The sequence below is a fragment of the Pan paniscus genome, chromosome 2 (assembly GCF_029289425.2).
Source record: "Pan paniscus chromosome 2, NHGRI_mPanPan1-v2.0_pri, whole genome shotgun sequence".
In the NCBI taxonomy this organism is placed as follows: domain Eukaryota; kingdom Metazoa; phylum Chordata; class Mammalia; order Primates; family Hominidae; genus Pan; species Pan paniscus.
Genome location: NC_085926.1, coordinates 94,439,153 through 94,511,241, shown reverse-complemented (window position 1 = coordinate 94,511,241; position 72,089 = coordinate 94,439,153). Strand labels below are relative to the sequence as shown.

The following is a 72,089-nucleotide window of genomic DNA, read 5'->3' as shown; positions in this document are numbered from 1 at the left end:
TACAAAATCAATGTGCAAAAATCACAAGCATTCCTATACACCAATAACAGACAAACAGAGAGCCAAATCATGAGAGAACTCCCATTCACAATTGCTTCAAAGAGAATAAAATAACTGGGAATCCAACTTACAAGGGATGTGAAGGACCTCTTTAAGGAGAACTACAATCCACTGCTCAACGAAATAAAAGAGGATACAAATAAATGGAAGAACATTCCATGCTCACGGATAGGAAGAATCAATATCATGAAAATGGCCATACTGCCCAAGGTAATTTATAGAGTCAATGCCACCCCCATCAAGGTACAAATGACTTTCTTCACAGAATTGGAAAAAACTACTTTAAAGTTCATATGGAACCAAAAAAGAGCCCACATTGCCAAGACAATCCTAAGCCAAAAGAACAAAGCTGGAGGCATCACACTACCTGACTTCAAACTATACTACAAGGTTACAGTAACCAAAACAGCATGGTACTGGTACCAAAAGAGAGATATAGACCAATGGAACAGAACAGAGCCCTCAGAAATAATACCACACATCTACAACTATCTGATCTTTGACAAACCTGACAAAAACAAGAAATGGGGAAAGGATTCCCTATTTAATAAATGGTGCTGGGAAAACTGGCTAGCCATATGTAGAAAGCTGAAACTGGATCCCTTCCTTACACTTTAAACAAAAATTAATTCAAGATGGATTAAAGACTTAAATGTTAGACCTAAAACCATAAAAACCCTAGGAAAAAACCTAGGCAATACCATTCAGGACATAGGCCTGGGCAAGGACTTCATGTCTAAAACACCAAAAGCAATGGCAACAAAAGTCAAAATTGACAAACTGGTTCTAATTAAAGTAAAGAGCTTCTCCACAGCAAAAGAAACTACCATTAGAGTGAACAGGCAACCTACAGAATGTGAGAAAAATTTTGCAATCTACTCATCTGACAAAGGGCTAATATCTAGAATCTACAAAGAAGTCAAATAAATTTACAAGAAAAAAAGAAACAACCCCATCACAAAGTGGGCAAAGGATATGAACAGATACTTCTCAAAAGAAGACAGTTATGCAGCCAACAGACACGTGAAAAAATGCTCATCATCACTGGCCATCAGAGAAATGCAAATCAAAACCACAATGAGATACCATCTCACACCAGTTAGAATGGGGATGATTAAAAAGTCAGGAAACAACAGATACTGGAGAGGATGTGGAGAAATAGGAACACGTTTACACTGTTGGTGGGACTGTAAACTAGTTCAAACATTGTGGAAGACAGTGCGGCAATTCCTCAAGGATCTAGAACTAGAAATACCATTTGACCCAGCCATCCCATTACTGGGTATATACCCAAAGGATTATAAATCATGCTGCTATAAAGACACGTGCACACATATGTTTATTGCGGCACTATTCACAATAGCAAAGACTTGAAACCAACCCAAATGTCCATTAGTGATAGACTGGATTAAGAAACTGTGGCACATATACACCATGGAATACTATGCAGCCATAAAAAACGATGAGTTCATGTCCTTTGTAGGGACATGGATGAAGCTGGAAACCATCATTCTCAGCAAACTATCCCAAGGACAAAAAAACCAAACACCACATGTTCTCACTCATAGGTGGGTATTGAACAATGAGAACACTTGGACACAGGAAGGGGAACATCATACACTGGGGCCTGTTGTGGGGTGGGGGGAGGGGGGAGGGATAGCATTAGGAGATATACCTAACGTAAATGACGAGTTAATGGGTGCAGCACACCAACATGGCACATGTATACATCTGTAACAAACCTGCCGGTTGTGCACATGTACCCTAGAAGTTAAAGTATAATAATAATTAAAAAAGATACACCTAGTTTGAATTCGTGATATACACATGAATATTTAAATATCAACCAGATAGTACATTATAGAGTAACTGTAGCTGTTTGATCCAAAAAGTAAGTTTAGAATTACATGTGTGTCCAACTATCTACTTTTATATTCCTTTAGCCTGCATACAGATGAATTGACATCAATAACCTATGATAGAACCACCAATGAAATGTGAGTTGTAAAATATATATACACAAATATGTAAAGAAATATATATGCAGATATACTACTTTTGTCTATCTAGACTCCCAAGCACAGGGAGAGAGAGAAAGGGAGAGAGAGAGAAAAGAAAGAGAGAGAGAAACAACAGAGAGAAAGATGAAGATTATGTGCTTTACTCTCAGGATCATCCATAGCCATACAGAATGTCTTTTACATGGTTTATAAATCTCATCACTATAGGCCCTGCAGGTCCCTTATCCAATTTTTTGATTAAATTGGATAAAAAGGAACAGGTCAAAAAAGGAAAACTTTTTGTTATTGTCTTTTCACCCTTAGCAGCAGGCACATACTTAGGAAAGTCGGATTTCCTGTGTATGATACATACTAGAGTGTGCCCAGGGAAGAAAATCCTATGTGTAGCAACAAGCAAGTAGCAGTGGAGCCCTAAGGAAAAAAAAAAAAAAACAGAGCTAATGGCCCTGGCAGGGTTCCTCACACCCAGAACTCTACCACCATGTGAGGCTAACACTACAAGCCCACACCCCTCATCACATTGTACAGAGCAGTTTCTTGACCCTGTGTGAGAGCAGAAAAGACACCTATGATGGTGAAAAGAAGGCACTGATTAAGGGATTTTAGTATCAGGAAATGAGATGAGGTCAAGGGGATTTGTACATAGAAACTGCAGCTGAATTTGAAATAAAGTAAACCACCAAATGCTTACTTTGTGCTTCATTCAATTGTAAAGAACTAAACATCACTTGTGAGTAATTCAAACCAAAAAGTGAAGTCTTGGATGTCATATTGGTGTTGGACTATACATACATATATTTAAATTCTGTAGCACTGCCAAGTCTAAATTCAAATTAGTACCTTGGAATGGCACTATCAGTGAACTGTGAGACAGAAATAAATCAATATATATATAAGGATATATGAACATAGGAGGAAACAAAAAATATATAATAAAAACATACTTTAAAATAAGACTTATAAACATGTAAATGTTCAGATTACTTTTAAAGAAAGATATTTCACTATGTAAAACTATTTCAAAACATGGAAACATTGAAAAATTAATCAACTATTTTTCTTTTCTAAAAGCTGATCTTGCTGCTTTTATTTTTTAGTTTTACTTTTAACTTTTAAGTTCGGGGTACAGGTGAAGGTTTGTTTCATAGGTAAACTTGTGTCATGGGGATGTGTTGTACAGATAATTTTATCATCCAGATATTAAATTTAGTACCCATTATTTATTTTTCCTGATCTTCTCCCTCCTCCTATCCTCCACCCTTCAATAGGCCCCATTGGGTGCTGCTCCCCTCTATGTGTCCACAAGTTCTCATCATTTAGCTGTCATTTATAAGTGAGAACATGACATGCTGTATTTGGTTTTCTGTTTCTGCATTAGTTTGCTTAGGATAATGGCCTCCAGCTCTATCCATGTCCTTGCAAAGGATGTGATTTTATTCTTTTGTATGGCTACATAATATTCCATAATGTATATGAACCCCATTTTCCTTATCCAGCCTATCACTGATGGGCATTTAGGTTGATTCCATGCCTTGCAATTGTGAATAGTGCTGCAATGAACATACGCATGCATATGTCTTTTTAATAGAATAATTTATATTCCTTTGGGTATAAATTAGGATATAGGCGGGGATAAGTACAAGCTAGAATAACTCAAATGAAAAGACTACAAAGATAACACAAGATAAATTGTTGGCCAAATTAATTTATGTACATAGATTCAATATTCCCAAATAAAATGTCCTCAGATTCACCTCAGGTATTCTCTAAAAGAAGACTATATCCAGAAGTATGATTTGATCTGGAAATGCAAGATTAATCAACATTAGAAAGTCTTATGTGTATAATCTACTACATTTATTAAAAGAATAAATATGTGATAAGCTGCATCCAAAGTATTAACAAATCTATACATGCATTGATAGCAAGTGCTCTAAGAAACAAGAAATGAGAATGAAGAGAATCAATTTTGAGAAAAGGTATTTAGCAGAAATTAACATCAAATAGTATATTTAATAGTCAAATATTAGAGTCATTACAGTTAAAGTAAGAGATGAGAAAAAAAAGTCACAATTTTTACCAATATTGATGATACAGGAGCTCCTAATCAATGTATTTAGAAAAAGAAAAGATATGTGAAGTATAAATATTGGAGAGAGTTAACATTCTCATTTTGTTCTACAATGTGCTTCTCTTCATAGAAAACTCAATAATATGAACTAACAATGTGACAGGATAGGTCAGCAGAGTGGCCAGAAACAAGGGCAAAATAAGAAAATCAATAATATCCTTATACAAAAAGAGTATCCAATTAGAAAATATACTAGAGATCCCAAAACAATTGTGAAAAAAATTATAAAGTGCCTACTCATGTGCCTAATAAGAAATATATAAGGTTTTATTGGAAAAATTTATAAAACATTACTAAAGGAGTAAAAGCTTTCATAGGTGAATAGAATCATAATCCACATTTGTAGATATAAAACTTTATATTTTAAAGATATCAGTTATCTTCCAAGTTAATCAAGAGATTTCTTACTCTCCCAATCAAATTTCCAATATATATTTTTTTTAATTGAAGGAAGACTTGAATATGTCTTACATTTGTAGGAGTGTAATTCTGCAAGTCAGGGCCAGATATATTTTAGAGGAAAGAAAATGCAAGGCTAGGAAGATGGAGAGGTAGGGCTTGGTCTTCCCAGCTATCAAAATGTTTTTAAATGACTGCAGTGAAAATAATATAATATCCGAACTAATGGAAAAATCCAGCAGTGCAGCCTATGAAAAATCGAGAAATAAACACTAATAGATTAACAATATATAATGAGTGACTTCCAGATTGAGAGATATGATGTATTTAATAAGTAAAATCGGACAACCCATTAAGAGAAAAATTAAAATTATATCTCAATTGCAACAAATATTAAAACCTAGTTTTAAAAAAACTCTGAAGTATTTGAGGAAAAGTTTAGAATATATTTAGGAGATTTAGATTTTGGTCTATAACTTCAAAGAGTGAAGACTAGGTTCTGATCTCTATGACGGAAAAGCTCTTACATGAGACAAAAATATTTGTTTAAAAATTGAAAAATTGAAGAGGCAATATAACTTAGAGAATGCTTCATTTTGAGAAGTAGGTAAGTGATGATGTTAGACAAGAGACATAATCTCTATTAAGCTTTAATTTTGATTTTGAATAGAAGATATTCCATAACAATTTAAGTAAAAGAATGAATGAGTGACATTCTGTGTATATCCAGTTTTGAAAATTATCCAGAATGGCTGGAGTTGAAAATGCCCAGTAGAAGTTTATTTATTAGGGTTTTAGTAGTGGAGGAAATTCCATTCAATTCCCCTCTGATTTCTCTAGTGATAATTTAAAAATTATATATTTTCAATTAATCTTAGTAATACCACTCAGTAATACAAGTCATTCATTCTAAAATGGATCCATTCATTTAGACTGTAGACTTAGAGAGTAGTGCAAAAAATTGCAAACAAATAAAAGCAATCAGGTGGTATACGGTTTTATGTAGCTTTGGTAATCAGCTCCATTCCAGAATATTCCATTTATCTTAATTTTTAGAATGGATTAGTTTCTCTTCAGCCATTGCTAGGAAGCTATTGCCACAGTCTTGGATATAAAGAGCTCTGATTTACCCTGAATTCAGACATGGCAGATTTAAGAAAAAGCACCAGATTTAATTTGATTTCATCTGTTCTTGCTCCTTTCCTGGTTATCTCAATCCTGCTCACTTTTAGCTTTTGGTATGGAGGTGACAAAATATTATTTCTTTCAGCAATTAAATTTGACAGAGGATTGAAGAGGTACTCAAAACCCTGAAATTAATATCTTCAGTGATGTTTTCTGCTGTTGAAATGAGTATATGAGTGTTATACAGACTGAGTCAATACTTGATATGATAAATCTTAAATTATTTAGAAATCAGAATAATTAGACAAAAAATAATTAGCTATGTCAAGATTTGACTGGTTTATATTTTAATATCATTACCTGCAATGCGTCAGTCATATGATTATTATGGCTCAGCTGATTCTCATAGGCCTCTTTGGCATTATGATTGTCTGTAGCTCATATGTAGGTAATTGAATTACACTTGAATTTAATGTTTTTGTTGATCTAAGAAAGCGTATTTAGTTCACATATGTTGCAACCTAAACTGTACATTTAGATATTAGCTACAATTCTGCAGAGCACATTTCAATGCAATAATTTTAGTGCAGCTCGCCCCACAGAATGAGTGAAATAAACTGGAATGTTTTGGAATTTAAAAAGCAAGCCAATAGAATATTGAATATATTTGTAACATATTTACAAATATAAAATTTTGACATCACCCGACATAGTATTGAATATCATTTTCTTGAAAGCTTGCCAGTTTTTGTACATTTTTGTACAAATATACATGATTGTACATTTAGGCATCATAAGTAGTATCAACACCATAAAAGCATATTAATCTTAAGTTTCATATACGCAAAGATATATAGCAATTATAATATGCTTGTAATTGTTCTAAGCCTTAAACAAACATCAACTTAGATAACTATTGTAACCTGTATAAAGTCAGTTCTAGTATCCTCATTTTCTGATGAGAACGCTGAGGCACAGATAATTAAATACTTAATTTGCATAGCAGGAAAGTGCTGGTGCTTAGATTACAACCTAGCCAGGTAAATTATCTAGGATCTGCATCTTACATCCTACCACATAATACTGTCTTGTATGTTATACTGGAAAATTTGACAGTTTACATTATTTTCCAAATAGTTCATACATTCTGAAGAAATACTGTAGAATTTGTTTTACGCAGTAATATATTGATTTAGTTTTTTTTTTTTTTTTTTTTGAAGGCTGAAGTGCAGTGGCACGACCTCGGCTCACTGCAAGCTCCACCTCCTGGGTTCAGGTCATTCTCCCGCCTCAGCCTCCCGAGTAGCTGGGACTACAGGCGCCCGCCACCACACCCTGCTAATTTTTTGTACTTTTAGTAGAGACGGGGTTTCACCGTGTTAGCCAGGATGGTCTCGATCTCCTGACCTTGTGATCCGCCCGCCTCGGCCTCCCAAAGTGCTGGGATTACAGGCGTGAGCCACTGCACCCTGCCTTGATTTACTTTTTAAATTTAAAAACATTTCAGAAGTTTATTTCACTGCTTCTTTAGGGCTAACTGCATTATCTACTGGATACTCTAGAGGTCACTCTAAAATTTAATACAATTGAGGAATATATAAATTTCATATACTAATTTTATTTTTAAAGTAATAAGCAAGCCATAGTGTAGAAATTTTATTTTCCATTTAATATTCTTTCTTTTTAATTTTACATATTATAAATGTACATGTTAAATTTATTTTTAAACAGATGTTATAAATGTTGCTTTAATATAAATGCAAAAACATAACCTACAAAGAGCACATGATAAGTCTTTTAAAAAACTTTGCAAAAGACCTAGTTATTGTCATTTCAAATGCTGAAATTAAACTGGTGAATATTAGGGCAAATTAATTTTATTTTAAAAATTATATTTCAACAGCGTGACTTATTATCTGTGGTGGGCCTTCCCAGGATCAGGATCAGGAAGGCGAAATGGAGGCCACCAGATAAGGAGTCCATTCCAGATCCTAATTTGTACTCTAAACATTGGGATATCTGTGAGGTTTTTCATACAGCTAGAGGAAAAGACAGCAATAAAGCACTTTGGAGAGAAACAGCAGAAAAATATACATTGGGATACTTTTAATGTTATCCTATTGAGTGTCAGAAGGGTACAGAGAGTCAGCATGTTGTGTGTGTACAACACTAATACCACACCTGGGTAAACAATCTATTTATCCTCTTGTGCTCTCTAAGGATGAGATACTAAATGAAGAAAAATAGCAGAATAGAAGCATCAATGTGCTTAAGTCCCTGGAGTACTGAGTCTGATATAGAAGCTGTTGTTGGAAAAGGGAGACATCTCATTGATCAAGGAGAAACACTGTTAAGTTTTTATATAGTACTTTACTAAGGGAGAAATAAAAATAAAAGATAGGACAGAAGCCAAAAAGTATGTTTTTGTCAACCATAGCCATCCCGAGAGAAGAAACAAAATTAACTTTCTCTTTTAATCAATACATTGTGACAACTAAAAATGAAAGAAGGTTATCAGCCACAGTCTGAGTAGCCCACTCAAATATGTTATTAAAGATTAAGGCTGGCTACATAATTTGAGGGTCGGTGTATAAAATGAAAGTGCAGGGCCCCTTGTTTTAAAAGCAGGAAAATGTGTCATTACATGTTCTTCCACCATCTCTCTCTCAACCTGTATTGGCATTTTAATTTCCTATTTAATTTCTAAATTAAAAATCTACACACATTATTAGCATTTCTTTTACCATTATAGTGGCAATGCCAATTTCAAATACAAATATTATACCATTTAACTCACACAAAGAATTACTGAAATTACACAATTTATATTTCATAGCTTGTACATGTGTATGTATTTCTTTCTTAGCAGAACAGCGAAAGTGCCACACAATAGTAGAAAGTCTAACTGACCTGTTTTGTTTTTGCTTTTGCTTGTTTTCACTTGATACACACACGTTTTACCAAAAACCTTTATCTTTAGCTTACTGATAAGTAAGGAAGAACTGAAATAAAAAAGAACTGTGGGGTTGCCCTATCTTTTCATTTCCTTCTATTTCATCATTTTCAGCATAAGGGGTGGGTTAATACAGGGAAGTAACAGAAATAAAAAATATGAAAAAGCTTCCTTTATTATTCATGCTTCTGAGAATGTCATTGTTTTTCTACATTTGAAGCAAATTCTCATTCTAATGGAAAGTTCGGCCTCTCTGGATTGTTGAGACCTCTGCTTACTCAGCTGTAACAAAAAAAGCAAATCTCATTCTCCCTTTGAATATCACTAAACTCCCATCCATCGTGGGTTCCACTGGAATTTTGTGCTATAGGGACTTTGGATACTATACATGAATAGGGTGGCAAGAAACAGCAGACACATATATTGTAAACAAACTTCTCCACTCATGCACATGCTCCGTTGTCTCATTGGAATTCTCTTCAAAACACAAGATAAAAGAGGAAATTATTAAGAATGTCAAGATGATGACAGGAGAGCCTAAACCAGGCATGGAACCTTTCTCAGCATGGGGCCTCGTGTGACTGCACAGGTTGCATGCCCATGAATCTAACCCTGTTAAAGATAGTATTACCCTTTCTATAAATGTAGGAAACTGGGTTACAATATTTTTTAGGGCTATGTATTTATATACATTCTTCAGGAACATAATTCAGAATGTTAAGTAAAGACTTGATTGCAATGTAAACATAAATCAAGATAAATGCAAATACATATTGCAAATCAGATAGAATTTTTCTTGGAGTTAAAGCAAAAGAAGGTGGCACAGCTATGGTAGATCATTAGCAGCATTAGAAAATAAGGAGATAAAAAGCCAACAGCAGAAGTACAGGCATGACAGATGAAGCAGAACACCTAAGGCACAGAATACAAAGAGCTATCCCTAGAAATGGAATGGATAACCTAAAATGAGGCAGAGAAGAGCGGAGGCAAGTCCTCTGTTGATCATCACTCGAATCAATGTATGGAGAGAAAGTGATTTTGGATAGACTTTTAGGCAGAAGGGGGGATTTAAAGACAAAACAGAAACACCTAGGGAGGAAGACTAATGGCAAGTAGTTGTGAGTACCTTAACCCTCTATCTGGAAAGTGATCTGACTACCAGGTGGAATAACCAGATTGTCAATAGGGTAGGGAAGCAGGATAACATTATAATTCATAGGATGAATGATATGATAAAGAGAGTTGGGAGTGCTGCTGTTGGGATGCCGAGCTAGGGGCTAGAGCTCACTTTGAACAAAACACATAGTGGATATGGCTAGAGATGAATCCACAGGGTGGCATGGAGGTCGATTTTGGCAGCCACCCAGGAGTTTTGGACTCATAGCTAACTTCATAGCTCTTGGTTCTAGCGAATGTACTTAAATTGTACTTAAATACTTAATTTAAATTGTACTTACATACTTAAATTGTAAACCACAAGGTTGATGTATATAAGACTGCCTTTACCATCCTACTTAAACAGAGTTCTCTAAATACTGGATATTGCGGTATCCACAGGTGTGTGCTACATGTGGACACTGACTGCTAAGAAGACTAGAAAAGACAGAAAATAAAACCAAACAACAACACCAAAAAATAGGACACAGCATTGAATATTTTAGTCAAATTCTTCTGGGACTGAAGTATCCAGATAAACACTTTTATGTTTCTCTTCCTTTTTAGGAATAGATGTTGATTTAAGTACACTAGACATTCATTTGGATAAATGGAAAGGAGAAACTATCAGCCCCATTATTGACTCTAATGAATGTTAGATTAATTAATGTTTGAGAAAATAAATACAAAACGTGTTAGAAGTTTTAGAATGCATTTTGAAAATCTTCCTGGAAATCATTAAATAAAAATAGTAGGGGTCTTTGGTAAAGGAAAATGTTTTCATATACACAGCCACATGCATTTTTCTAGCCATCTGCTTAGCTCATGTAAGAGAATAAATTAGAATTAATAGTAAATTAAGTTATAATATAAGAAGTTCTTACCTTCTTAAACGTTCTTGTCATTCAAATAAAGACACTTACACAATGTTATAAGTAATTTCGTTCTTCTCCATCAAGTGAAGGAATTGGAGTAAATTGTCTAATATGTGGAACCTTTGAAAATACCTGCAACTAACATATTTTATCAAATTAAATGTTTCATTTAAATCTTATTTATATGAATATTGCAACTTATCAGTAAAGAAACTGAAGATAAGTTACATAATTATCAAGTGCCCAAAAACAGGATTTATGTCTGCTTATTCTAAAAGCTAGCAACTGTTCATAATAAACTTTGCCTGTTTTGTGATAACATATAAGGTTTTCGATGTTAAATTTACATAATAGTTTATATGTATAAAATGTGAACAAAGAGCAGAAAATAGTCTCAGTGATGTAAGATTTTTGTAAAGAAGTTTTCCCATCTGTCTTGTCTGTGCTAAACAGGATAATGTGGTAGCTGTATTCACAGAGTTCTGTGTAAAACCATTAAGAATCCTTTACTTTTCCCCTCTGGCATATTAGCCTAGAAAACATTCCTATTCAACTACTTAGGCTATATTTCAATAGTCTCTTCACTGTTTAGGATAGAGGGCAACAACTTTTATTGCAATTAATGGTGGGTTATGAGGCTTTGTTTGGAATGTGTTTAGGACAATTGCTAAGGCGTTTCCTGGGTCACCTTCCAATATAAATATACCACATACTATTTCTCATTTTTCACATTTCTTTTTCACATCTCTGTGCCATTCATTTGAGAAAAAAGGCCGACCATTCTATTGGTTAGATAACAGAAAACCAATATTTTGGAGATAAAAACTCTATATAATCAAAGAGAAAAAGTTGGAAGAAGCGTATTCCTAACATATTTCTCTAGGGAAAAACATTCCATTCTGAGATACTGGTGCTCAGATTCATATACGCATTCAAAATGTGTTCCCTTTTAAAACATTTTCCAATATGCAGCTATAACCGAATAAAAATCCAGACACTCAAAAACCATATTCATATCTAAGAAATTGGAATTTTTATTTAATATCTTTATAACATCATTTTTATGTAGATGAATAAGAGGCTATATGCCTCAGAGATAGCTGAGGAAAAATTTGCTATTTCCCTGAAGTTTGAGAAAAATAACTAGAAAGGAATTGCACTTTCTTAGTAAAAGAACTTGTGTGATAAAACATAATCTGCATGACAAATTCTATATTTTGTTCCATATATGTATTTTATACTCTAATGAGGTAACTGAGTTTCTAGATTATTTTGAGAGGTTTAGGAAGTTAGTGAAAAATTCTAGGAAAAATAAACTATATGAATATTTTGTGGAGGGCATACATAATGATTAATGGCATGGTTATAGAGGTTTTATGTAAGAAAAGCCCAATTTCCCAAACAATTATATAGACAAAAAATAGGAAACAACAAAATGTTGTGAGTTTATGAACATTTTAATGAAAATATTGGCCTTAAGTTATGGTGTAAACTTTAAGGTATTTGATCTAATTCTTGAAAGCTATCCATTCAATTTTACTGTCTAGGTGAATTAGTCTTGATCTTAAAGACATGAACAATTTTAAATGAAGGATTTTCAAGTGGGTTTCCCAGAATATGTCTACAATTTTAAAGTCCTTGAGGGAATTCTAAGTTTCTCAAGCTTGTTCTAAAATAATTGACATTTTCATAGGCTATTGAATCACGTCGTTCTGCATTTTAGTACAGAGTTAAAATCTTGTTTACATAGAATAGAAAATTGGAATTATTTTGGTCATCTTAGAGAGACAGTACAATACATACTTACATCATGAATTTTTAGAGTTAGAATACAGTGAGATAAATTTGACATAAATTCTATACTATATAATCTGCCATTTTTGATGGCTGTTTTCTTCTGATGATATAATGTGTATAGTATTTGGCAGAAGACTAATCATATACTCAAGAATGTATTTTTTAAAAAGAAAACCTTGATAGCTACTTTTTTTAACCTGGAAATATCCATTGCAAAATTGTTTCATGATATCATTTAGGTCATCAAATATATTGAGGCTTCCCTATTCTATTTCTTCTATAGTCCTTATTGTCTAGTCTTCATATATCTTCAAGAATATAACTCACAGCACATTACTTCCTACATTATATGTAGGTGTGAATATATATAGTATATGTATTTGTATGTACATATGTGCATAAATATCTATTCACCTTTACTTCGTTTGTTTGTCTTTTCCATATTTGATACTGCTACTAATTATCTGAAATCTACCACTTTTTCATTATCCGACTCATTGTTTCATCCATTTTGTCCTTCTTTCCCATATATCGTATATCCCAAGTTAATCAGTTATAGTTTTAGTAAAACTATAATATTTACTTTATCTATATATTTCTCTATTTCCATAGTCTATATTTATATAGACTTTTAAGCCACTTTGAATCTTAAAAGCTAAGATAAAGTTTTTATTTTTGCCTTGCTGTCTGCTTCAGATCTCAGTTATGTTTCCAGGCTACAGAACGCTTTGGAAGAAAGCCCCCCACCACTTGACACCAACCTTTAATTCCTCAACGCTTTTTTATGATTCATCCTTAATACTTTGCTAAAATTTCTTTCTTACAGTTCATGCATAACTACCTAATGATCAGACCCAATAACCTATTTTCAAAGCGGAGGAAGACTAAAAAAAAATTGAATAAAATACTCAACTTCTGTAAAGAACCTTTGTATAAGTTAGGGCACCACTTGCTGCAGTACTAAACAAACCTGAATCTACACAATGGTTTGAAGATCATAGTGGAAGTTAATTTATTATTCTTGTGAAGTCCAAAATGAGTGTTCTTGCTTGAGCTGTGGCTCTCTTTCAAGTCATGACCCAAGAACTCAGTCATTTTCTATCTTGTGGTTATGTCATTTTCAACGCATGGATACAAGGTCACTGCTAACCTGTATAAAGCTGCTGGAAATGCAAAGCGCACAGAATACTGTGTGTAAGTGGTATCCATTACTTCCACTCGTATTTTCTTGATTAGAACTTAGCCTTTAGCTACATTTAATTGCAAAGGAGGGTGTGAAATGCACTCTAGTTGCGTCCAGAGAGAATACAAAATGCATTTGATAAGCATGTGCCCAGTTCCTGTTGCATTAAGATTGTCCTTACCAGCATTTTCTTTCTTCCATCCCCTTCCTTAATTTTTGAATTCCCTAATTAAGTATGAGTATTTCAAATGGGATCCTAACTGTAAGTGACCTGAGGAACCTCTTATTATGCCTCTAACATTGAATAGCAAGGAAGAACATTCCGTTATAAAGAACAACTAGAACTATTAATGCCAGCTGACTAGTTATACAGAAAGTAATATGTTTTATGCCAGCTGACTAGTTATACAGAAAGTAATATGTTTTGCAAAATAAAAGTTGATTTTAATTTCAAGTTATCATATACAGTTTGCATTGATTGAGGGATTCACAAGGGGCTCTTCTGCCCTATTAAGTTCTACTCACTAGCCACTAAATAGGCATGAAGAAACTTTATTCTCAAAACCTGGTACTTTCGGACTGATAGCACATTAGCCTCTCTAATATTAGATTAACACACAATATTAGCCTTGCTTCTAAGAGACCTACTTTACCCAACGCCCTTCATTCTATCAGTTTACATATAAAAATTTTGATGCTTGACATGCTGACAGATTAATTCATTTAGTACATTTTAGTATTAGTACTTTCTGATAGAGAAAAACAGTTGTCCTTCCATATACATATGTATACTTTTGAAATTTTAGTGTCATATGAGTTCATTCTGACCCACTCTTCTATGGACAAGTAATTCCATTAATCCCATACTGTTAAAAACTCATTTGCTTCAATGTAGAAGAAAGGCATGCATCGTATTGCAATTTCTTTAAGTTTTAGAAGATAACTGCATATTTGTCAAATAAATTAGATAATTCAATTATTATATGATTGCTTTAACGCTTATAAATATTAAAATAATTTTTAAAATGCATTCCCTAATGCTGTGCTTTGCTAATTATTAAGAAAGCAAAAAGCAACAATATATCAATTTAATTAACTTGATTATAGTAAAAGTCAGTGTCTAGAGCCAAAGTTGATTTTTAGTAAAACTAATCCAGTTAAATTGTTTTCATTGATTTGCCAAGGTTTACAAATCTTTATTTGTATTATTAAGGAGCAAAATACATTGTTAAATTTGTTTCACTTAGAATTTTTTGAAAATAAATGTCATATCTTTATTGTGAGAAAATGAATCCATTTAGCAGTTATTTTCCAAAATTTCTTTAAAAACTCATCATCATAAAATATCAGGGTTTTTTTTAACATTTCAAGTTTGAGGAGTTTGATATCATTTAAAAAGGCACATTCTCAGTGATTACTTCTATTGAAAAAGATGTTGAGTGGTTCCATTTCAATTAGATGGTAACTTTTTTTCAAGAAGTTTTCAATTCACCCTCTGCTGCATCTGATATTTCTTCCAAATTAACACTAAACAATGAATGAGTCTGAGATATAGGGATGGTTCTTAAATGATAAATAATAACACTATGCATTTGTGAAAAGTATTTTCATTATGTTAAAGAATCCTATAATTTTAGCAAGACTGGAAATATGCAGACATAGCATTATATATTTTGGATGCAAAAAGAATATAAATTTTTATCTCTTTATTGACTTCAATTTAGTGGAAGATTCATATATGGTACCTGTGGGGTGTGCTCATATGTTTCAGAGATACCAACTTCTATGTGATTACATGATTCAATTTAGCTGTGCAAAATTCATGAGTGAAAACCAATTACATTATGGATTGAATGATCACACAACTTGCTTTACTTTGGAAAGTGCAGGATTATGTTAAGATTGAACTGGTATAATCATTAATAAAGCTTTCCTTTGCTCTCAAAAGGTCCCAATTTGAATACTTTATATACTTATTATTGGATGATGCATTACCTAGCCACCCTGATTATTAAAAAGCCAATTTGAAACAGCTATAAATACTATATTTTATACATAATTCATAGGTTATTGGCTGGTGAAAAATATACTTTATTTCTTATAGATAAAATTCAATATCTCATCTTAATATGAGTTAATATTTCTTATGAACCTATCTTATCCATGATACTATGCTATAGATATTATATAATTTAATTTTATATCATATAATTTTATCTGTATAGTATCTTTATTAGGCAGATACTATGAATATCCCCATTTTACAGTTGATATAACCGAGGCTGTGAAAGTTTAAATGGTAATCTCACAGTTACACAATTGGTAAGTGATGGAGTGGAGATGTGAATCTATTGTAGACACAAGAAGTGGAGAGCTAAACCATTAGATAGGCTAATCAAATCTAATTATTAGTTTTATATAGTACTTAATAATACTATGTAGAATTTTGACCACTAATAACATTAAATTTGAAAATGTATTTCTTCCTATTAATGAAAAAAATAATATTTTTGTTACCACACTCAACTATTAAAGCAAATTTTAGATTGTTTTATCCTATTTTGAATGTTAGTGCTTTTTCTGTATGAGAACCATGTATTTTTTATTCTGGAAAGCTCTGTTATCATTTTTTAAAACTTTTACTTCCATTTACCCCTTCTATTCTTTTCCTCTGAAAAATCTATGAGTCATATGTCTAGCTTCCAGAGTTTCTTCTCATCTATTGCTCCTATTCTTGTGTTGCTCTCCTCATGGTTAGTAACTATTTGTACTTCCCTCTTAAATGATGTCATTTATTAGTGGACAACCTATAAATTTTATCTGACATGTTTTGTTTTCTGTAATGATATTCAATTATTTGATGTATGCTGTCTTTTTTTAAATATCTTTGAACCTGGTGTTTCCTCAGGTTTCTGATTTTGTGCTTTGGCTCTATATGCCTCAATGATTTTCTTTCTTTCTTTTTTTTTTTTTTTGGTCTCAGTTTCCTTTTAGTACTAAGACCATAGGCATGAAGATTTTCAGAGGTATAATAGGATTACCCAGGTTCTTGGTTTTACATGGAGAACCACATTTTCACTACATTAAACAATATATTGAGACTCTAGGCTTTGAAGCATATTTCCTGTTCTGGTATACCTTTGAGCTATACAGCTTCATCTTCCAGTTGCATTGGGTAAGGAATATCTTCATTCATTCCTGAGATGGGTAGATTTTTTTTTTCTTTCAAACTCAAGTAGGTATTATTAAAATTCTTCTACCTGCTAATTTATAAGATTTATAGTACTGGAATGTGTGTGTGTGGAGCAGGTAAATATGTAGTGTATGTGTTTGATATGTGTGCTCGCAGTACTATTTCTCATGTCTGCTCAGTCTGCCATTTGATTTGGAAGTCCCCAAATTTTAAGTTGGATATATTGAGTTTAAATGAAAGGCCTTTAAATCCATAAGTATAATAAGTAGTTTTGGAATGATCATCAGTTTAGACCCATCAATCTTGGATCTTAGAATAATGCAAGCCAAAGAAATTAAATGAAGCATAATTATTGAGGAGATTATTAATGAAAGACAATTTAGCTGATCATTTATGACTTATCAAGAAGAGGAAGAGAAGACATTAAAAATTCTCAAGAAGAGAGTAAAAATAATTTAAAGGGAGAGAAATTACATCACAGGATCAAAGAGATAAGAGATTTAAAGAAGAAAGTGGTTTATTTTTTTGCAAAGACAAGAAGTAGGCATAGAACCAAGAGGAAGTCTCTCTTCTTTTGATGATTGGTTGTCTCCTGATTTATAAAGCAGATTGCCATATATCATTGAGCATATAGTTTTAATGAAAGACTGGCATGGAAGCTATTTTGTAGTAGACTGATTCTTCTGAAGTTGTTTTCATTCAACAAAATATATATTGGTTGCCTATTTCTCAGATATTGTTCTAGTTGATTAGAATGAAAGAGAAGTGTCTTCCCTCAGTGAACTTACATTCTGGGTAAAAAGACAAACAGCAAGCAGGTATAGCACATATGTATAATGTACTGTTTCTTTGGAAAGTATCATCAATATATAATATGACCACATTACACAACGTAGTGTGAAGGCATAAGGAATGGATAAAGAAGTGCAATACAAATGTAACTTTCAAAAGATTTATCACAAAAAGTTTAGCTTCTAAGGAGGTGACATTTAAGCAATGCTCTAAATAAAATAGGGAAGTCATTGTGGTATTATGATAAAGATGTTTTAAAACAATGACATCTAGTTTTTTTATAATTATTTAATAAATTTCTGAAGCTTTGATTAAAAAAAATCCCTAAATGAAACGTTATACAGATAGAAGTTATTTATTTTTACATTGCTTAAAAATAATCCATTTGTCTTAGTCCAATTGGGCTGCTATTACAAGTTACCATGGAATGTGTGGCTCACACATAACAGAAGTTTATTTCTCACAGTTCTGGAGGCTAGGAAGTTCAAAATTAAGGTACGCAGATGTGGGGTTTGGGTGAGGGTTTGCTTCTTGATTCATAGATGGCTGTCTTGTTTTTGGGTCCTCACATTGCAGAAAGGGAAAAGAAGTTCTTTGGGGTCCTTTTTATGAGGGCACTAATTCTGATAATGAGGGCTCCACCCTCATAACCTAATCACCTTCCAAAGGCCCTACCTTCAAAGGCCTTACCATCACATTGGGGATTCGGTTTCAATATGTACATTTTCAGCGGGTGCACAATCATTGAATCAATAACAGAATTTTTCATTTTTGTCACCAGTTCCTAGGGCCTAAAATTATAGCCAAGGAAGCTATATGAATCCTTGTATTCATAGACTGCCTCAAATTTTGACTTTATCTCCAAATTTGCTGTCAAGATTAAAAGAATAAATTTTTTGTCACATAACTCATGGTTGGTATTGTGAATGCTCAACTGTATCCAGTTTTCCTTTTCTTCTTGACTCAGAGAAACTACATTTTCTACTCACCCTTCAGTCATCAGGAATCAGGGCCATGAACTCGTTCTAGACTATGGACTGTAGTGGAAGTTAAAAATATCACATCTGGCCCACACAAAGTGTAATATCTCCAAGAGTACCTTTCCTCCATTGCAGCAACCAAGGAATCTACCTATTTCAAATTCTAGAGCTATAAATTTGTAGAGTTTGTTTTAGCTTGGATCACTGAGTGACAGATTGGGAAAGATACTTTAAGTGATAAACAAATCTGTATGTGTTAAACCACTGAAATATTCTTTGGCACAAGAGCTGTGGTTGCATATAGAAGTTCCATGGATGAACTATAATTGCCCAGATGAAATGCTGAGGAACAGCTTGTAGGAATGAAAAGAAAGTAAAGGGAAAGGATAGGAAGATAAAGACACATGGCAAAGTTTTCTGGATTTTGCCTATCTCATTTTAGACAGTTTACAGAAGGAAATGAACAAGAGCCTAATTTTCAAGGAATAGAGATGCCAAAAGAAGAGTCAATGAGCATAATAGGTTAAGAACCTTTTCTACTGCTCCCTTCAGATAGATGCAGGTGGGAGCCATTCAGGCAGATGTTTTGGGGAAAGGAGGACAAAATATTGGAAAGCTCAGAGAAAGAAGAAATTTGTTTTCTTTTTCCCCTATGGGAGTGATATTTACTTACATCTTCAAAGTGGGAGGAGTATATCCCTCTTTTGGGTCTTCAAGGATGGTGACTTACTCTTCCTCAATTGGTGGCTATTTTTGAGAGACCTAGTGATCAAAATGCAGGTCTTAGATTTGTGGGCCAGGTTGTTGCTATCACTAATAAGTTATGGAATGGCCTCTAGAAAAAGCCATACCAGTTCTGCAAGTCTCTTTCTATGTGGTCTACAAAAATATGGAAAAATGGAATTGAGAAAGTACCCCTCATAGGAGATATGCTCTTTAAGACACTCTAACACCTTGCTGCTATAAAATTGATTACATTTTGTCATGTGTCAACATGATTTTCCTGGAATCTCCTTGACTTACATATGCCAAATATGAACCATTAACGATGCCCTTAAAAATCCAGTAATATTTTACTTAGGGTGTGGGGATGGTGGTGAAAAACTTATGAAAGAACTAGGCATCACTTTTGAAAGTACTAGGTCTGGCGATCTTGCTTCCTGACACTCCAATTTTGGCCTGATTTTACAAACACCGAATATTATCTGAGTAATGACTGAGTAGGTATTCATTCAGAAACAATACCTGTGTGGTAGATTCTAGATGGCTATATTTTTTTTTAATATACTACTCCAGTGAAGAGGTTGGATGAATATTTTCTTTCCTTTAAGCTGGCAGGCTTTGACACTGCTTTGAACATGCTGGAAGTGATGATCTGTCAGTTTCTGGTCCCAAGTCATGAGAGATGGACAGCTTCCACACTTCCTGTGTCTTCTTAACACTTCCTCCTGAAGTTCTGAGCCACCACCTAAGAAGTCCTTCTGCCCAGTTGGAGAGACAACTTGGAAGGGGTCTGAGACTACATGTGGATGGACACAGGCCCACTTGATACCAGTGTTTTAGCCATCCCCATCAAACACCAGCTCATCTTAATACATCAGGTAACTAACTAGTCAATACCATGTAAATCTGTGGAATAATCCAGTCACTACATGCTTAAATTCCTGGACCCCAAATATTACAAACCATAATAAAATGATTGTTGTTTTAAGCCATTAATGTGTAAAGTAATGAAATTCTTTGTTACACAGCAATAGGTAACTGAAATAGCAAGGCTTGCAAAAGGGGAGACTAGTAAGACATTTTTTAGGATTAGGAAGGAATAATAACATGTAGGTTTATAAAGGAGAGAAAAAAAGCTTGAATTATTAAATTATTAGTAGGAAATACAGCTCATAATAAAAAGAAAACAGTTTTTAGTAAAAAGGACCAACGGTTTTGGTTGTTAAAACATGGAATAATGAGCCATATAAGCTCTAATTAAGAAAAGCTAATGAAAACTGAGGGAATAAAAGACAGGCCCATGTGCACTGTCTTAAAACGTCTATCTAGCTTCAGAGTTTTGAGACCGGGTTAGGAAACAATGTTTCAGGGACTATTAGAAAATAGGAGCCAAATTATAACTGACCTTTGTTGCTTTCAGTAACATCACCATAGTACATCAAGTCAGGAGTATTTAGTGGTGATTTTACACAGTGGCATGAAGTAGAATAGAAATCAAATTTGGACTACAATGACTGTGGCTTCACAGTTGGAGGAGTAAAGAATGTTATGGATAAGGGCCATAAATTTAAAGGTTAGATAAACATTGGAGGAAAGACTATATTGGAAGTCACTAGCGGTTCCCTAGTTCCAGAAAAATACTACATTTAAGAGGATGTGATAAAAAGATCTTTTTGTTATTCATGAAGATGTGAGAATTATGTCCTGGTAAACACAAAATACTCTTACAAAACCCAGTTTTTCTCACATTGCACTCTGAAGTATCTTAAGGAGATCTTGAATATAGGCAGTGAGTTATAGATATCTACAAAAGGTGGTTTCTCCAATTGCTATGTCTTTGAAATGATTATTGTCATTTCATGTCATATGATCTCTCCAAGAGTACCATTCCTCCATTAATGATCATTTGAAACAATTATTATAGTAGAATAAGAGTCTCAGTTTCATTGGGAGATTTATTTGACCAATGCCTTTTATCTCTATTTGTCTAATAGAGTAAGTCAACTGCATTTTATTTATTTATTTATTTTACCTACAGTACTTCCTTAAGAGTATTCAAATTCATTAGATTACTACCATAATATAGTATGGAATGGTCAGGAAGTTGGTTTTTATCCTCTCACCACTTTAACTGTATTTCCTGACAGAAGGAAGAAGGATATCAATAAACTCTTGGAAGGGAATAGGGGTAGAAAAGAAGCCCTAAACTGTTCATAGTCTAGGTAAGTCATTCACATTCTAGAAGATCCATGCAGTGGTATGAACACATTCAAAACACAGGACACAAATTCCTGTAATAGTGGAGAAAATAAGCTCAATACTTAATTGAAATAGGTAAACTTTGGAGAATTAAATAAAGTTACATACAAGATATAGTAATTTAAGAAGAATCTCTACAAACCACTGTCCTGAAGGAAATTAAAAATGGGCAGTTCAAAAAGCCCTTGTCCAGAGACCCCATGCATATTACAGAGATACAACTTGGGAGTTTTCAACTGCAATACTCTTGTTCTTTAGCATCTGTCACTACAGACCACTGGGAGGGGAGACATTTGATAGATTCAGGTTTGGAGAAGTCACATCCTTAAAGCAAGGGTGTGTTAGAGACAGAACTTACATTCAGGTTGTATGCACTTATTCAGCCTTAGTAATTGTATTAGTCAGGGTTCTCTAGAGGGACAGAACTAATAGGATAGATGTATGTATGAAGGGGAGTTTATTAAGGAGTATTGACCCACATGATCACCAAATGAAGTCCCACAATAGGCCATCTGCAAGCTGAGGAGCAAGAAAGCCAGTCCAAGTCCCCAAACCTCAAAAGTAGAGAAGATGACAGTGCAGCCTTCAGTCTGTGACTGAAGGCCCGAGAGCCACTGGAAAATCACTGGTGTAAGTCCAAGAGTCCAAAATCTGAAGAATTTAGAGTCTGATGTTTGAGGGCAAGAAACATCCACTATGGGAGAAAGATGGAGGCTGGAAGATTCAGTGAGTCTAGTCGTTCCAACTTCTGCCTGCTTTATTCTAGCTGTGCTGGCAACTGATTAGATGGTACCCACCCAGACTGATGGTGAGTCTGCCTCTCCCAGTCCACTGACTCAAATGTTAATCTCCTTTGGCAACACCCTCACAGACACACCCAGGAATGATACTTTGCATCCTTCAATCCAATCAAGTTGACAAAACATTAAACATTGCATTAATTGTTAAAATATTGAAGTATTTCAATACTGACTCCAAGCCATGTTGTCCCTCTGTGAGAGGGCCTCCCTTTTATTCAGCAATTAAATGGTTAATTTCAGCAACCTCTAAGACCCTGTTCTAGCTCTGTGGCTTGTCTTGATTTTTTTTTTTTTTTTTTTGGTCAGTAATTATGTTGTTTGTTATTTATGTTGTTTGTTTATTATCTCCTGAATTCAATACCCCAGGAGATTTCTGGAGATGATTCTGGCAAACTTCTCTAAGTTATCCTAATTTGGAGAGACATTAGTTTGAATCTATCATTGATGGAGTAGATGTAATCTGGCCAATTTTAAGTAAATTTCTTTGCCACAGAACATTATTTTGAGTTTAAAAGTGATAGCAAGGTTGGTATGCAGAATGCAATACATTCAGTTTTTGTCTTTGAGTGGAATAATTTGCATGTTGCTTATTTCTTTTAATTGTAATGTTTCTATTACTGATGTTTTGCTTTTTAAATTCATCATACTAAATGTCAATTTAAATTAGTAAAGATGAAAACATAATTACCGTGATTTATCCTCATTTTTACCCTGCTATCCTGGAATGCTATAATTTGAATTAGAGCAAATACATATGAAATACAGTTTAAACTTTATTGAATTAATGATTGCACAGTGAAATTGTCTTATGCTCCATATTAATTGAAAATCTATCGATAATAACTAGCAAAATGTGTGTTTAAATTATGCTTACACTTTTGTGACTATAAAATACTGGTGAGTTATAAGAGGATCACTGTAACCTTATTGTTGGAATGATTCTTGTTTAAGTATAAATATCCACTTTACTGAAGTTAATGGCAAAAACATCGATTCATTAAAATTAGATTTGTTCCCAGGCAAAAATACCTAGTGATTGCTTTTGTTAAATGATAGGATGTCCACAAATAATGGAAACAGTAGTGATTTCTTAAAGGAAGAAAAATATACTGGTATTTCTGGAGGCAATCTTGTCATAAAAACTGAATTTACTAGGAGATAAACATGCGTATTTTTGCTTTGATGTATTTTTATAGTTGGTTCACATTATCCTCCCCAGATCTCATATTTTTGATTATATTCATAATGCTGACCTTAAGTGAATAATATGTTTTAACCACAGGAGAGAGTTAGAAAGTTATGATATTTTGAACTGAGAATATATTAGTTTTTTCTTCAAAATTTCAGACAGGGAAAGCTGTCAGAAGAGCAAACACTAGAGAGATCTGGTAATAAGGAAGAATCACTAGAAAACTAATCTTCAATAAAGTTCACTCAGAAACTATTCTTCAGGGCTCATTTATTCAAATTCCTTATGAAAAGAAGTGATGACTTTTGTTTGACTATAATAGTAACCTTTTCCTAATGTAGATACAACCATAGAAAGCACCATTGCATTCTATCTGTTTTCCAGTATGGACTACTAAAAATTTAAGTATGCACTGGAAGAGAGATGTAAAGAATGATCACCCTTCTATAATTTGTTATATCTTTGAAAATGCTGTGAACTTTTAAATAAATCACCCTAAATTAGAATTGCAATAACAATCATAGCTATTGGAAACACTGTCTGTGTTCCTGTTGTGAAGTAATTTTATATAATTTTATTGTGTAGTCCTGTTATTTCACTCTTATAGTATTTATTTTTTCCAGGGTTATATAGCTTCCAGGGTTATGTATTTTACAAGAATTTTTTCTCCCTATTTCTCCCTCTCTCTGCCCCCTAATAAATATATGTGCTCCCTAATTTCAAATATGTCCTTCTTATAATTTGAAGTTTTTTTCAGTAAGCAATTGCCCTGTTCATCTCTAATTTTTATTCAACTATGTGGTGCTGGAAATATTAAATGACCTTCACATACATATTAATAAGTTTGATTCTTATTTATTCCTCTTGCTTGGTGAAAGCATAATTTGATATTTATTTGATTTTTTCTTTTGTAAGTTTTACGTTGATTAGGTATGTAACACTGTAGAATATAGAAAAATTTTTAGACTTAATCATCACTTTTGTATCAGTTCAGAAATAAGTGATATCATTTTCTATGTTAGGCTATCTTAAGGATACATTCCTCTAAAATTGTCTATTACTGTTGATGTTAATCTTGGTCACCTGGTTGAGGTAATGTGGGTCAAGTTTCTCTACTGCAAAACTCACCTTTTTCCCCTTTTCCTTTTGGTGCTCTTTGAAAAGAAGTTACTATGCATAGCCTACACTTAAGAAGTGAAGAAGTATATTCTACCTCCTTGAAAACAGTATCTACCGAAATTATTAATAATCATTCTGGATGGAGATTTGTCTATACTATGATAATGAGATAACTTCTTCTCAATAAAATTAAAAATATGAATTTTAATTTTTTTGCACTTATAGTTCCTTGAGAAGGAATTACCTGCTAGGATCTGGGCATTTATAAGTGATGCATCTGACTTTGTGAATACCAAACATACTGAATATAAAAATATTTGAAGAAATATCTACCATTTTTCTTGAATCAAATTTTCACTGAGTCTCATTTATCTATTCAATTATTTAACAAATATTTATTGAATCTCTAATATTTGCTAGATGATCTTCAAGAATTTATAAATCTATTATTTTTATAAATGCTCACGCATAGAATTTACATAATAGTGGGTATTACAGAAAACAAACATTTAATTATAATATAGTATGCCACATAGTTCTAAGTGCTAAGGAGAATATAAATCAGAGAACAGGAATAGTAAGTGTTGAGTTGCTATTTTAAGTAGTTGCATTAAGGTAACATTTGTGCAGAGAATGTACAAGAGTGATGGAGGAAGTCAGGGACTATCTGAAGAAAGCATTTCAGGCAGTCAGAGCAGTAAGTACAACGACCTGGCATGTTTTATCATTAGCTAGGTGAAAGGATGGCTACAATCGTGTAAAACAAGCAAAGAAGGTGAGGCCGAAGAGGTAATGGGGGTGGGGAAGGTAGTGGTGACTACCTTCACCTGGATCTTTAGGTAATTATGAAAATTTTGGATTAAAATCTGGTGAACATGGGGAACCATTGGATTGTATGAAGTTTGTACAGAGATGTGATCACTGTGAGTGTTAGTTGCTAACTAAATGCAGGGGTAGCATAGATTATCATTTAGAAGCCCATAGCTAGAATTTGATGGTAGTTTGATCTAGGGTGACCACAAGTTTTGCTCTGCCTGGAGTCTCAGTTTGAAGCTGTTTATCTGGCAAATAATTGCTTATGTAGCATTCCTGAAAATGTGTCACTGGGGATGACTTTATGGTGGCCTTATATATAGTAGGATGGTGGTGTTGGAAGTGGTAAGAACTGGTTGTAATCTGTATCTATTCAGAAGATGATACCAAAAGAATGAGCTGATGCTTTGAGTAAAGACTGTGAGAGGGAGAAATGGTTGAAAAATAACCTCTGGATTTTTTTCCTGAGAAACTGAATGTATAAGTTTCCCATTTATTAGAGATGTGACGTCACATGAAGAGCAGGAGGGTGTGAGAATTTTAGTCGTGGTGAACTTTAGATGTCCGTAAGGGTGTTAGATAATCACTTGTACATAGTCATTACATTTGAGAGTTAAGAGTCTAGTTAGAGATACACATTTGTCAACACAATGTCATGGCAGGAGAGGAAGATCTCTTGGAATTGATTTAATGAAGTGAAGGAGAGTAATTGAAAATTCAGAATGGAGACAGTGCTTTCAAGCAATTTTGCTGTAATAGGTTATTAATAATATTTACCTCATAGGGTTTTTATGAGTATTAAATGTTCTTGGAAATGTGCCAGAGTATTGAAAGAGTCATCTATGTAGATATTATTATAACTAAATGTTATGACTCAGGTAAGCATTTTGACATTGAATTTGAAATTTAAGTTTTGAGAGATTGTTGGCAAGATGGCTGAATAGGAACAGATCTGGTCTGCAGCTCCCAGCGAGATTGATGCAGAAGGCGGGTGATTTCTGCGTTTCCAACTAAGGTGCTGAGGTACTCAGTTCATCTCACTAGGACTGGTTGGACAGGGGTGCAGCCCGTGGAAGGCGAGCCCAAGCAGGGTGGGGCATCGTCTCACCCAGGAAGTGCAAGAGGTCAGGGAATTTTCTCCCCTACCCAAGGGAAGCTGTGCAGGACTGAGCCTGAGGAACCCTGGCACAGATACTATGATTTTCCCATGGTCTTCACCACGCACAAACCAGGAGATTCCATCCGGTGCCTACCCCACTGGGCCCTGGGTTTCAAGCACAAAACTAGGCGGCCATTTGGGCAGACACTGAACTAGCTGCAGGAGTTTTTTTTTTTTTTCTTCCATACCCCAGTGGTGCCTGGAATGCCAGTGAGACAGAACCGTTCACTCCCCTGGTAAGCGGTGTTGAAGACAAGGAGCCAAGTGGTCTGGCTCGGCGGGTCCCACCCCCACAGAGCTCAGCAAACTAAGATCCTGTAGCCTGAAATTCTAGCTGCAAACAGAAGTCTGAGATTGACCTGGGACTCTCCAGCTTGATGGAGGGAGAGGAATCCACCATTGTTGAGGATTGAGTAGGCAGTTTTACCTTCACAGTGTAAACAAAGTCTCTGGGAAGTTCCAACTGGGTGGAGCCCACTGCAGCTCAGCAAGGCTGCTGTGGCCAGACTGCCAGATTTCTCTTCTCTGGGCAGGTGTCTCTGAAAAAAGGCAGCAGCCCCAGTCAGGGACTTATAGATAAAACCCCCATCTCCCTGCGACAGAGCACCTGGGGAAAGGGGCAGCTGTGGGTGCAGCTTCAGCAGACTAAAACGTCCCTGCCTGAGGGCTCTGAATAGAGCAGCGGACTTCCCAGCACAGAGTTTGAGCTCTGCTAAGGGTCAGGCTGCCTCCTCAAATGGGTCCCTGACCCCTGTGTGTCCTGACTGGGAGACACCTCCCAGTAGGGGCTGACAGACACCTCATACAGGAGAGCTCTGGCTGGCATCTGGCAGGTGCCCCTCTGGGACAAAGCTTCCAGAGGACAGAACAGGCAACAACCTTTGCTGTTCTGCAGCCTCTGCTGGTGATACCCAGGCAAACAGGGTCTGGAGTAGACCTCCAGCAAACTCTAGCAGACAGGTAGCAGAGGGGCCTGACTGTCAGAAGGAAAACTAACAATCAGAAAGGAATAGCATGTCCTCTCAAAGACCCCATCCGAATGTCACCAACATCCAAGACCAAAGGCAGATAAATCCACACAGATGGGGAGAAACCAGCACAAAAAGGCTGAAAATTCCAAAAACTAGAAAGCTTCTTCTCCTCCAAAGAATCACAACTCCTCACCAGCAAGGGAACAAAACTGGACAGAGAATAAATTTGATGAACTGACAGAAGTAGGCTTCAGAAGGTGGGTCAAAACAACCTCCTCTGAGCTAAAGGAGCATGTTCTAACCCAATGCAAGGAAGCTAAGAACCTTGAAAAAAAGTTAAAGGAATTGCTAACTAGAATAACCAGTGTAGAGAAGAACATATATGACCTGATGGAGCTGAAAAACACAGCACAAGAACTTCGTGAAGCATACACAAGTTTCAATAGATGAATTGATCAAGCAGAAAAAAAGGATATCAGTGATCGAAGATCACCTTAATGGAATAAAGAGAGAAGACAAGATTAGAGAAAAAAGAATGAAAACGAATGAACAAAGCTTCCAAGAAATATGGGACTATGTGAAAAGACCAAATCTATGTTTGATTAGTGTATGTGAAAGTAACGAGGAGAATGGAACCAAGTTGGAAAACACTCTTTAGGATATTATCCAGGAGAACTTCCCCAACCTAGCAAGGCAGTCCAAATTCAAATTGAGGAAATACAGAGAACACCACAAAGTTACTCCTCAAGAAGAGTGACCCGAAGACACATAATTGTCAGATTCACCAAGGTTGAAATGAAGGAAAAAATGTTAAGGGTAGCCAGAGAGAAAGGTCGAGTTACCCACAAAGGGAAGCCCATCAGACTAACAGTGGATCTCTTGGCAGAAACCCTAAAAGCCAGAAGAGACTGGGGGCCAATATTCAACATTCTTAAAGAAAGGAATTTTTAACCCAGAATTTTAAATCCAGTCAAGCTAAGCTTCATAAGCAAAGGAGAAATAAAATCCTTTACAGACAAGCAAATGCTGAGAGATTTTGTCACCACCAGCCCTGCCTAACAAGAGCTCCTGAAGGAAACACAAAACGTGAAAAGGAACAACTGGTACCAGCCACTGCAAAAACATACCAAATTGTAAAGAACATCAACACTATCAAGACACTGCATCAACTAAAGGGCAAAACAACCAGCTAGGGTCATAATGACAGGATCAAATTCACACATAGCAGTATTAACCTTAAATGTAAACAGACTAAATGGGCCAATTAAAAGACACAGACTGGCAAATTGGATAAAGAGTCAAGACCCATCATTGTGCTGTATTCAGGAGACCCATCTCATGAGCAAAATGGTGAATATTTACCAAGCAAATGGAAAGCAAAAAAAAAAAAAAAAAAAAAAAAAGCAGGAGTTGCAATCTTAATCTCTGATAAAACAGACTTTACTGACAAAGATCAAAAGAGATTAAAAAGGGCATTACATAACGGTAAAGGGATCAATGCAGCAGGAAGAGCTAACTGTCCTGAATATATATTTGCCCAATACAGGAGCACCCAGATTCATAAAGCAAGTTCTTAGAGACCTACAAAGAGACTTATACTCCCACACAATAATAATGGGAGACTTTAACACCCCACTGTGAATATTAGGTCAACGAGACAGAAAATTAACAAGGATATTCAGGACTTGAACTCGGCTCTGGACCAAGAGGACCTAATAGACATCTACAGAATTCTCCACCCCAAATCAACAGAATATACATTCTTCTCAGCACCTCATTGATGCAGGAAGTCAGGGACCCTGAACAGAGGCACCGGCTGGAGCCGCGGCAGAGGAAAATAAATTATGAAGATTTCATGGACGTTTATCAGTTCCTAAATAATACTCTTAGAATTTCTTATGCCTGTCTTAATCTCTTAATCCTGTTATCTTTAATCTCTTAATCCTGTTATCTTCATAAGCTGAGGATGTACATCACCTCAGGACCACTATTGTGTTAACTGTACAAATTGATTGTAAAATCAATTGTACAAATTGTAAAATCAATTGATGTGTGTTTGAACAATATGAAATCAATGCATCTTGAAAAAGAACAGAGTAACAGTGATTTTAGGGAACAAGGGAAGACAACCATAAGATCTGACTGCCTGCGGGGTTGGGCGGAATAGAGCCATATTTTTCTTATTGCAGAGAGCCTATAAACAGACTTGCAAGTAGGGAAGCTATTGCTAAATTCCTTTCCTAGCAAGGAATATTAATAATTTATACCTTGGGGAAGGAGTGCATTCCTGGGGGGAGGTCTATAAATGGCCGCTCTGGGAGTGTCTGTCTTATGCGGTTGAGACAAGGACTGAAATATGCCCTGGTCTCCTGCAGTACCCTCAGGCTTATTAGGGTGGGGAAAAAAACCCCACCCTGGTAAATTTGAGGTCAGACCGGTTCTCTGCTCTCTGACCCTGTTTTCTGTTGTTTAAGATGTTTATCAAGACAACATGTGCACAGCTGAGCATAGACCCTTATCAGTAGTTCTGTTTTGCCTTTTGTCCTGTTTCCTCAGAAGCATGTGATCTTTGTTCTCCTTTTTGCCCTTTGAAGCATGTGATCTTTGTGACCTACTCCCTGATCATACACCCCCTCCCCTTTTGAAACCCTTAATAAAAACCTGCTGGTTTTGTGGCTCAGGTGGGCATCACAGTCCTACTGATATGTGATGTCACCCCCAGAGGCACAGATGTAAAATTCCTGTCTTTGTACTCTTTCTCTTTATTTCTCAGCCAGCTGACACTTATGGAAAATAGAAAGAACATACGTTGAATATTGGGGGAGGGTTCCCCCGATAACTCATCGCACTTATTCTAAAATTGACCACATAAATGGAAGTAAAACACTCCTCAGCAAATGCAAAAGAATGAAAATCATAACAGTCTCTCAGACCACAGTGCAATCAAGCTAGAACTCAGGATTAATAAACTCACTCAAAACCACACAAATACATGGAAACTGAACAACCTGCTGCTGAATGACTACTGGGTAAATAACGAAATGAAGGCAGAAATAAAGATGTTATTTGAAACCAATGAGAATGAAGACACAATGTACCAGAATCTTTGGGACACATATAAAGCCATGTGTAGAGGGAAATTTATAGCACTAAATGCCCACAAAAGAAAGCAGGAAAGATCTAAAATTGACACCCTAACATCAAAATTAAAAGAACTAGAGAAGCAATGGCAAACAAATTCAAAAGCTAGCAGAAGATAAGAAATAACTAAGATCAGAACAGAACGGATGGAGATAGAGACACAAAAAACGCTTCAAAAAATCGATGAACCCAGGAGCTGGTTTTTGAAAAGATCAGCAAACTAGATAGACCATTAGCCAGAATAATAAAAAAGAAATGAGAGAAGAATCAAATCGATTCAATAAAAAAGGATATAGGGGATATCACTGCTAATCCCACAGAAATACAACCTACCAACAGGGAATACTATAAGCACCTGTATGCAAATAAACTAGAAAATCTAGAAGCAAAGAATAAATTCCTGGATATATACACCCTCCAAATTCTAAACCAGGAAGAAGTCAAACACCTGAATACATCAATAACAAGTTCTGAAATTGAGACAGTAATTAATAGCCTACCAACCAACCAAAGTCCAGGACCAGATGGATTCACAGCTGAATTCTATAAGAGGTACAAAGAGGAGCTGGCACCATTCCTTCTGAAACTATTCCAAACAATAGAAAAAGAGGGAATCCTCCCTAACTCATTTTATGAGGCCAGCATCATCCTGATGCCAAAACCAGGAAAAGACACAACAAAAAAAGAAAATTTCAGGCCAATATCCTTGATGAAGATCAATGGGAAAATCCTCAGTAAAATACTGGCAAACTGAATCCAGCAGCACATCAAAAAGCTTATCCACCACGATCAAGTTTGCTTAATCCCTGGGATGCAAGGCTGGTTCAACATACACAAATCAATAAATGTAATCCATCACATAAACAGAACCAATCACAAAAACCACATAATTACCTCAATAGATGCAGAAAAGGCCTTTGACAAAATTCAACACTCTTTCATGATAAAAACTCTCACTAAACTGGGTATCGTATCAATGGAACATATCTCAAAATAATAAGAGCTATTTATGACAAACTCACAGCCAATATCATATTGAATGGTCAAAAACTGGAAGCATTCCCTTTGAAAACTGGCACAAGACAAGAATGCCCTCTCTCATCACTCCTATTCAACATAGTGTTGGAAGTTCTGGCTAGGGCAATCAGGCAAGAGTAATGAATAAAGGTTATTCAAATAGGAAGAGAGGAAGTCAAATTATCTCTGTTTGCAGATGACATGATTGTATATTACAAAACCCCATTGTCTCAGCCCCAAATCTCCTTAAGCTGATAAGTAATTTCAGCAAAGTCTCAGGTTACAAAATCAATATGCAAAAATCAGAAGCATTCCTATACACCAATAACAGACAAACAGAGAGCCAAATCATGAGTGAACTCCCATTCACAATTGCTACTAAGAGAATAAAATACCTAGGAATACAACTTACAAAAGATATAAAGGACCTCCTCAAGGAGAACTACAAACCATTGCTCAAGGAAATAAGAGAGGACACAACCAAATCGAAAAACATTACATGCTCATGGATAGGAAGAATCAATATCATGAAAATGGCAATACTGCCCAAAGTAATTTATAGATTCAGTGCTACCCCCATCAAGCTACCACTGACTTTCTTCACAGAAATGGAAAAAACTACTTCAAACTACGTATGGAACCAAAAAGTGCTTGCATAGGCAAGACAATCCTGGGCAAGAAGAACAAAGCTGGAGGCATCATGCTACCTGACTTCAAACTATACTTCAAGGCTACAGTAACCAAAACAGTGTGGTACTGGTACCAAAGCAGATATATAGACCAAAGGAATAGAACAGAGGCCTCAGAAATGACACCACACCTCTACAACCATCTGATCTTTGACAAACCTGACATAAGCAATAGGGAAAATATTCCCTATTTAATAAATGTTGGGAAAACTGGCTAGCCATATGCAGAAAACTGAAACAGAACCCCTTCCTTACACCTTATACAAAACAACTCAAGATGGATCAAAGACTTAAATATAAGACCTAGGACCATAAAAATTCTAGAAGAAAACCTGGGCCATACCATTCAGGACGTAGGCATGGGCAAAGACTTCATGTCTAAAACACTAAAAGCAATGGCAACAAAAGCCAAAATTGACAAATGGGATCTAATTAAACTAAAGAGCTTCTGTACAGCAAAAGAATCTATCATCAGAGTGAACAGGCAACCTACAGAATGGGAGAAAATTTTTGTAATCTATCTGACAAAGGGCTAATATCCAGAATCTACAAAGAACTTAAACAAATTTACAAGAAAAAAAAAACTCCATCAAAAAATATGCAAAGTATATGGACAGACACTTCTCAAAAGAAGACATTTATGCAGCCAACAGACATATGAAAAAATGCTTATCATCATTGGTCATTACAGAAATGCAAATCAAAACCACAATGAAATACCATCTCATGCCAGTTAGAATGGCGATCATTAAAAAATCAGGGAACAACTGATGCTGGAGAGGATGTGGAGAAATAGGAATGCTTTTACACTGTTGGTGGGAGTGTAGATTAGTTCAACCTTTGTGGAAGACAGTGCGGTGATTCCTCAAGGATCTAGAACTAGAAATACTATTTGACCCAACAATTCCATTACTGGATATATACCCAAAGGATTATAAATCACTCTACTATAAAGACACCTGCACATGTATGTTTATTGCAGCACTATTCCCAATAGCAAAGACTTGGAACCAACTCAAATGTCCATCAATGATAGACTGGATAAAGAAAATGTGGCACATATACACCATGGAATACTATGCAGCCATAAAAAAGGGATGAGTTAATGTCCTTTGCAGGGACATGAATGAAGCTGGAAACTATCATTCTCAGCAAACTGTCACAAGAACAATAAACCAAAGACCACATGTTCTCACTCATAAGTGGGAATTAAACAATGAGAACACATGGACATAGGGAGGTGAACATCACACACTGGGGCCTGTTGGGGGGTGGGGGGCTAGGGGAGTGATTACATTAGGAGAAATACCTAATGTAGGTGCCAGGTTGATGGGTACAGCAAACCACCCTGGCACGTGTATACCTATGTAACAAAACTGCATGTTCTGCACATGTACCCCAAAATTTAATGTATAATAATAAGAAAAAGAATTTTAAGTTTTGGGGAGGAGACAGTGAGAATGATTTGGATATAGTAATGAGGTATAGGTATGACTCTTCTTTCAAGATAATTTAACTTGAAAGTTTCCCAGGGATTCATAAGACAGAGCCAGTTCTTGGCTGAAAGTAAGAGGAGGGTGAAGATAATATCAAAGCAGTTGAGAATGGAGGTGATTCTGAGTGATGAAGGATTGCAGTTGCAGAAGGAGGAATGGCAGGAAAGGGAAGTTTGGGAGAGGTGGGGTTGGGAGCTATACATGACAGGAAGAATTTGTCAGGTTTGGATATATATGCCAAGAGATAGGAGGAAGGAAAGCCTGGATTTATAGCAATGTCACGATGCACGGACTACACTAGTAGAAGAGAGAGAGAGCAATTTTAATAGTTGCTATATTGGAAATACTGGGAAGAGAAAAAGATTTAAAAAATGATTTTTAGAAACATTTAATATGTAATCAGCTGTGTAAACTCATACTTTGCTATACAATGAAGACCATAGTAAAGATCTAAATTATTAAAAATTCAGATTTTGCTTTTTAATAATGGTACCCAGCTCTATGTGAGTGATACTAAGAAACTCATTTAGGTATATCCAACTGTCTTTTTCATACTTTCCTAAAACCACTGTAGCAATCATAGTGACAAGAACACAGAAGAATTCTATTAATATTTTGAATGAATAGAAAAATAGTTAAATGATTCCTCCTGGTCCCTCCTGTCCTCTATCCTGTATCTCAGACACATGCTTCCTGAACAGACATCAGTATTTACAATAGAATGTTAAAATTTTTGTTCTAATGTAAAACAGGAAGCTATGCATTGACAAGAAAAGTGAAACACTTGAACTTTTAGTTCAAATAAGAGTATGAAACTTAAACTGAGAAAAGAGGAATACTTAGATTTCTCAGGTTAGTTAAATACTTCTATTAATACCTCAGAGTCTTCCATTTTGCTTATTTGAAAAGACAATTTATCATCAGTTAATAGTAAGATATTCTTTTCAGAGACATCTTAGAAATAAAAATTGCACAGGATAAAGAAATTCAGGTTCTAAGTTTTTGTGGTATTATTGTATCCATGGATTCTGAGATAAAAAGATAATTTTTCATCAGTTAATAAGGTATTTCCAAAGACATCTTGGAAATATCATTTGCACATTCCAAATGTGCAAATGGATAAAGAAAGTCAGGCTCTAAAGTGTTTGTGTTATTTATTGTATCTGTGGATTTGGGGATTTGTTTTCTAAGCTTATTTATGAAGCTGAGAATCATTATATTTTAATATAATTGCAGTATTTCATGCAGGATGCTTGATGATCCAGAAGGTTTGCTGTGTCAAGTGGAGCACTGTAATGGGCTCCTTCTTGCTCACCGTAAGCCAGATGACTTAAAAACCTTTTTGCATCCTAATTTAATTTGAAATATTCAGAAGTCATAACTTTGGAAGAAACACACTAAATTATCCTGCAATGCTGTGAGATTTAAAAAAATCTTTTGGAAACAACAAAGTCAGAAGCATCAAAGTTCTTCTTTGATGATGTTTCTCAGACATTCTCAAAGTGTGTACACAATGATTCAGAAACTTTCTTAACTACAGAAGGCCCTCTGCAGCATTAACAACCAGACATTCAATAAGTTATGCACACACCACACACACACACACACACACACTCACATAAATAAATACATATATACACATATATATGGTTTTTGTTTTTTCAATGGAAAAAGCAATTTATTCTATTTTAAGCATTTACACAGTTAGTCATGGACAGTAACAGGCCTGCTGGTGAAACAGGTCACCCAAAATGGAGACAGCATCAAACTAGTGGTCAAGGACTAACTTCTAAATAAAAAAGTCACTCTTGTCAAGGATTAATTTAATTTTAAAAGCAAATACAAGTTATTGACTCACTCTTCTCAACTTGAGCCTGAAAAACGTGTGGATATAGCATAAGAAGAAAAATAATCGCAAATAATATTTCCCTTTCTATAGCTCCTTTAGTCCTGGGTTTTCTACTAGAAAATTCCTGAAGAAAATTTCAATGTAAGACTATGGCTTTTCTGAATCAAGTCCACCCATTAATATTTAGAAAACACCCACTGGTTGGGCTAGTAGCATGACTAGTGATATCTATTATAGAGGGATACTCATTCAAACAATACTTCCAAACAGAGACTCATGGAACAGATGACTGGAAGCATCTTTACCATAGTAAAGATCTAAATGGAAGATTACTATGGTAAAGATGACTGGAAGCATCTCTATCTCCAAATACTGCTGTATGCCCTGTAAAGATGGTCTTTACATCCAAAACTTTTTCTTCATTTGAAACAGCACTGATGTCCCATAGGCAGATGGTGTGGTTATGTGAAGTAATAAGTAAGTGTCCACTAAGATTTGGGTTCCTTAAAAGCCCACAGCCTGCCTTCTGATGTCCACAGAGATGCAAATCTGGAATTCACTCTTCATAGGGTCTGGTTTAGAAGGATGTTTTGTATAGTCAAAGACAAAAACATCACTGGATGGAGTCTTTGTTGTGATGCTACAAGGGTGTTGGGGAATATATCAGGCCCTGTTTACTTCTTCAGCTTGGTGTTGATTTCTCTTTCAATTTTTCCACTAACCGAACCTCAACCTCCACATTCTCCTTTCTTGCTGTTGTAGTGTGATGTGTCAAGCTGAGCATCATCACTAGGAAGCTGCACAAGGTGGTTTTGTTCAACTGATGTGTGTGTACCCGGGACAAGTCGATGACTGCTGAAATCTTTCCCTTCTGGTCTGGTTACATCTGGAAGCCACTGTGCAGTTAGGCTGGGCCACTCCAGAGCCTGCGTCATCACCAAATCATAAGGAAAAGAGGTGTTATTTTTCCATATTTTGTACTCCTCCTTGATCACATGTTCTTCCACTGCGTTGTCAAAGGCTACTTCCTTGTTGGTCATGGCAGGCAGGTGAGCCAGGGAAATCCTGGAGTTGAGCATTGTGGGATGGGAAGAGAGGTTGCGGATTATATATAAATGTTAATAAGGATGTATAAATTATATTCGCAACTCTTACTTGGTGCTAGTAGCAAGAGAAATAGAAGCTTAAAATATCCAACTAGTTAATAGGGCATTAAAGCAGAAAATTTCCATCATTGTAAATAGAGTCCTAGGAATCACACTAGATTTCTTTGTAAGTTAAATTAAAAATAAAAAGACGTTACATTGAATAGGCTAATACTAAATTTCCTTTATTAAATATATATGTTTGGTTACTTTTTATAATGGAAGATGTGCCAGCTTATACTGCCCTACATTTTTACTAATTTCACTACATTTATCTAAGTGAATATTTAGCTTTGGAATACAGCATTCCTTGCCATAATCCAACTTAAATAAAACTACGCATTTATCTTTAAGCAATTAGTTATGAAATATGCTTTAAAAACTTCTGAATAATTTCAGAGATCCTCCACATTTAAAGAATTCTTGTCACAACAAACCTTAACGTAGACATTTCAAAAGGTTATGCCATTCCTCCAAAAAAGAAAAATAATTAAAGCAGTAAATAAACATGTGAATAAAGGAGAGGACTCTATGCTATTTATGTTTCTTTACTGTGCTAATTTGTATTTATCAAGTTTTTGAAACTCATCACAAAATATATTATTATCTTTTTGATATTGAGTCTTCCTATATATTAATCTGGTTTATCACTCCATTTATTTATTAGGTCTTTTTTACACATGCATTAGTTATTTTTGAAAAATAATTTTATCTATAAAGATCTTGAATATATTTAATTTGACTTATTCCTATATGACACTTGGGATGCTGTTTCTGTGAGTTCGGTTTTTTAAATTTTTATTTTGAAATCAGTTTTGCTAAATATTAAAATATTGATTTTTACATTGATTTTATACATTTTAATTTTGTTTATTTGGCTTTATTTTATCTTTAGATTCTATTGAGTTTTCTGTATTGACAATAATTGTAGAAAATTTTGAAAATATTTAAAGTAATTCCTTTGCTATTCCTGTATGATTTATTCCTTTTTCTACTTTTATTGGGCTACATAGGACTTCTAGTAAATATCCTGTTGAATAGAATCCATGTTGGTGGGTAATTTTGTTTTGTTTCTTACTTTTAGGTAATATTTTTATAGTTATTTTATCACACTGATGTTTGCTACAGATTTTTTGATAAGTAGCTTTTGTTCAATAACATAGTTTTTCTTATAATTCTGTATGTGTTTCATGCATGAGCTTTAAATTTTACCAAATTCTTTTATTTTAACTACCACTAAAATCACTTTAAATGACTCATGTATCAAAATTAATTAGATCTCTTTGCATTCCTAGGAATAATTCCACCTGATCATGGTGTGTGTACATGTGTGTACATAAACATATATGCATTTATATCACTGGTATGCTATTATTTTATTTATGGTTTTGTATTTATCTTTACAAAAGCAATTGCCCCACAATTTTCTTTGCTTTCAATACTGAACCACTGATACTAGGTTGGGTAATCTGATTTATTCATTCTACCAATTTAAATATCAATTTTACTTAAAACTCATCCTCACAGAAACACCCAGAATAATGTTTGACCAAATACCTGGGCAACTTATGGCCCACTTAAGTTATAAAAGTAACCATCACAAATGCCCTTCTCTATTATTACTATTACATTCAACTAGATATGTAAAAATACCTGTAATTTTTTGTCTTTTAAAATATTTAACCAACAATTTACATATGACAGAATTTATCCATTTCTTAAAAACCCCAATATATATCAACTGTAAACTATATCATGTGGTCATGGTGTTATTTTTGTGACTACATTCCTTACTAGTGTTCCATATTAAGTTATTAGTCTTCTCAAGGAACTAGCATATGATTTTGTTGATAATATCTATTATTTCTTTGCTTTCCATTTCATCTGTTTCTGCTTTTATGTTTATATTTTCCTCCTTCTTTCTTGGATTTTATGTTGTTCATGAATTGAATACTTAGCTTATGAACTTTAGATCTTTCCTTTTTTTTCTAATGTGAGTATTACAGTTATTATACTCTAAGTATCTCTTGCTTCATATCTCAAATTTTTGTAGAATTTCCTTTTCATTTGGAGCTGAATATTTAATGCTTTACATTATGATGTTATCTGTAACTTTTGAATGTTTCAATGATTCAAAAGGAGCAGATCAGCAGTGTAGTTTTAAATTTTAAACCATAAAACTCTCTTCGTACTATTCATACTAGAGAAGGCAAAAGTGCTATAAACAGAGAAGCCAAAACTTCATGTTTGCATCCAACAGTCGTGTATTTCTTGCTCAACAGATGTTAGTGAACTCTTCATACGGTGATCATCTGAGAACTCCTCCTTCCGTCTTCCAACCTACCTGGGAACTGGTGATTTTAAAAGCTCCTCACTAGTTTTGAAATCACATATTTTACCATTCTCAATCTTACTGTATTTTGTTGTTTTTACAACAGAGATAATATCTATTTCTCAGTGTCATCAAAATATAAAATTATGTAGAAAAAAGTTTGAAAAGCTATAAAGGATCACATTCCAATTTATAACATATCATATACAGCAGAATTTAAATATTATACTCTGAGGAGAAAAAAATTATTTCTCAGTAGGTGTTCTTTCTGTTAGATAGTTAGCTTGTATATGTTCTTGTAAATTTTGTATTGTAATGTGTTTTATTTTTAGTCAATATTTTTCAAATTTTCTTTCCTGTAACTAGTGGTGTAACAAATATTATATCCTGTAACTAGTGATATAACTAGTGGTATAGCAAATATTGTATCCTTTAATATTTATGTCTTCATTTTTGGAGAAGATGCTTAAAGATGGGACTACTGTGTCAAATTGACTACTTGATCAAATTCTAACCAACAATGACTGGGACTTCAATCTCTACTGCACTGGTTGTAATTAGATTTCAGAGCCTAGAAATTCTGGAATGTTAGTTTTCAGTTGTTAAATTTTGTTTTTCAGATTAGTGCTCTGCAAAAGGAGATAGGAAATTATGAATAATAAATGTGCATTCCTTTTATCACTGACCCTGGGGAAGTGACTTGTAGGCACTAATGTTATTTGTCCTCAGCCTGTATTCTAGATCTAATTTCCTCCTACTCTTCTGCTCAAATTAATTCAGCTATAAAGGTCTCTAACTGTACCGTTACAAAGCCATTGAACTTTGCTGATTTCAACTAAAATATTACCTCCTGAGAGAGGATTTCCAGGACTGCTGTATTTGTTTTCTAGAGTTGCCATAACAAAGTATTACAGACTGGGTGTCTGAAACAATATAAATTTATTTTCTCACAATTCTGGAGGCTAAAATCTGAGATCAAGATGTTGGCAGTGTTGATTTCTTCTGAGGCCTCTCTCCTTCACTTGTAAATAACCGTCTTCTGTATCTTCTTGTCATCTTCTCTATCTGTGTCCAAATTTACTCTTCTTATAAAGACACCAGTCATATTTGATTAGACCCCACCTAATGACCTCATTTTAACTAATTACCTCTCTAAAGTCTCTATCTCCAAATACAATCATATTCTGAGGTACGGGGGATTAGAGCTTCAGCCTATGAATTTGGGGGGGAAGATAATTCTGCCCATAATAGTATGTATCTCTACCTCAGAGTCACATTATTATTATTGTTGTTATTGTTATGAAATAAAATGACACCTTGAATATCCATTTTCAGAATGAATTATTCATTCAATGGCTTATAACTGTAAGTGGACTGTATCCAATTATTTCTGTAGTTATTTGGACCTGTCATATTTACTTGGATTCTGAATAATAACCCTAGTGTTAAATATATTCACCACTTTATAATAAAACATATTCAGTCAATTCAGCTTGCATTTACATATTGTATGACTAAGATTTGTAATTCTATATCAGTGCTTTAAAAATTCAATTTTATGCAATAATACTGCTCTGACTGGCTAGAAAGATAGGGATTAATAATGGAAGTTCATAAACAGACTTCTTAAACACTAGTTGGAGATATTCTGGAGTGGGTGGAAACTTTAAATTGGGAATTATATCAGATGTTCTGGAGTTTCCTTCTACAGCTCAGAAATGGCTATTTAATTCATCTTCCTATTCCTATATTTCTAAAGTCATATGTGCATGAAATGACTGTTTTCCATGTGCAAAGATCAAGTAAATTAAGTCTGGATATCCATCTACCCACCTACCCATCGATAAAACCCTCCACAAAAATTAAGTTTTTAAACATTTTAGAGCTATTAATTAAAAATACACACACACACACACACACACACACACACACACACACACATAATTATTTGAGTAAGATTACCTGATATTTAAAATGTAGTTGAACTGATCATATATGTCATGGCTTATCCCTAGATATGAAACGCATGTAATGCATTTTAATACTTTTAATATACTGCATGGTTTGTTATACTAACTGCAAATATTAAATGGTATTTTGCTAACTTTCTACTTGTGAGAAAAACATCTAGTACATATGTGAGTGAAATTTTAATTGAACAGATGGTTCTTACAGGTGAAGACTGAACAATAAAAAATTCTAAGTGATTCAAGTGGTTTGTGCTATTGGATTACGTTCTTTCTAGGGAGCAGAAAATATTGAGAAATATATACCTTTAGAAGTTTGTAGAAACAGCTTTATACATGAAAAAAATACTAATTTCTTTAAAACTCATTCATTCAGTTGCTTACCAGCAAAATTCTGTAGTCAATTAATATAGCTTAAATGAAGTATTCATCTCTCAGCAATCATTACATTACAAATTAAATTTTAGTACACTTCAACTTGTGTAAGTGCCATCAAAGACTGAAGTCCTATTGGCTAAAGCATCATTGTCATCTCAATTGTATTTTTCCCTTTGGAGATGTGAATTATTCCTTTCTTACGATGTTACAGAAAGATAGATTATGAAATACTTCATTTTTCTGCATTTTTTTAGTAGTTCACTTTTAATAAATTTGAACTTAAATTTAATCTTACATTGATGTCTGGATGGTCATAAATATGTAGTAATCATACAACTCTTTTCCTGTGAAGCTAATTTACAAATAAAGAGAATACATTTTATAATTTACACCTTAAACCTGAGGAAGCCTTATAAATATATGCTGCATTGAGCAAAGATTATACTGATGCATTTAAATCACTCAATCTTACTTTTTTATGGCCAAATTCTGAATTATGATCATTTTGAAATTGCAATTTGTGTGTAGAACAGATGTGTAAGGCTTAGTTAAAAATGAAATGTCCATAAAAGTAATCTTAGTTGTCAAGTGACTGCTCACATACAAAAGGGGTTTTTATTCACGGGAGAGGATTTAAAACCCGAGTTAAAGTATTTAAATAAATATTTTAAGTACATGTTCTTATAGCATGCGTGCAAAGCCAGGTTATTTACTAAGAATGGGCATGTCGTTTCCCAAGTGGAGTTTATTATTGACCTAAGAATGAAGGAATTTATGAAATAAATATGCATGCAAATTGTAATCTCTTAGAGTTGAATCTTCTTATGCTAAAAATATAACTTTTTAAAAACTTGATCAAATAGGAAGTAAAATTTAAACATCTTTGAAAATCATCATCATTCAGCCAAATGCACTTCTAAAAACTTGACTGAATATAATTGATATATTAGATATAAGAGCCAACACAATTTGGTATTATAAATAAATAATAAATTAATTAAATTAATTCATTGAAAATGTTTCCTCCGGAATAGTTCCAGCTTTGTCTTGCCAGTAGCAACGTATTCTAGTATCAGGTTCCTCATAGCCTTTCCAGAAGAATGTGAAGTCATTCTTTTTCATTTTCACCAATGTGATAGATGAGAAGTATTATCTTAATGATGTTTTAATTTGCACTTCTCTAATTATAAATGAGGATAAATATTGTTACACATGTTTAAGAGCCCAGTTACATACCTTTAATTTGTTTTCTGTGTATGTCTTTTGCTTAATTTTCAATTTTTTGCCTAGTGTCACTAATTTTTAAAAGTTCTTTATATTATTAGGAACATTAGCCCTTCGTTTGTAGTATATATTGCGAATATTCATCTCAAGTGTTGCAGTGGTCTTTTGAGTATATGGTGCTTTTTAGCCATAAAATTTGCCGTCATTTTTTAGGTAAAGTTACTGATATTTTATTTATATGATTTTTGAAATTTAACTAGAAAGTCTTTTTTTTTTTTTTTTTACACTGAGATTAAAGAGGAATTCACAGGTGTTTTCTTCCACAACTTGTATGGCTACAATTTTTTCTACATTTAGATCTATAATCCATTTGGAGTTAAGTTCTTGAGTATGATAGTGAAGTATGGATCTAATTTTATCTTTTTCCAAATGGTTAACCAATTGTCCCTGAACCATTTATTAAAATGTCCTTTGTTGCCTTGGTAATTTGAAGTGCCACCTTTATCATGCACTATATGATAAATTTCTATATATACTTGGGTCTACTTCTGGATGTTTATTCTATTCCAGTGATCTACTTGCCTATTCATATGCCAGCATCTCATAGTTTTAGTTTATTAATAGAGCACTTATCCCAACAGCTTTTCAAATTGATCTTGTTTGTTGCATATGTCAATAGTTCTTTTCTATTCCTGATAGTATTCCAACGTAAGAATATTTCACAGTTGTTTAGCCATTTTTCTATTGATGGCCATCTGAAGTGTCTCCAGGTTTGTTTATATATTGAGTAAAGATGTTAGGAACAGTCTTGTAAAATTTTTTTTGAGGGTAGATATTTCAAATTCTATTGGTTAAATACCTACAGGTGGAATAACTGTGATGTAGAATAAAAAATTTTGTTTATTTGTTTTGCTTTAGTTAGTTTTCAAGTTTTACAAGAAACTGCCACACATTTGCCAAACATGGTTTACTACTTTATAATCTCACCAATGATGTGAGAGTCCCAATTGCTGCACACCCTTGACAATATTTGGCAATGTTAGTCTGTTTTTCTTTTCTGTCTTTCTGATGGATCTGAGCTCTCATTGTGGGTTTATTTTTTATTTTCCTCATAACAAATAATGAACATTTTTCTAATGTTTATTGACAACTTTTATGTTTCCTTTATGAGGTATCTATTAATTATGATGTTGGCTATACATTTTTCTTGCATACCTTTATTAGTTAAAGGAAGCCTTTATATATTTGCAACTGGCTGAGTTATTGTAGGTATGGATTGCATCTTAACAAATTCTTTTTCTGGATTTATTAAAATGGCCTTAAGCTTTTTTTCTTTTAATTCTGTTAATAGTGTGCCTTATGAGAACAGATTTTCAAATTTTAAACCAATTTTGTCTTAATAGTTTATTGTCTTTTCAATTTTTTATTGGATATATTGGCTAACATGTGGTAAGTATTTTTTCATCTACATTCATAAGGGGTATTGATCTGAAATTTTCTCTTATTTTAATATCTGTTAGATTTTGGTTTCAAGTTATGTCAGTCTCATATAATGCATTTGGAGGTATTCCTTTAACATCCTCAGAAGAATCTCTGTACTACTATTGATATATATTTGATATGGTTTGGAGGTGTCCCCACCCAAATATCACCTTGAATTGTAATAATCCCACATGCCAAGGGTGGGGCCAAGTGGAGAAAATTGAATCATGGGTGTGAATTCCCTCATACTGTTCTCGTGGTAGTGAATAACTCTCACAAGATCTGATGGTTTTATATATGGGAATTCCCCTGCACAAGCTCTCTTGCCTGACGCCATGTAAGACATGACTCCTCATTCACCTTCAGTCATGACTGTGAGGCCTCTCCAGCCACGTGGAACTGTGAGTCCATTAAAACTTTTTTTCTTTATAAATTACCCAGTCTCACATATGTTTTATTAGCAGCATGAGAACAGACTATTGCGTTAGCAATATTCACATCATGTTTGTTAGAATTCACCAGTGAAATCAGGTGGGCATGAAGTTTTCTTTATGTGACTATGCTTTATAGCAAATTCAATTTCTTGAATAGACTGGAATACTCAGATTTTATATTTCATCATGTGTCAGTTTTTATAAGTTACATCTGTAAGAATATTTTCTATTTGATTTAAGTAGTCACACCCCTTGGGGGAATCCAGTTTTTTAAATAATATTCACTTCTTATCTTTCTAATATCAAAAGGATATGTAGCCATTTTCCAGATTTTACTCTTGATATTGCTAACTTGTGGTGTCTCTCTTTTTCTCTTAATCAGTATAGATAGTTATCGATTTTGTTGATACTTCTTAAAAAATAAATTTTGGCTTTAATGTCAGCTATTATATGTCTGTTTCTGTTTCAATCATTTTAATTTTTTTATTATTTTCTTTGTTCTATGAATTTCAAATATACTTTTGTCTTAATTATTTAACAAAATCTCTTCTTAAGAAGAGATTCAGGTATTTGATTATAGACCTTTCTTCTTCTCTAACACAATAATTTTATTTTATTTATTTATTTTGTTCCTTTATCTTTTATTTTAAGTTCAGGGGTACATGTGCCATCAGGTTTGTTACATAGGTAAACGTGCACCATGGTGGTTTGCTGCACAGATCATCCCATCACCTAGGTATTAAACCCAAAATTCATTGGCTATTCTTCCTGATGCTCTCTCTCCCTCAATCCCCGAAATGACAGGCCCCAGTATGTGTTGTTCCTCACCATGTGTCTGTGTGTTTCATCATTCAGCTCCCACTTATAAGTGAGAACATGTGGTGTTTGGTTTTCTGTTCTTGTGTTAGTTTGCTGAAGTTAATGGCTTCCAGCTCCATCCATGTCCCTTCGAAGGATATAATCTCCTTACTTTTTATGGCTGCATAGTATTCCATTGTACCATATTTCCTTTATCCAGTCTATCATTGATGAGCATTTAGGTTGACTCCATGTCTTTGCTGTTGTGAATAGTGCTGCAGTGAACATACATATGCATATATCCTCATAATAGAATGATTTATATTCCTTCGAGTACATAGCTAGTAATGGGATTGCTGGTTCAAACGATATTTCTGCCTCCATGTCCTTGAGGAATTGCCACACTGTCTTCCACAATGATTGACTTAATTTACACTTCCAAAAACTGTGTAAAGGTGTTCTTTTTTTCTCCACAACCTTGCCAGCATCTGTTGTTTCTTGATGTTTTAATAGCCATTCGGACTGGTGTGAGATGGTATCTCCTTGTGATTTTGATTTGCATTTCTCTAATGATCAATAATGTTGAACATTTTTCATGTTTGTTGGCCACATGTATTTCTTCTTTTGAGAGTGTCTGTTTATGTCCTTTGCCCACTGTTTAACAGGGTTGTCTGTTTTTTTTCTTGTGAATTTGTTTAAGTTATATATGGTTGCTGGATATTAGACCTTTGTCAGATGGATAGATTGCAAAAATTTTCTTCCCTTCTGTATGTTGTCTGTTCATTCTGATGACAGTTTCTTTTGCTGTGCAGAAGCTCTTTAGTTTAATTAGATCTCATTTGTAAAGTTTTGCTTTTGTTGCAATTGCTTTTGGCATTTTTGTGCAGAAATATTTGCCTGGTCCTATATCCTAAATGGTATTGCCTATATTTTCTTATAGGGTTTATATAAGTTTTGATTTTGCATTTAAGCCTTTGAGCCATCTTGAGTTAATTTTGTTATATGATATAAGGAAAGAGTCCATTTTCATATGGCTAGCCTGTTCTACCAGCACCATTAATTAAACCGGGAGTCCTTTCCCTATTTCTTGTTTTTGTCAGGTTTGTTGAAGATCAGACGGTTGTAGGTGTGCGGTCTTATTTCTGAGTTCTCTATTCTGTTCCCCTGATTCATGTGTCTGTTCTTGTACCAGGACCATGCTGTTTCCGTTACTGTAGCCTTATAGTATATTTTGAAGTCTTGTAGGGTGATGCCTCCAGCTTTGTTCTTTTTGCTTAAGATTGTCTTGGCCATTTGGACTCTTTTTGGGTTCCATATGAATTTTAAAATAGTTTTTTTCTAATTCTGTGAAGAATGTCCAAAAACAGTTTAAATGGGAATAGCATTGAATCCATATATATTACTTTGGGCAGTATGACCATTTTTACAATATTGATTCTTCCTATCCATGAGAATGGAATGTTTTTCCATTTGTTGTGTCTTCTCTGATTTCACTGAGCAGTGGTTTGCAGTTTTCCTTGATGAGGTCCTTTATTTCCCTTGTTAGCTGCATTCCTAGTAATACAATAATTTTAAAGCTATACAGTTATAAACACCACAGCAATGCTACTGACTCCCAGCCATATTACTTGAAATCAGGGATTCTCAACAGTATTGATTTTTGAACAGGATGTCTTTGTTTTGTGTAGGGGGGCAAACTTATGCAATATAAGATGTTTGGCAGCATCCCTCACTTCTACTCAGTAAATGTCAGTAACTCTTCATCTTGTGGTAACAATACAAATTGTTGCCAAATATTGCCAAGTGTCCCCGGGAGGCAGAAGCAAAATCATCCCCAATTGACCACTTCTTCTTCATGTAAGTCTTCATACACATATAAATTTCTGTTAATTTTTGTATGATTAATTTTAATATGAATTATCTATCAACAATCACCTGACATTTGAGCAAAGACCACACAATAAATAATATCTTAACTTGGGTTCTCCCTGAAGCAAATTTGAGAAAAAGATGTGAATACAAGCAGTTTATTTGGGAAGTGATCACAGGAAATTCTGATATTTGAATGGAGGAGTAAGAAAAAGAATGGAAAGAAGACTATAACAGTTGGGTAATAGAACAGGTTCTAATTATGGGCAATTTTTATTCATTTTTGCTGAGGATTTCTGGGAGGTTAAAAAATATGAATTGTCCTAACCTAGAGCAAAAGAGCTACATATTTATAATTTACTCCCATCAGTTATTGTTGGGGATGTTTGCTGAGGCATTAATTTCCTGGCATTTCAGCTAAAACTGCCCCATTTGTAAAGTAAGGACTCAGGTCCAGAGATTGTTGACAAGAAAGACACTTGCAGGTGTTTACAACCAGAACCTACTGGAGAAGAAGAGTACAGTGAATGTGGAGAGGATATGGGCAGGGTTCTATTGGTAGAGTCACCAAAATAAACTACCAAAAAAGGGGGGTGAGGAGAACTGAAAAAAGAGAGAAATTAGAAGATATAAATAACTTCAAAATTCTCTACTTGATATTCTCAGAAAGATATATGGTGCTATGGGAAACTCAGAAGACAAGAACAATTTGTTTTACAAATAAATTATTACTGCTGATATATTACAAAAGAGGAATATTTAAATAAAAATTTAAAAATTATTTCAGAGAATAGAACAAGTGAGTGTTTTAAACCCATGAGAGATTAAAAAAAATGATTGAGACAAAACCAGTATGATCAAAATCTAACAGTACTTTTAGAAAATAAAAAGATAATTAAGTTAATAAGAAAAAATTAAGTCAAACACAAAGAAAGGGAGATCAAAATGATATTGAAAAGATCAACAGTGATACTTGATATTAGGATGCATGGTAAATTCTTTTTTAAATACCGAAAAAAATTATTTTTAAATCTTGAATGCTATGCCTAATCAAATTATGTATTACATGGAAGGTGAGAGTGAAGATTTGCTTAAATCTGATATGACTCAAGAATTTATGACCTATATATTAAATCATCATCTTTTATCCATTGTTATTTGCCAGTAGAACAGTGTAGTAAAACCAGAAATATAAACATATGGGATGAATTAGTGTATTAAACTCAGAAATGCTGCGGAGACAAGTTCAAGTATGACAGCATTTCAGCCACCTAGAGATCATTTGCTTTGTATTAGAATAGCAGAATATCTGGGAGAAAGACAGTAGCAAATTAAAAGAGAAGGAGGACTTCATAGAATATTTCATATATTTAGAAATTTCAAATGAGAATAGGCAAATGACGGATTTGATGGAAAAATTGGAAAAATTGAAAGAAAAAATTTAAAAGGTATGCATGTAAAATTGAGAAAATAATCTCCAAGAGACTGCAGACTGTACATGACAAGGTAAATGATCAGACAGTATTAATTACATTAGCAGTGAATAATCTTTACGTAATCATTGTATTGATTGAATTGTTATTGACATTAGAATTAGAAGAATGGAGTAGATAAAATAATAGTGTAAGGTAACAAAATTTTAATCTAATACAATGTCCATGAATACAATTGAAATATCCAGACATCATTCTAGCATATAATTTAGAAATATGTAAATAAATATTAGGAGAAACAGCTAAGCTATTAAAAATTATCTTCCTCTTGAGAAATGAATAAGAAGAAATGTATTAAATATTAGTAATTTTTCCTTTGTAATATTGTTAGTATTATATTTTTTATAACTATTTTACTTTCAAGAAGAATATATTGTTTCAGTAAAAAGTAAAAGAAAATATTTAAAGATATATTAATTTAAATTTTTTCTAGCCATTACTGCTAAATTTGATAAATTTACTATTCAAGTATTTTTACATAATAGAATAAAACTTTTAATTGAATTATAAGGAACTCTGAAAATATTAATAGAAAAAAACAAAATTAATTTCCCACATTTTATTAAATATTTTATAAACACTTCACCTATTACCTAATATAAGTACCTGATTAAAAACCGATTGTGATGGTAATGGAATAAAAAACCTATATTGCAATAAAACCCAAAAAGAGAAAGAATGGTGCCAGAACCAAAAAAATTAAGAAATATCAAGAACTGATTAGAATTGCATTCATTCACCCAACTGGTTTAAATTAATAAAATTTTCGGAGTGATTTATTAAAAGTTTAAAATTAACCCCCAGATTTTTCATATAATTTAGAAACTCGAGTTATTTTATTTAGTATGACATACAGTTTTTACACAACATTAGAATATATGAATCATTATTTTTCAAAATTACAGTACTCACAAAAAGCCATAAAAGGCAGATGTACACCTAGGACTGTATATGTGTTTTCTAAGAAATATATCCTAAATACTGGCAGAAATCCTACTGCCCTCCAAAAGGTATTTTAAAAATAATGAATGTTATTTTATATGTATAAAATTTACTAATATATCATCTTTGGAATCATTATTAAAAGACGAAATATTTTGAGAAGTCCAAACATTAATTTTGTTTAACTGAATGAATCTTACATTATTAAAATCAGAATGATATTTTAATAAATCATTTTAAACAACGTTAATCCAGTGAACATGTTAATTGTAAACCTTGAACATTTCTTTGAAAGTTTTGACTTAGGGGCAGATAAAGCCATGTGTTAACCACTGGTCAGATAGTCTCGCAATATAAAATTTAATTTGTATTTTAAACCTTCATATTTGATTGACACTAAATGGAATTTATTCTTGTTTACACATATTGTATGAGTGGTTATTACAGAGCAATGAGGTGGATTCTGAAGAAATATACTGATGCTATGAGAGCTGTAAAAAAGGAAAGGCTGAATGTAATATGGGCAATGAGGAAAGGCTTCACTGTGAAAGGGACATTTGAGCTGAGCTCTGCAGGTTATGTCTTGGATAACTAGTTGGGAGTTTGTGGATAGAAGTACATTTCAGACAGAAGAATCAGCATATACAAAAGTCTTCAAAGATACCCGCAACAACCAAAGAGCTACACAAATGTGTGGTGAAGTACAAAATGTAGGTGGCACACAATGAAAGATGAACCAGCAGTAACACACAAGGGACAGATGCTGGAAGACTTTATGGGAGATGGCAAAGATTTTGGTTTGTACTTTAAGGAAGGGGCTGAGGGTTGAGGAGGGGGAGATAACCCATTTTAAATATTTAAATGGTTTCAGTATACTAAAGAATAGAAGTGCAATGAATAAAAATATCTCATCCCAGCACTTTGGGAGGCCGAGGCAGGCGGATCACGAGGTCAGGAGATCGAGACCATCCTGGTTAACACGGTGAAACCCCGTCTCTACTAAAAATACAAAAAAATTACCCAGGCATGGTGGCAGGCGCCTGTAGTCCCAGCTACTGGGGAGGCCGAGGCAGGAGAACAGCGTGAACCCAGGAGGCAGAGCTTGCAGTGAGCCGAGATCGCACCAGTGCACTCCAGCCTGGGCAACAGAGCGAGACTCGGTCTCAAAACAAACAAACAAACAAAAACAACTATCTATCTATCTATCTATCTATCATCTGTCTATCATCTCAGTAGTTCACCATCATTTTACCTACAGACCAGGAAAAGACAATGAGGAGGATATATAATGGGAGGCATTCATCAGGGAAGTGGCAGAGAAATACAAGACAGGAGGATGAGTTTGAGAGATATTTAAGAAGAAAAATTAACTGAATTTTCATGACGTAATTGGAACGTGGGGAAGTGGTAAAGTTTTCGAGAACACTTTTTGGGGTTTCTGTCTTGTAAAGTTACGTGCGTGATGGTAGTATGAACTGAGATACAGGGTGCTGGAAGAGGCAGCTTTATGTGAGTGTGTGTGTGTGTGTGTGTGTACATGCATGGGAGTAATGACTGAGGAAAGGAATTACAGTTTTGTATTCTAGGAGTGCATCAATGAGGGGTTGTGTTAGGAAACAGAAATAATACAAGTTATTTTAACACCAAGAATGTAATATGAAGAATTATTAACTAGGAATTGAAGAACTGAACAAAATAATAAAAAGAGAATGTCGATGCATCATAGAAGTAGTGACTGTCGGCTATCTCTCCTATGTCTTGTGGAACTAAAAGAAAAAGTTGAATTACTAAAAAGTAAAAACTTGGGAGAGGACACCTTGGAGCTGAGTCACAGACATGAAGAGAGAACACTGCTTGGCCCTTCCTAGTGTTCTGAAGTTGGGGGTAGGAAGGAGGGAGTTATGTGGGGATAGGAGCATGTAGAAGATGCTAGAAGTTGGTTATGTTTTCTCTGAGGGGACTCAGTGAGACTATTTCTGGGATTGTTGGAAAGACAACAAATTGGGATCAACTACTATTGCTGGTTTCAACTGTCACCATCAGGAGGAAAACCCATTGCTAAGATGACTCTGTCAGAAACGGGAAGGAAACAGCATCAATGCTTCCTTCTCTAGCTTTCCAGTCCTCTCCAGCATTGCCAATTCATACAGCCTAAGAGAAGCCAGCTATTGCCTTAGCCAATTTTATTTATTTATTTATTTATTTTTGCCAGATAATTATATATTCATAATTTTATCTACTTTTTCTTCAGTATCATGTAAGCCCCATGAAAAAATAGTTTTGTTTGTTTCTTTGTTTTATTCACTATTCCTTCTCTACTACTTTGAAAAGTGAAATGTCAATAAATACCTCCAGTCAATAAATACCTCCAGATTAAGGAATGTATGGGACCCATGGATCTCTTTCATGTCAGTTCATTATGCTGGGATTCTGTCCATTGTTCAGGATAGAGTTCTCACCTGTATAGATTTCTACCTGCAAGTGAGTTTCTGCTACATACACTATCTTTTTCCATAAGGGATGATAAAATTATCTTCTATCTCATTTTTAGGTACGTGTTAATTCCTACTCAGCCTCCCACCATTTTACCTAAGATACCTGTGTAAGAATAACTGAATAGGCCAGGCATAGTGGCTCAAGCCTGTAATCCCAGCACTTTTGGGAGGCTGAGGCAGGCTGATTGCTTGAGCCCAGGACTTTGAGACCAGCCTGACCAACAGGATGAAACCCAATCTCTACAATAAATATAAAATTAGCCAGGTGTGGTGGCAGGCACATGTGGTCCCAACTACTCAAGAGGCTGAGGTGGGAAGATTGCTTGAGCCAGGGAGGCAGAGGTTGCAGTGAGCCAAGATTGCACCATTGCACTCCAGCTTAGGCAACGGGAATAAAACCTTGCCTCAAAAAAAAAAAAAAAAAAAAAAAAAACCAAAGACTGAATAATGAATTTTTATGCATATATGAACTATTATGATATTCTTATAGTGTCTTGAAATAGCTAAGATCATGAATACAGAAAAAAGAAATTTTCTAGATTTTATTTATTTATTTATTATACTTTAAGTTCTGGGATACATGTGCCGAACGTGCAGGTTTGTTACATAGGTATACATGTGCCATGGTGGTTTGCTGCACCCATCAACCCGTCATCTACATTAGGTATTTCTCCTAATGCTATCCCTCCCCTTGTCCCCCACCCCCTGACAGTCCCTGGTGTGTGATGTTCTCCTCCCTGCACTGATGTGTTTTCATTGTTCAACTCCTACTCTCCTACTTATGAGTGAGAACATGTGGTGTTTGGTTTTCTGTTCCTGTGTCAGTTTGCTGAGAATGACGGTTTCCACCTTCATCCAAGTCCCTGCAAAGGACATGAACTCATCCTTTTTTATGGCTTCATGGTATTCCATGTTGTATATGTGCCACATTTTCTTTATCCAATCTATCATTGATGGGCATTTGGGTTGGTTCCAAGTTTTTGCTACTGTGAATAGTGCTGCAATAAACATACATGTGCATGAATATTTATAGTAGAATGATTTATAATCCTTTGGGTATATACCCAGTAATGGGATTGCTGGGTTAAATGGTATTTCTGGTTCTGGATCCTTGAGGAGTCGCCATACTGTCTTCCACAATGGTTGAACTAATTTACACTCCCACCAACAGTTTAAAAGCATTCCTATTTCTCCACATCCTCTCCAGCATCTGTTGTTTCCTGACTTCTTAAAGATCGCCATTCTAACTGGTGTGAGATGGTATCTCATTGTGGTTTTGATTTGCGTTTCTCTAATTCTCTAATGACCAGTGATGATGAGCTTTTTTATCATATGTTTTTTGGCCACATAAATGTCTTCTTCTGAAAATTTATAGATTCAATGCTATCCCAATCAAGCTACCCTTGACTTTCTTCACAAAATTGGGAAAACTACTTTAAATTTCATATGGAACCCAAAAAGAGCCCTAAGCAAAAAGAACAAAGCAAAAAGAACAATCCTAAGCAAAAAGAACAAAGCTAGAGGCATCACACTACCTGAATTCAAACTATACTACAAGGCTACAGTAACCAAAACAGCATGGTACTGGTACCAAAACAGATATGTAGACCAATGGAACAGAATAGAGGCCTCAGAAATAATGCCACCCATCTACAACCATCTAATCTTTGGCAGACCTGACAAGAACAAGCAATAGGAAAAGGATTCCCTATTTAATAAATGGTGTTGGGAAAACTGGCCTGCCATATGCAAAAAACTGAAACTGGACACCTTCCTTACACCTTCTACAAAAATTAACTCGAGATGGATTAAAGATTTAAATGTAAGACCTCAAACCATAAAACCTATAGACAAAAACCTCAGCAATACCATTAAGGAAATAAGCATGGACAAAGACTTCATGACTAAAACACCAAAATTGACATCAAAAGCCAAAATTGACAAATGGGACCTAATTAAACTAAAGAGCTTCTGCACAGCCAAACAAACTATCATTAGAGGGAACAGGCAACCTACAGAATGGAAGAACATTTTTACAGTCAATCCATTTGACAAAGGGCTAATATCCAGAATCTACCAAGAACTTAAACAAATTTACAAGGAAAAACAAACAATCCCCTCAAAAATTCAGCCAAGGATATGAACAGATTTTATTGTTTTACCAACTGAAAATTTTGGTAATTTAGACTTGTATGTTTTCTATTGTTATAATAGTCTTATAAAATTTTAAATATGTTTGAAAAGAATTAAGTATCTTACTTTAATGAATGAGCTCATTTTCTGCCAAAAGACAATGGCAGAAACATCATATAATCATAATTTTCTTGTTTCTCGTGTGAGACATTTTCTCTTGAAATATAATCTGTATTCTGAAGGATAAACCAACTCCTCCCTGTGAAACACTCAAAATATACTTCTCTACTAATCATAAGATGTTTTGACAGGCCCATGTTTTATGAGCTGAAGTGAGGCCACACTGCACCAGGATCTATAAAGAAAAGCAGTCTCTGTGGGGGCCCATATATTTCAGATAATGGTGGCATAATTTATTATTTTCCATTGTGAGATGATATCTTGGCACTATTACTAACCAATGTATAAAACACTGAAACAGGCAAGTTGACATTTTTACTAGAGTTGTATGATCCCATAATTTTTTTCCGTGACAGTACTTCTACTTCAGATCTTTAAAAGTTCCATTTTTTTTCTTAAATTGTTGCTTTCTCTTAACTTATTACTGATATTGGAACATAAAATAATGTATAAATATTTTGACCTTTTCCTGCCAGGTCCAGTGGGACTTGGCAAGCTGTACTAGGGTTAATTATGTTGCAACTTTTCATTGCTGGAAAGTGGTAAATAGGAGCACTTCTTTTTCTGTCTAAAACTTTTATATTTGTTGGGGCCAGAAGAAAATATTGGCTGTAAGTAGACAGTGTTCTTGTTTTGGGAAAGTAAAACTGACATTATTTTATTAAATTGTAGTATTACAAAGGACTATAAATAATAAATACCTGTATTTAAAAATTGAACATATACTATTATCAATTCTCTAATTATCATGGTTTAAATTATACACTATAGAATATTGAAGAGACTATTTTAAAAGTATTTTACTGTCTCTTGCTGCTGGATTTGTGGCTTCTCCTTCAATTTCAAGTGGTATAGAGTTCACTGTAACTCAAAATATGTAGTATTAAGAACCTAATAAGCTCAAAATATAGTCATTCATGCTTCCTGTCTTCAAGCAGGTGAATACTGGGGGGTTGGGGAGGGGGCTAATAATAAAACAAGCAAGCAAAACTGTGTCATATAGACTAAAATAAAGAGTTATTCACCAAATAAATTCTGAATAATTTATGATTCCGTTTGTCTAAGAGGACTAGGACTAATTTTCTAGTGTGGTATTTGTGTTAGGACAGGGCTTTGAAAGGCAGACAGCAGAATGCAATGATGTAGGAATGCATCAATAGATTGATATTAAATAAGTAAAGTATAGATAGAGCATATGGGGAGAAATATTATAAGATATAACAGAGAAATAATATCCAGTTTTGATAAAGTAGAGTGTGAATAGGGGGAAAATGAATCTTAACTGATCAAATATAGAAAATGATTCATAAAGGAAAGTTAACATCTTTATTCTAAGTCAGTTTGGCTGGAAAAACAGTGGAACCAGTAGCAGTCAGGAAGAAGGGGCTATTAATATATTAGATATGTTCAACAGGAAGATGGAAATTATATTCTGGGGTTTGGGCAAATCAGGAATTATCTGTCAATTCCATCAAAGCCTATGTTTAAATTCATGAGAATTTTTGGGTATAAATTTAAAGAGAAGATTTTTTTTCAGAAAATATATTTTTTCAGTTTTTCTTTATTTGTTAACTAGACCTGTTGCCTTTTGTTGATATCCTACATTATTTTGTACCACATTTATTAGACATAGCATTGTTTGTTTTGCCCCATAATTATTTTTGAATGTAACTCACTATTCTCTTTTTCTGAATGTTTGTTGGGAGAAGAGACATTTACTCAACTCTCTATTTCCCTTAATGCCTCTAGTAATGTTTTACATGTAAAAGAAGCAACAGATATTTCCAGAATAAAATATAATAAGAGCATTCTAAGATGGAAATTCAAAGACATACTACTTAAATCCAATTCACCTTGAGTTCACCCATAAACACCTCAGGGCACCAATAATTTTATTTAATTGCACAAGACTGACATTCAAAAGTAGTCCCCTTAACAAATTGAACAAAAGTAGAAATTAGAGAAAGCATGAAATAAACATGAGTAACTTTAGTTTCTTCATTCCTCATCAGCATTTTCTTTCCATTATCAAGTTTCATAACTAACTTGTGCTAGGTGCTTATCATAGGGAAGTTTCCTTTCCTCCTGTAAATATGGCTGCTCCTGTTATATGGATCAGCTGTTACTCTAAAGGAGTTCAACTTTGTGCTTTAATCTTTCCCACTGCCTTCCCAAGTTACCCCCTGCTAATCTAATACCCATTGCCCTCTGAGAAACACTGTTCGCACCCTGAGTAGACATTGATCAGCATCCAAGTGACAGGCTGGTGTGAGAAAGATAAAATGCTAGGTTGCACCAAATCCTGCTGGCTTGCATTTTTTTTTTTTTTCTGAACTCTTGGGAACACTTGATTTTGCAAACTTTCCTGCAGTTAGGTGAAACACTGTGAGTGAATAATGGATTGAATTATGAGTGGAAATGCCATAAGGCACTTCTGGGCCACGGCAGGTAAGAGCTAGTGTGCCTTCCTTAGCTTTCTTCTTTTCCTTTAATATTGTGACCTTAGAGAGATGATGTGATTGAAATATTCTAGCTAGAGAAAGACTAGTTGGAGAAATACTTGCCAACTCACATCAGATTGATTTCTGTGTTTATCCATTACATAGCATAGCTTAATTTATCTTGACAAATACATGGAAAAGCATTCTTTTTCTTTTATATTACATTCCTATAAAGATCTCAAAAGAATTCTCTGGGTGCCCAAAGGTTTTAATAAATTTAGTACCATACCTTTTACAGCTTTTAATTCCTGTTTCCTGTCTACCATAGGATTGAGAGATTAATACATTGAGGTTTAAACCAAAAGTTAAATCTGTATGATAGTTGTTGTATTGCACACATTTTTCTTTAAGTCAGAAAAATAAGACTCAATATTAGGTCAAGTTTGTTATGCCTGTCTCCTCCTACCCAATATCCCTGAATATATAGATTCGTCCTAGGAGTTATGTAGATGTGCCCAAAGTGTCTGTATCTCAGCAGCAAACAGAGCGTGGGTGCCAGTTTTCATCTTAGCATCACAAAGAAAAGCTGATTTACAGTTATGAACATTGGTAAATGAAATATGTCAATACATTGTAAATTAGATTTTGAAGGTCTTCTTAGCCCAGGTGAAATTAGAAATTGTAATTTAAAGTATACACGCTTTCTTGGCTGGTATAACCTAAAACATTTTTCCATCATTCTGTGAATAACACGAGATGGAAAGTACTGCAAACGAAGTATGACATATATGTCTTAGAATTATTTTACTAGTAGTTTTTATAGTATGTGTTGGCATTTCAGTTTGAGTAAATTTTATGTTCCCAGATTTAAGCCTTATAATTTTCCTTATTCATTTTTAAGAATCTGAGAATATATTGAATTTAATATTTTAAAAATTTGTATTAATACGCTGCATTGCTTCTTGCTAATAATCATTCGAATATGACATTAATGAAACAAGTTCTAGTAATTTTTCTGATTAGGGTAGTTTTTAGATAATCCAAGCATTCTTTTTGTCTTTGATGAAGAGGATTATGGGTTTAATCTTAATTGGTAGTTTAGTAATCTATCCTTAAAAAATTTCTCTGGAGTAAAACATCTATTTTCCTTCCTTCCTCTCCTTTCCTCTAGTTACTTTAGATAATAAGAAACTCTCCTCTATTATTTCTTTCTTGGCTTCTACTCTTCCTTTTTTTTCTGCACTGTATTCTTTGTCTTCTTCCATGTTAATATGCGTAGCATACATTTTGTTTTTTTGAAGCAGAGATCATGTTATATTATTCTTTATATCCCTCAAGTATATAGCTATGTCTGACAAATTGAGCCCCTTATAACATTTTTTGAAGAAGGAACAGGTGAATTATCACACACATAAATGAAACTTTAAACACTATTTAGGGATCTTTTTGTCATCAATGGTAACTTCCATATTTCTATATCTATTTTGGAAAACAGAGTGTGCAGAATCTAGAACTAAATCAGATTCTTCTGACCACCCACAGAACCATTCTATCACAACATTGGGTTAAACTTGGATTAGTCTAGAAGACACATTAAAACTTGCATGAATCTCAGCTAAATATGAATAACCTTTATTCATCTGCCACTTCAGTAATCTCATTCCCAGGATCACAACCCAGAACTCATTTTCTAAAATCTCTTCAGCTTTTAAATTAGTCTTGCACTCTTGGGATACATGCTCAGATTTTTGCTGCTCTATGACTCTCCAATGTCAATAGACATCTTTTCTGTTTCATCAAGATCTCCAATTTCTTTTCTATTTCTTATTATGCCGCAGTTTTCTTTTTCTTTTCTATCCAGCCCAGATCTCATCATCAATCAATCTCTTATGGTTATACTCAGTTTTATTGCACTTTCTGTCCTTTGTGTTGCAGCTGTTCTGCAATCCCCAGTCAAACAAATATGATGCATCTTTATTCCAAGGTAGTACCTTTAAGTCACTTTTGGATAAAACAATACAACTGTGTGTCTTTACTTTTATGCAACTAAAATTTTTGTTCTCTAATTTTAAGTGGACTATTAACTCCATCTCCTATTGCCCTAGTTTCTCAATACTTTTTACTTTTTCATTAAGGTTTTTACCTCATAATTTCCTCTTTACTTCCTTTATGTAAACCTTCTTGCTGTTTAGGTCATTAGGCAATATTCCCTTCTGCTACCATCCACCAGCTTTACTTCATATTTACCGATTGCCCTATTATCAATAGAAGAAATGTTTCTTTCCTTTATTCAAAACAAATATATTCACCTTCATTTGGGATGTCATTTCTTCTTGATTTACATCACATGGTTCTGCAACATTCTCTCTTTCATAGATATTCAGATTTTTAATATTTAACCCTTAAATAATAAAATAAAACTTGAAAATTAGAACACGTAAAATTGAAGGCCAGACATGTATCATTTGCAGATATAGAAATTCCTTTAGACAACAGCATTATAGGGAATACTTATAATATATATATAAAACTTGTGAGTGAAGCTCCATATATATATATATATATATATATATATATAATGAGTGAAGCTCTATCTCCAAACTGTATCTATAGAGAAAATGACTCAGGCTTCAGTCAATTAGCACATCGATTAGTTTCAGTATTGCCATTTCAGACACACCAAAAAAACTAGGACTTTTGAAAAGTCTTTTTGTGATTTTCCAACAAAACTTAAATGAGAGAGGATGTAGGTAGGACCTTATGCTATATGTCTATTTTGAAAGCTGGAGTGGAAATCTGGCTGAAAATAAAAACTATGGGGAGGAGAAAGGAGATGAGAAAGAGAAAATCTGATGACATAGACATAATTTGAGCACCTTTTAAACCCTCTAAGTCAACCAAAATCTTTTGCTTAAGTCTTTTTTTTTTTCTTTCAACTTTTATTTTAGACTCATGGGTTATATGTGCAGGTCTATTACATGGGTATATTGTGTGATGCTGAGGTTTAAGGTATGAATAATCCCTTTATCCAGGTACTGAGCACAGTATGCAACAGTTAGTTTTTTTTTTAACCCTTTTCCTTCTCCTTTCCTCCCCCATCTAGTAGTCCCCAGCATCTATTATTGCCATCTTAATGTCCATAAGTACTCAGTGTTTAACTCTCACCTATAGGTGAGAACATGCAGTATTCGGTTTCCTGTTCCTGCATTAATTCACTTAGGATAATGGCCTCCAGCTGCATCCATATTGCTGCGAAGGACATGATTTCATTCTTTTTATGGCTATATAGTATTCCATGGCATATAAGTACCACATTTCTTTATTCAATCCACTGTTGATGGAAGCCTAGGTTGATGGCATGACTTTTCTATTGTGAATAGTGTTGTGATGAACATGCAAGTGCATGTGTCTTTTTTTTTTTTTTTTGAGACAAAGTTTGGTTCTTGTTGCCCAGGCTGGAGTAGAATGGTCTTGGCTCATTGCAACCTCTGCCTCCCGGGTTCAAGTGATTCTCCTACCTCAGCCTCCCGAGTAGCTGGGATTAAAGGCATGCACCACCAACCCTGGCTAGTTTTTTTTGTATTTTTATTAGAGACAGGGTTTCACCATGTTGGCCAGGCTGGTCTTGAACTCCTGATCTCAGGTGATCCACCCACCTTGGCCTCCCAAAGTGCTGGGATTACAGGCATGAGCCACCGTGTTCGGCCACATGTATTATTTTGGTAGAACAATTTGTTTTCTTTTGATATGTATCCAGTAATGGAATTGCTGGGTTGAATTGTAGTTATGTTTTAAGGTCTTTGAGAAATTTCCAAACTGCTTTCCACAGGGGATGAACTAATTTACATTCCCACTGTCAATGTATAAGCATCCCCATTCTTCCACAGCCTCACCAACATCTGTTGTTTTTTGACTTTTTAATAATAACCAGTCTGACTGATGTAAGATAATATCTCATTGCGGTTTTGATTGGCATTTCTCTGATGATTAGTGATGCTGAACATTTTTTCATATGTTCATTGGTAGCTTGTATGTCTTCTTTTTAGAAGTGTCTGTTCATGTATTTTGCTCATTTTTTAAAATGAGGCATTTTTTTTTGCTTGTTCAATTTTGTAAGTTCCTTATAGACTCTGGCTATTAGACTTTTATTGGATGCCCAGTGTGTGAATATTTTCTCCCATTTTGTGGGTTGTGTGTTTACTCTGATGATAAGTGTCTTTTGCTGTGCAAATGCTTACTTTATGTCCTACTTGTAAATTTTTGTTTTTGTTGCAATTACTTTTCAGGTGTTAGTCAAAAATTCTTTCCCAAAGCACATATCCAGACTGGTATTTCCTAGGTTTTCTTCTAGCTTTCTTATAGTTTGAAATCTTACATTGAAATCTCTAATCCATCTTGAGTTAATTTTTATATATGGTGAAAAGTAGTAGTCCAGTTTCATTCTTCTGCATAGCGCTGGCCAGCTATCCCAGTACCATTTATTGAATAGTGAATCCTTTTTCCATTGTACTTAAGTCATTTTGGTTCCAGCCATTTGGAACTGTAAAGTAGCTCACTGACATAGTATTTAGTATGTAACAGGTACATATTTATACTTTAGATTAATTACTGATTGTTATTTCAGTTGAATCTGTCTCATCATAAACCATTACCATTCAGTTTTAATTACTGTAATTTTATATCACTTTTTAGTATCTGCTATAGTATGATCACCTTCACAACATTTTAAAAAACAATTTGCTAGCTATTTACAAATATTTGTTTTACTAGATCAAATTTATACTCATTTGTTAAGTTTCCAAAATCAACAAAAACAATAACAAAATTTAGAGTAAAGTAAGCGAAAGAAGAAAAGAAACAAAGCAATATCTGATGAAAATCACAGTGGATTTCAACATTCATTTCTTAGGGATTTATGCATTTCCACTTTTGAGATAACTTACAAACCTCTTTAAACCTCATTTATGTATCCCAGTGGATTTTTATAATCTTCTTCCATGTACATATTCACACTTCTGGTTTATTTCATTCTTACCTCTTTTCATAGTGGTGTTATTATAAATAAAACACACTATTTATTTATTAAATGGTTGCATTTAGGAAAACTAGGATTTGTTAGAGGATATGTGAAAACGGGTGAGAGTAAGTGGTTGGGAGGCTTCAGTCTTTACATAGTTGAGAGCTCATGAGTGATTAAACAAGGATATTGTTATCGTTTGCAAAGTAGAATGAAAGATTCAACCAAAATAGACTCATCATAAGTTTTCTCCTCATATTAGTGATATTAGAATGGGCAAAACTTCTTACTCAAAAAAAAGTTAAGCAGGAATTGGTGGTGGTTGACCCTACATTGGGCAGATTTTGGATGAGTGAGATTTTTCCTTGTTTTTCATTGAAAAAAATGATGGCATCTAGTGGAAACAGATGTGAGTTTGAATATTTAGGGGTGCCGGAGAACTCTTGTTCCTCTCATTGATGTGTTTTAAGCTTCTGCAAATAAATTAGGTTCTCATAATTTTACATTGTGTTCTTTGCCCTCTGTTGCCATCAAATTAAAGATAGGAAATCTTGGAGTTCATAGAGGTAGTGCGGAGATCAAGTGCATCCTATAAATTTTGAGTTAATTTTTAAGGTATTTCATGTATGTAATTTTTAAGTAGTCTGTGTTTCCACAGATATATAGGTTAATAGAAATTTTAAAAGTTCCTAGAAACATAAATGTGAAATATGTTATATTTCTAAAGAATATGATTAACATAAATTTTATACATCAACCTAATTCTCAAAACTATGGATATAGTTGGCTTCTTTTATACTAAGTTCCTAAATATAAAAAGAAATCAAATGAACTAGAAGGTAATGTAAAAAGAATTTCCACTTTTTAGGGATATTCAAATTTCATTGATTAAATATCAACAATTTGTGAAGCAATGATATTTTGAATGATATTATACAAATTGTGTTGACTTAAGCTTGATGACATTGATAGTGATTTCTAAAAGCATTCTTTGTTGATGGAAATGTTAAATCTAGTAAAGTATAGACAATTTATTTTACTTTTGTTTCTACTTATTTTATGGAATAGAGACCTTTCAATAACTACTAATCATTAAACAAAATGATGGTGAAATAATTTTTCCAGTAATTTGTAAAAGGAAATGTACAGTAATGTTAAAATAAGCACAAGAACATAATATACTGATATGAATTACTTCTTGACTGGCAGTGGAAATAACCTTTAGCACACTGATATTTAATGTGAGAAGTATTGTAAAATAGTAGTTTTATATGTGAATAGGTTACATTTAAAAGAAATTTTTGACTTTATTATTTTCTATGCCTTCTAAATTCAGATATTTCCCTTTTCTTGAGTCTGAATATAAGAAATATCTTGCTGCAAATGGAAAATTTAATTTTTATCTTTTCAAATATAATAACCAATTTTGATCCAAATGCCCAATATTTTTCTTCTTATTTTCTCTAAATGAGTGAGCCTTAGGCATTTTTCTTAACAAATTTGCCAGAACATAAAAGATAAATACATGGAGAAATGCATATTTCATCATAAAATTTAACCTTTAGAATTTCAACATAATACAGTAACATAGAGATAATTTGTTTATTTCAAGTTAGTATGTATAAAAGAAATCCTAGTGAATAGATACCATGAAACTCAAATTGTAATATTCTTATGTTTTAGGTTTCTTGAGCTTTATACATAAATGTTAATGATGCAAAGAAATTAAATTTGACTTTATGTAATATAGTATAGTCACTCTTGCTTTTTAAAAATTAATGTTTGCAAGGAATCTTTTTCTCATTTTTAAATTTACTTTAAACAGATTTTATAATACTTTTAGATTTACAGAAAAAGTGAGAAGATAGTACACAGAGTTTCTATATATCCTGAACCTAGTTTTTGATATTATTATTTTACATTCATATGGTATTTTATTACAATAAATGAACCAATTTTGATACATTATCATTAATGAAAATTGATACTTTTTTCAGATTATCTTAGTTTTTACCTAATGTTCCTTTTTCTGTTCCAGGGTCACGTTCAGGATATTACATTACATATAGTTATCACATTTCTTTAGAGTCCTCTGGGCTATGACAGTTTCTCAGACTTTCCTTTTTCTATTTATTTGCAAGAATGAGGGAAGGGGAACATCCTTGTTTTTTAATGACTTTGACAATTTTGAGGTGTACTGGTTGAATATTTTGTAATATGACTCTCTATTGGAATTTCTTTTGTGCTTTTTTTCATGTTTATATTAGGGTTAGGAGGCTTGGAGAAAAAGATGACAGAAGTAAAATTTCATCACAGAAGTAAGATTTTCATCACACCATATCAAGTGTGCACACTATCAACATGATTTAAGTACATGTTGAACTTGATGACCTGGTTGAGGTAGTGTTTGTCAGATTTCTCCACTGTGTAGTTACATCCACCTCCCTGTCTAACATTTATTTTGTTTCTCAAATGGTTCTGTTGCAGCCTTTTTGTTCCTGTAGTTTGAGGAGCAGGAGGGAGTGGCCCCTGGATGCAGAGGCTTCACTTCTTTACTCCCTTAGCTCAACTAGGTGAGGGAGTGGCACTCAGTGGCTTCTTCTCTCCTGTTCAGCAAGTGGGAGGGAGGGTTACAGCTTTTTTACTCCTACCACCCATAGCTCTGCTAGCGGGAGGGAGTGGCACCTAGTGCCTTTTTTAATCCCTTTCTGCCTGGGAATTTATCTGTCTCCTGTCACTATTAGTTCCACGTTTTGGCCATCAGGATATCTTTCTATTGGCAGATGTGTCTTTTGCATGCCACGTAAAGGTAGGGTTTATTTATTTACTATTGGTCTCTTTATCCTAGCTCAATAAGATGCTCCAGTCTCATTGTCTATATTTCTTAAGCTTAGAATAAGCCATTGATCTCAACTGATAAAACAAGAAAATATACGTGTGTATAATAATGTGTGTATACATACCTATGAATGTTTCTATCATCTATATTAATCTAAAAATAAGTTCATACTGATGGCTACAAGTATAATCAATTACCACTTGATCATTCTAATCTCCTCCACTTACTTGTCTATAAATTCCCACTTTAACAGTGCAAGTATGGTTTATTCTATTTCCCATACATTTACTTATTTGTTCAATTGCAATGCAAATGCATGAGTACAAGGATTGTTTCCCTATGGGAATAATCTCATTAACTAGAGTGCGTGCTTATTTACAGTTCCTTTCCCTTTAGTTTTTACACTTTCCACTAGTTTTGAAAGTTGTTTAGGTTAGCTCATTCCCCTACTTTCTATACCTCTTCAATGAGGTTATTTTATATATTTGTATTATCCTTAGATTGGTATGTCACAGTCTACATTCCATCCTGGGATCCCTCAATTCCCTAAATTATTGTAGAACTGAAGTTTTATTTTTTGTGTGGTAAAGTTCTATGGGTTTTGACAAATGCATAGTGTCATGCATCCAATATTACAATATTATATAGTGTAGTTTCGCACCCTAAATTTCCCTGTATTTCACCTATTGAGCACCCTGGCAACTACTGACTTTTTATTCTGTCTAGATTTTTGCATTTCCCATAACTTAACATAATTGGAATCATATGGTATGTTGTCTTTTCTGGCTGGCTCTTTTTAGGTAGAATGTGCATTTAAGATTCACCCATGTTTTTCATGGCTTGGTAGCTCATTTGTTTTTATTGCTGAATAAAATTTCATTATATGAATAGACTATAATTTATTTATTTATTCATTCACTTACTGAAAGACAACTTAGCTGATTCCACCCATTGGCAATTACGAATAATGTTGCTATAAACATGAGCAGTCACATTTACGTTTGTGTGGACATAAGTTTTCAACTCAATGGGATAAATACCGAGGAGGGCTATAGATGGATCATTTTAGTAAAACTAAGTTGAGCTTTAGGAGAAACTTCGAAACTGTCTTCCAAACTGGCTGTACTATTTTATGAGCAATGAATAAGAGTTCCTGTCATTCTAAGAAACTTTTTTTTTTAATTTTCAGGCTTTAAAACATTTGTTTCAGTTCTTCTAATAGTAATGTAGTGTTATCACATTGTTTCAGTTTGTAACTACCTAATGACAAATACTGTTGTGTCTTTCCATATTCTCATTTGCCATAAATTATTTTTTGCAACCATTAAAATTGTCTGCCCATTTAAAAAATTGGATCATCTTCTTACTGTTGAGTTTAATGAGTTATTTTTATATTTCATATTTATTTATGGAAGATGTGTTTTACAAACATTTTTCCCAAGTCATTAGCTTGTCTTTTCATTCTCTTAACTCAAAGTGGTTGGGCCGATGTTTTCTAAACCTAGGTTTTCAATGTTTTTTTCTACTTCTGCTTCGTTCCTTCATGGTTGTTATTGTTATATAAATTTTGATAAATGTACTTTGCAACTCCAGTATGTTTAGCCGAGGAAATGTTTTACTTTTAATAAAGTCAAACTTTCAAACTTTTAAAAATGGCTTGTGTTTTTGATGCTGAATAAAAAAACTCATTATCAAAACTAAGGTCCTCTATTTTCTACATATTCTGGGAGAATATATTTTGCATCTTACATTGAGGCCATTAATTAATTTGAGTGAATTTTATTAAAAGGATAAAGTCTGTGTTTAGATTTGTTTTTTGCATACAGCATGGCTAAGCAATATTTTTCCAGCATCATTCGTTGAAAGAACTATCCTTTCTCTGTTGAATTGCTTTTGTTCCTTTGTTAAAGATCACTTGACTATATTTATGTTGGTTTATTTCTGGGATCTCTATTCTGATCAAGTGATCTATGTGTCCATCCTTCATGAATGCCATCTGTATTGATTAGGCTTATAATAGGTGTTGAGGTCAAATAGTGTGAGACCTGCAATACTGTTATTCTTTAGTATTATTTTGGCTATCCTTAGTCTTTTGCTTTTCTGCATACATTTTAGAATCAATTTTTCAATATCTATAAAATAATTTGATGTATTTTGATTGGGATTACATTAAATCTATTGATCGAGTGGGCAAGAATGGTAATCTTAACAGTATTGAATCTTCCAATCTATGATCATGGAATATCGAGTTACATATTTGAATTCTTTCATCAAAATTTTGTAATTCTCTGAATATAGGTTCTGTACATATTTTGTGCAATCTATCCTTAAGAATTTCATTTTGGGAGTTACTCTTATAAATGGCAGTGTTTTTTCAACTTTCTCAAAATTTGATTCCACTGGTTGTATATAAGATGCAATTGATATTTGTATATTATCTTTGCATACTAAGATGTTGGTGTTATCATCTTTTATTTCCAGAAGTTTTATCATCAATTTTGAGGGGTTTTCTACATAGATAATTATGTCATCAGAGAAACAGGGACAATTTTATTTTCTCCTTCCAAATTTGTATATTTTTATATCCTTTTCTTCTTTTATTACAGTAGCTCAGACTTCCATTGCAATGGTGAAAAGTGAGGTTGAGAAATGAAATTCTTACCTTGTTCTGGATCTCAATGAGACAGTGTTGAGTTTCTTATGATTAAATATATTAGCCCTAGGTTTATCATAGATGTTCTTTATGAAGTTGTTGAACTTTTCCTCAAATCCTGATTTGCTTACAGTCTTATCATGAATGGATGTTAGATATTGTCAAATAATTTTGCCTGAATTAATTGATATGACCATATGCTTTTTCTTTAGACTATTAATGTAGTGGATTACATTAATTGACTTTTGAATGTTCAACCATCTTGTATATGTTGAGTAAATTTTATATTTGTGGTATATAATACTTTATATACATATTCAGATGAGATTTACTAATATTTTGCTGTGGATTTTGCATCAGAATTCATGGGAGATATTGGATTTCAGCGTTCTTTTCTTATAATATCTTTATTTATCTTGGCAGTATGATATGTCGCTCTCATCGAATTATTTGGAAATTTTCCTTCTACTTCTGTTTTGTAGAAAATGTTGTGGAGAACTGGTATCATTCCTTTCTTAAATATTTGGTAGAATTCATCAGTTAAACCCTCTGGGTATAAGGCTTACTTTTTTGGAAATTAATTAATATTGATATAATATCTTTAACAAATTTAGAAATATTGTGGTCTAAAAACCCATTCCAACTTGTTTGGCCTTTCTTTTCCTTCTCCCTTCCCTTCCCTCCCTTCCCCTCCCCTCCCCTCCCCTTCCATTCCTTCTGGACGGAGTTTCCTTCTTGTTGCCTAGGCTGGAGTGCAATGGCGAGATCTGGGCTCACTGCAACCTCTGTCTCCCAGGTTCAAGCGATTCTCCTGCCTCAGCTTCCCCAGTAGCTGGGATTACAAACGTGCGCCACCACATCCGGCTAATTTTGTATCTTTAGTAGAGACGGTGTTTCACCCTGTTCGTCAGGCTGGTCTTGAACTCTTGACCTCAAGTGATCCACCTGCCTCGGCCTCCCAAAGCGTTGGGATTATAGGCATGAGCCACTACGCCTGACCCTGTTTTTCTATCTTTTTTATACACACAACAAACAAATATGCATATACATGTATGCATGAGTAAACAAAAAATCCACCTCCCTTCCCTTGTATGTAAAGATGTGCCCACATAGCAGTGCAGCTACTCTGTGTACCTCAAATATGTTCATCTGCTCCAAATATGCATCAGACTATTATACCGAAAGTGGTTGGGCAAAGGTTTTCTAAACCTAGGTTTTCAATTTTTTTCTACTTCTGCTTCATTCCCTTGCGGTTGTTATTGTTATATAAATTTTGATAAATGTACTTTGCAACTCCAGGATTTTCTTTTTGTCCTTTCCCCCTCCACCTATCATTTTATTGATATTACTTATTTGACAAGTTACTGTCATCACACTTTCCTCTAGGTCTTTAAACATGGTAGTTTTAGTTCTTTGAACATATTTATCACAGATGCTTTGAAGTCTTTTCTAAGTCCAATATCAGGGCTCCTTCAAAGGCAGTTTCTTTTATTTTTTTGAGACGGAGACTTGATCAGTCGCCCAGGCTGGAGTGCAGTGGCGCGACCTCGGCTCACTACAAGCTCCGCCTCCTGGGTTCACGCCATTCGCCTGCCTCAGCCTCCGGAGTATCTGGGACTACAAGCGTCCGCCCCGACGCCCGGCTAATTTTTTGTATTTTTAGTAGAGACGGGGTTTCACTTTGTTAGCCAGGAAGGTCTCGATCTCCTGACCTTGTGATCTGCCCGCCTCGGTCTCCCAAAGTGCTGGGATTACAGGCGTGAGCCACCACGCCCGGCCAAAGGCAGTTTCTATTGTCTACTTGCTTTTCTGTGAATGGGTCAAACTTTCTTTTGCCTCGTATGTCTCATGAGATTGTTTTTGTTATTGTTGAAAACTGGACATTTCACAATATATTTTAGAAATTGAGGAGACTTAACCCCAGCCCCAGTCTAGGACTTGTTATCATTGATAATGTATGCTTATTATTTTTCTTTATAATTTGGCTTAACTACTTCAATAAAGTTGATTTTTTTTTCTGCAGAGTGCAGCCTGATGTCTCTCTGTAGATGGTATAGCATCAGGCAACACACACTGTTGTTGAATACCAGCATCAGTATGGTTGTGGCCATGCTCTCTTTGACTGCCTTTCCCTGATCTCTCCATTAAGTTTCTACATTGTCTACCTTGACTGGTATCACACTCAGCTGTTAGCCTCCACTAATTGCTAGCTAATTGATACATGTTTCTGAAAATGCCTTGTGCATTAATTGCTACACAGTCTGATTAAATTAATGTTAGGCCCCTTTTCTTCTTTTTATTTTTTTGTTATACTTTAAGTTATAGGGTACATGTGCACAATGTGCAGGTTTGTTACATATGTATACATGTGCCATGTTGGTTTGCTGCATCCATCAACTCATCATTTACCTTAGGTATTTCTCCTAATGCAATCCCTCCCCCAGCCCCCCACCCCCACCACAGGCCCTGGTGTGTGATGTTCCCTTTCCTGTGTCCAAGTGTTCTCATTGTTCAATTCCCACCTATGAGTGAGAACATGCAGTGTTTGGTTTTCTGTCCTTGTGAGAGTTTCCTGAAAATGATAGTTTCCATCTTCATCCATGTCCCTCCAAAGGACATGAACTCATCCATTTTTATGGCTGCATAGTATTCCATGGTGTATATGTGCCACATTTTCTTTATCCAGTCTATCATTGAGGGACATTTGGGTTGGTTCCAAGTCTTTGCTATTGTGAATAGTGCCGCTGTAAACATAGATGTGCATGTATCTTTATAGTAGCATGATTTATAATCCTTTGGGTATATACCCAGGGATGGGATCGCTGGGTCAAATGGTATTTCTAGTTCTAGATCCTTGAGGAATCACCACACTGTCTTCCACAATGGTTGAACTAATTCACACTCCCACCAACAGTGTAAAAGCATTCCTATTTCTCCACATCCTCTGTAGCATCTGCTGTTTCCTGACTTCTTAATGATCACCATTCTAACTGGTGAGCGATGGTATCTCATTGTGGTTTTGATTTGCATTTCTCTAATGACCAGTGATGATGTGCATTTTTTCATGTGTCTGTTGGCTGCATAAATGTCTTCTTCTGAGAAGTGTCTTTTCATATCCTTTGGCCACTTTTTGATGGGGTTGTTTGTTTTTTTCTTGTAAATGTGTTTAAGTTCTTTGTAGATTCTGGATATTAGCCCTTTATCAGATGGGTAGATTGCAAAATTGTTTCCCATTCTGTAGGTTGCCTATTCACTCTGATGGTAGTTCCTTTTGCTGTGCAGAAGCTCTTTAGTTTAATTAGATCCCATTTGTCTATTTTGGCTTTTGTTGCCATTGCTTTTGGTGTTTTAGTCATGAAGTCCTTGCCTATGCCTATGTCCTGAATGGTCTTGCCTAGGTTTTCTTCTAGGGTTTTTACGGTTTTAGGTCTAAAATTTAACTCTTTAAATCCACCTCGAATTAATTTTTGTATAAGGTGTAAGGAAGAGATCCAGTTTCAGCTTTCTACATATGGCTAGCCAGTTTTCCTAGTACCATTTATTAAATATGGAATCCTTTCCCCATTTCTTGTTTTTTTTCAGGTGTATCAAAGATCAGATGGTTGTAGATGTATGGTGTTATTTCTGAGGCCTCTGTTCTGTTCTATTGGTCTATATATCTGTTTTGGTACCAGTACCATGCTGTTTTGGTTACTGTAGCCTTGTAGTAGAGTTTGAATTCAGGTAGCATGATGCCTCCAGCTTTGTTCTTTTTGATTAGGATTGTCTTGGCAATGTGGGCTGTTTTCTGGTTCCATATGAACTTTAAAGTAGTTTTTTCCAATTCTGTGTAGAAAGTCAGTGGTAGCTTGATGGGGATGGCATTGAATCTATAAATTACCTTGGGCAGTATGGCCATTTTCATGATATTGATTCTTCCTATCCATGAGCAGGGAATGTTCTTCCATTTGTTTATCTACTCTTTATTTCATTGAGCAATGGTTTGTATTTCTCCTTGAAGAGGTCCTTTGCATCCCTTGTAAGTTGGATTCCTAGGTATCTTATTCTCTTTGTAGCAATTGTGAATGCGAGTTCATTCATGATTTGGCTCTCTGTTTGTCTGTTATTAGTGTATAGGAATGCTTGTGATTTTTACACATTGCTTTTGTATCCTGAGACTTTGCTGAAGTTTCTTATCAGCTTAAGGTGATTTGGGGCTGAGATGATGGGATTTTCTAAATATACAATCATGTCATCTGCAAACAGGGACAGTTTGACTTACTCTTTTCCTAATTGAATGCCCTTTATTTCCTTCTCCTGCCTGATTGCCCTGGCCAGAACTTCCAACACTATGTTGAGTAGGAGTGGTGAGAGAGGGCATCTTTGTCTTGTGCCAGTT

The 72,089-nt window shown here is 34.3% G+C and overlaps 1 pseudogene; it reads right to left on the bottom strand.

Moving 5' to 3' along the window:
- Window positions 1-36,138: 36,138 nt before the first annotated feature.
- On the bottom strand, window positions 36,139-36,929 carry LOC100993962 (histone-binding protein RBBP4-like; annotated as a pseudogene).
- Between the last annotated feature and the right edge of the window lie 35,160 nt (window positions 36,930-72,089).